Raw genomic sequence first — 72,089 nt, forward strand, 5'->3', positions numbered from 1 at the left:
CAAGGAAACTGAGCTCTAAATGACCGCCCCCTTATCTTGTAACTGTGTGCCCTGCTCTGACGTTCTCCCACTGTTTCATAGAATACAAATCTAATTTTCAGGACATTCCTTTCAGTAATCAGTGAAGTAAATCGTTTCTGACTTCCTTCAATATTACCTTATCCTTTCATAAAGAATGGGACCAAACAGTTCACAGTACTGCAGGCCTGCCCTCACCAACCAATCTGCACAGTTGTGATAATACTTGCTCATTTTAAACTCCATCCTACTCACAATAATTGTGAGTAAGCCGTTTCCTTTCCAAACCCCCTTCAGCCCCTTCATACTGTCTGAACCCTGGTGAGAACCAGTGTTGCTGAATCTCCTGTTTCTGTACTGTGAAGTCTCTCAAACATCCTTGTCCAGTCCACTTCCCATACACACAGTTGCTGCCAAAACTGACCCAGTACTGATCGGGCAGGTTTTCATCCTGTGACTACTCCCATAAACCATCTCTTGTCCGTTACAGTTCAAGAATAAAAAAAAACACAGTGGACAACATTGAGCCATTGCTGAGCAGGCAGCCATTTATCCTGCAGCTGTTCCTACTTCACTGCCTGACCATTCTCTTCTTGCTTTAGTGGTGTGGTGTGGGGGCTTTATCCTGTGCATGGTCATTCTGTCATCCTCTTGTCCTTATATTCGTGGAGTAATTGGAGGAGGTAAGGGAGTCTGATCACCATACTGGCCTGAATTGTCCTTCCCTGTGGTGTACATTGTAAACAATTCTTTCATCTCACATTATCAGTGAAGTTCCAATAGAATGACTCCTCCGATCAATCCCGGGCTATTGCTGAGGATGTTTGTTAGAGGAGCTCACTTACTGACAATAATAGATTTTTCATATTAAGGACAAAAACACCAGACTGGCGATGTATTTTGAGCAAGGTAAAGAAGAAAATGACACAGGATTGGGTAGGAGGTATCCTGGGGACGTGTTGCTTGGAAAAGTGACAGAGGAAACAATTCCATGTCAGCTTGAGGGAGAAGACGTGTCGTGTGTTTAAATTCCTTCTATGGTAATATAAACCCCACCACCCCCTCATTTCTGTAATCCCCACTCTTACCCTGACTATCTTACCTCATCTCCAATACGCACAAATTTAGTGGCTTCACAACTGACAGCTGTGCCTTCAGTGACCAAGGCCCTATGTGTTGTCTGACCACTAACAGTGCCAGAGAACATTTCCATCACAGACAGAGGGAAGGAATTATTCAGTGAAGTTATTTTCCAATCATCTCTGTCCATTATATTCCTGCATACACAGACAGTGTCCAACACTGACACGGTGCTGGTGTGTGTGGGGATTTATCGTATGGAAGGTCCCTCTCTCTCTCCCTCTCAGTCCATTATATTCCTGAATAAAACAGCCCGGTGTCCAACACTGACACAGTGCTGGTGTGTGTGGGGATTTATCCTGTGGCTGATCTCCAACTCACCCCTCTGTCTATGATATTTCTGTGTACACTGTATTTCACCTAACATTTCCTCAACATCTGTTCAAAGGGAGGTTGGATGTGAGGGATCAAGAATAGGTTAGTGTGATGCGTTTATTTGAAAAGGTGGAGGAGCTGGTGTGGTCACAGCACAGGCCCGGCACAGAGGTTTGCATCAGTTGTTGCTGTGACCAGTTCCATTCCATTCACTGTAAGTTCCTTGTCCAATAAAATTCCAACAGACATCGCCATTGCCGAAGGTGATGTGTTTCTGATCTGGTGTGAGGTTTACCCGAGATTCTCCAACACCCAATGACCATTGAAGTTCCAATGGGCATAGCCCACTGCCCAACTGTGCCACTTCTTGAGGTTTAAAGAGATTCCAAGGAAACTGACGTTTAAATGTCCATCCCCTCATCTTGTGACGATGCAGCCCTGCTTTGGGATTCTACCGCTATTTCACAGAATGGAGATCTAATTTTCAGGACATTCCTCTCAGTAATTGGCAAAATGAATATCTTCTATGCCTCCTTGAATGCTAGTTTATCCTTTCTTAAAGAATAGGACCAAAGCTGCACATAGTCCTCCAGGCATGTCCCCACCAACCCATCTGTACAGGTGTAATAACACTTACTGCTTTTGAGCTCTATCCCTCATGCTATCAACGCCAGTGCGCCATTTCCCTTCCGAACCACCTTTTGTCCCATCAGCTGTGTGATCCTCCTGTTTCTGTGCTGTAAAGTCTACATCATTCTCCCGATCTTCCTTGTTGGGTCCACTTCCCATACAAAGAGTTTATTGTCAAAACTGGCCCAGTACTGATCGGGCAGGGGTTTATCCTGTGAATACTCCCCCTAAAATATTTCCTGTCAATTCCAGTTGAAGTACAAACAGCTCGGTGCACAAGATTGACCCATTGTTAACCAGGCAGCGGTTTATCCTGCAGCTAGTCCGATATCAGCTCCTGTCAATTATATTCCTGTATACACAGTCCAGTGTCCAACACTCACACGGTGCTGGTGTGGGGGGATTTATGCTGTGGAAATTCCGTCTCTCACCCTCTCTATCCATTATATTCCTGCATACACAGCCCAGTGTCCTACACTGACACAGTGCTGGTGTGAGAGTGATTTATCCAGCGGACAGCCCTCTTTCACCCTGTCGGTTAATTATAATTTAACCTTGACATGGTGCAAGAGGTGTGATTTGATAGGGCAGGAGAGGGACTGAGAGTATTACCGTGATGTTGGCATAAATTGTCCCTTTCAATGTTGCAAATTCTGAATTTTCTCATTATTTCCAGTAGCCTGACACTTCTGATCAATCCTGGCCCATAGCTGAGGAAGTTTGTTGGAGACAGCTCACATCCCAAGAATAAATGATTTTTTTTTAATCTTGGGGACACAAATAAAAGACTGGAGGTGTATGTTGAACAATGCAAGGAAACCAAAATGTACCAGATTGTGTGAGAGGGAGTGTGGGATGAAGTGTTGTGCGGAAAAGTGAGAGAGGATGACAATCCTTGTCACCCTGAGGGAACAGACATGAAATCATTTTCTTATAATTTTGCCCAAAGTTCCCGCCATCCCCATCTCTGCCATACCCTCCTATCCCTTCAGTGTCTGTCAATCTGAGCTCCTCTAATTCTGCCATTTCCATTACCCACAAATGCAGTGGCTTCGCAACTGGCAGTTGTGACCTCAGCTGCCAATGTACCGTGGGCTGTCTGCTTATTCAGAGCTCTGGAGCACAGAGACCAATGTCGACGTTTAGGATGAAAGGAATAATGTTCATTTTCCATTTCTGTCTGTTCACCACTTCCACCCAACAGCTCAGTGCTGTTGGAGGTTGGTATTGAGCTGATTTGTCTGTTACTGTTCAGTATCTGAATGATTCACTCTGGCTTCTCCAACCATTGCAGTTCTCAGAGAAGCAGACCATGGGTTAATTCTGCCCCGTTCTGATGCTCTGTTTGCAACAGGCATCTCACAGAATGAGACAAGAGGACTTTGTATTGCCCTGACTCAGGCAACATTTATTGAAATGGCACAGATGCAAACTGAGCAACAGGTGGAAAGGGGAAGGTGTTTGTGGACTTGGGGTGGGGACAGAAACACGAGAGGTGTTTGTGGACTGGGGGTGGGGACAGAAGCAGGAGAGGTGTTTGTGGACTTGGGGTGGGGACAGAAGCAGGAGCGGGGTCGGTGGACTGGGGATGGGGTGTTGGTGGGGACAGAAACAGCAGCGGTGTTTCTGAAACGGAGACAGTGTCTATGCTTGTACCTATCTAAATACTTCTTAAATGCTGTAATTGCCCCTCCTCCACCACCACCTCTGGCAGCTCGTTTCATCTGCCCACCTCCCTGTGTGGAAACACTTGCCTGTCTGCCCCTCTTTAAATCTTTCCTCTCTCACCTTAAACCTCTGCCCTCCAGTTTTACACTCATCTAACCTGGGAAAACGATTATGAATATTCAATTTATCTACAGCTCTCATGATTTTAAGTACTTATATCAGGGCATCCCTCAGTCCCCTGCACTCCAGGGAAAAGGGACAGCCTATACAGTTTTATTTATTCCAAAATAAACATTGTTCATCATGAAAAACAAACAAACTATGTACAAAATAAAACAGTGCAAACCTTTACATTCCTGTACGGATCAATCATTAGATTTACCTTTTTATATATATTTTTTAAAAAGCACTAATGCCAGGGAGTGGCTCACTGGGGTGCTACCCCAATCCCACAGTTTTTTTTGCTACTATAAATGAAGCCCTCCAGCCCTGGTCGCATTCTTGTGAATCTTTCATGCACCCTCTCTAGATTAATCACATCGTTCATGTATCGTGGCGACCAGAACTGAACACAATACTCCAAATGCAGTCACACCAATGTCTTGTCCGGTGAGCACATGATATTCCATCTCTTGTGTCCTGCTGCTGCACTGATCGCATGTTATTCTCTCCTCATTCCCATCAATTGCCCCCAGATCCTACCACCTGTTTACACACAAGGGACAATTTACAGTGGCCACTTTACAGTGCCCACCAGTTAGAGGATATATATTTTGGGTAAAATGTAAGAGATCGAGAGGGGATATGCGGGGAACCAAGTGGTGAATACCTGGAATACACTGTCAGAGCGAATGGTGGAAGCAGAGCCACTGACCAGATTTAAGAAGCATCGATCGACCAGGTACAGAAGACTGCAGGTCAAGTGCTGGAAGATGGATTTATATGGATGGGTGGCCAGGGGTCGGTGTGGATGTGATGGGCCAAGTGGCCCATTTCTATGTAATATGACTCTGACTTTTTGGGATGTGGGACCAACCAGAGCATCTGGGAGAAATCACTCGGTCACAATGAGAAGTTGCAAACTCGGCCCAGATAACAGTGGAGGCCAGAACGTAACCTGGGTCGCTGGCAGTTGTGAGGAAGCAGCACTACTGCTGTGTCGTCATGGTGCCCAATAGATACAGAGATTATCCATGTCAGATTGATGGATCATGAGTCTACATTTCCCAAATTGCCCCAACTCTTCATTCACCCATCACCTCTGTGCTGACGTTGGTCACAGAATTCTCATCCTGGTTTTCAATCCCTTCCCTGGTCTTGCTGCTCCCTGTCCAATAAAGTTCCAGTAATCACAGCCTGTTGTCAAGCAGTAAAATCGGGCTAGTGAGGGGAATTTATCCTGCGGACAGTTCCTGTCTCATCCTCTGCAACTGTTACAGTTTTTCTCTACACACCTTGTTGTCCAACCCTGACATGGTGCTGATTAGGGCAGGAGAACTGATTGGAGGAGGGACCTGCAGTGTGAATTTGATCGGAATAATCCATTTCCGTCTTGTAAATTCTGAACCTTCCTTACTTTTCACAGTGAAGTTCCAAAAGACTGATTCTTCTGATCAGTCCTGGCCCATTGCTGAAAACATGTTTGTTGGAGGCAGCTCACGTACTGTGGATAATGGACTTCCCTGCAGAGGCACCAATAACAGACTGGAGATGTGGGCTGAGCAGCGTGAGGATAAAATGATACACAAGACTGGAGGTTAGAGATTGTGGGAAGAGGCGTTGCTGGGGAAAACGGAAGAAAATCCATGCCAGATAGAAACTTTCTGGTGTTAAATTCTCTCCCACCTCTGCAATCCCCTCGAAACCTTTGAGTGTTTGACTATCTGAGATCCGCTAATACTGACCTCTCCATTATCCACGATATAATGGCTTCACAACGGGCAGCTGTGCCCACAACTGCCAAGGTCCCCTGTGCTGTCTGTCCGGTTATAGTTCCAGAGCACAGAGATCAATGTCCAGTACTGACATGGGGATCAAATTAGCTTGTGGAAGTTACTTTCCAATCCTTTCTGACTTACAGTTCCCGGATACACCACCCACTGTCATGGTGCTGGTGTGGGGGGATTTATCCTGTGGACGTTACCTCTCTCACCCTCTCTGTCCATTATATTCCTGTATACACAGTCCAGTGTCCAACACTGACACAGTGCTGGTGTGTGATTTATCCTGTGGTCGATCCCTTTCTCATACCGTCTGTCCATGATATTTCTGTGTCCACTGTGTTTCATCTGTTATTTCCTCAACATCTCTTCAGAGGGAGGTTGGGTAAATACGTGAGGGACCAGGAACAGATTAGTGTGACGGGGTTAATAGAAGAGTGGGAGGAGCCGGTGTGCTCACAGCACAGGCTGGACACAGTGGTTTGAATAGGTTGTTGCTGTGACGAGCTCTATTTGATTCACTGTAAATTCCTTGCCCATGAAAATGCCAGTAGACACCCCCATTGCCCATGAAAATGCCAGTAGACACCCCCATTGCCAGATGTGATCTTTTTCTGTGCAAACTGAGCAACAGCTGGACATGGAGAAACAGGGGAAGTGTTGGAGGCAGAGTTGATGAAATGACCGAGCTCAGCGTGGGTGCAGGAAGCAGCATCAATGCAGTTGTTAACGGAGCGGAGTAAGAGTTGGGGAGCCTTACCGGTGGAGGCTTGGAACATGGACCTTTCCCCGTAGCCCATGAAAAGGCAGGAAAAGGTGGGAGCTATGCCAATGCCCATGGCTGCACCTCAAGATTGGAGAAAGTGGGAGGAGCCGAAAGAGAAGTTGAAGGTGAGAATCAGTTCTGTCAGATGGAGGGTGGCAGTGGAGGGGAACTGGTGGAGTCTGTTGTCAAGAAAGTAGCAGAGAGCCTTAAGGCCTTCCTGATGGGGGTAGAAGTGTACAGGGACTCGAAGTCCATGGTGAAAATGAAGTGGTCAGAGCCGGGGAACAACGTTGTTGAAGTGAGAAAACTGATTAAAAGTGAGAAAATCCTTGGGGCCTTCAGGGATCAGGCACAATATCTCATAATTTCCAGTTCCCTCTCTGGTCTTTCCCCTCCCTGTCTCTGCACTCTGTTACTTGAAGCCCTGAGATGACTGAACTCATCTAATTCTGTCCTCCCAATAATTCACATATGTAATGGCTTTACAATTGGCAGTTGTGCCTTCAGCAGCCAAGGCCCCATGTAATATCTGGTCATCACAGTTCTGGAGCACAGACATCAATGTACAAAGGTGACACATTTCAGGAGCTTGGTGTGGAGGATAAATCTGTCAGAGCTGTCGGGTTGAATGGCCTGTTTCTGTGTAGTAACTTATAAATACTTCACTCTCCGTTCTGCGCCCATTCAGTTCAAATAGAAATATTCCACTCATCCTTTCTGCCCTGTTCTGCCATCCTGCTTGTAACAGTAAACTCGCAAAGTGTGTACAAGGTACCTTCTTTATCAGGGGTGTTGGTAACTCTAGTGCAAGGTTTCTTTTGCAAACTGTGCAACGGATGGACAAAAAGAAACAAGGAAAAAGTTGGTGGAATGGGGATGGGAATGTGATGGGGAGGAAGGGACAGAGCAAGAGATGGGCAGTGAGAGAAAAAGAGAGAGAGAGAGACATAGAAACAGACATATTAGTTTAATATAAACAGGCAGTTTAGGAAATGGATATGATGATCCCTGTTTCCTAATTTGCACCAACTCATTCATGTATCACTTTCTGCTGATCTCAATTATGATATTCTCATTCTGATTTCCAATCCGCTTCATAGCCTTGACTCTCCCTATCTTTGCAATCCTCTACATAATTTTTAAGTCTCCAAGGTTTGTGCGTGTCTCAAATTCCGTTCTTTCAGTAAACCTGCAATTACTGCCTTTGATAGTTGTGATTTCTGCTGCCAAGACCCCATGTGTGGTCTGTTGTAGTTTCAGAGCACAGACACCAATGTTCAATGTGACACACACATTTCTACTACACAAGGAATGATCCTGTAACTTTTTTCCAACCCTCTCTGTGCACCAGGCAGCTGAGTGTCCAGCTGTACTCTACACCAAGGAGGTTGGTGTGGAGTATAAAATCTTTCATGAAACTGTTGGCTGAATGACTCGTTCCTTTGTAGTAACTTCTATGTTATTCACTCATGATTCTGCAGTCATTACAATTATAGTAGCACACCAAGGGTTAACACTGCCCCATTCTGTCATCCTGTTTCTAACAGGAAACGCAAGCACTGAGAACAAAGGGCTTTACACACCAGTGGCACAGGTAACCTTTAGTGGAAAGTTGCAGATGCAAATTGAGCAACATATGAAAACGTGGGGGGAGAGAGTGAGGGAGACAGACACACAGACGGTGTTTTCATGACAGTTTGAGCTGTTAGGATGAATGGCCTGTCTTGTGACCAAAATCCTTCTCATTTGCTCTTGCTTCTGCAGCCATTACAATTCTAATAGTAACACACCACAGGTTAATTCTGCCTTGTTCGGTCAATCCTGTTTCTAACAGGAAATACACAGACTGAGAACAAAGGACTCTTCATACAGGCCGGCAGGTAACATTTGGTGAAAAATAAGCAACAGAGATAAACACGAAAACAAGAGGAGTAAGTGGGATGGGATGGGATGGGGAGAGAGAGTCAGGGAGTTTCCATGGCAGTTTGAGCTGTCGGACTGAATGGCCAGTTTCTGCACAGAGAATTATCAATAATTCTCTCTCACTTCTCTCATTGCAGTTCCATTGTCCCTTCCTCCCCATCACATTCCTGTCCCCATTCCACAAAAACTCACCTGGTGAATCTGCCCTGTTCAGCTGTCATCACTCATGACTGGAAACTGAAGGAGAACAAAATCGCTTCCATTTCAGGAGCACAGCTACTGGTAAAATGTCACAGAGGCAAACAGAGCAACAGGTGGAAATGAGAAATGAGAGGGGGATTGGTAGAAGGGGAGCAGGAGAGAAAAAAAAGAAAGACAGAGCAGGTGGAGAGACAGTGAGAGAAACGGGTAGACAACGTGATCAAGAGATGAACATGGAAGCAAGGGGGGGGTGAGTGAAATGTGGACAGATCATAGAATCATAGAACAGTACAGCACAATATAGGCCCTTCGGCACACCTTTAAACCTCTCCTGACTATCTAACCCCTTCCTCCCACATATCCCTCGATTTTAAATTCCTCCATATGCTTATCTCGCAATGTCTTGAATTTGACAAATGTATCTGCCTCCACCACCACCCCAGGCAGGGCATTCCATGCCCCAACCACTCTCTGGGTAAAAATCTCCCTTGAACTTCCCACCCATTACTTTAAAACCATGCCCTCTTGTATTGAGCATTACTGCCCTGGGAAAGAGGCGCTGGCTGTCTGCTCTGTCTATACCACTTAATATTTTGTACATCTCTATCTTGTCTCCTCTCATCCTCCTTCTCTCCAAAGAGTAAAAGCTCTAGCTCCCTTAGTCTCTCCTCATAATGCATACTCTCTGAACAAGGGAGCATCCTGGTAAATCTCTGCACCCTTTCCAAAGGGAGGGAGAAAATTCAAAAGAGGGGGTGGTGCGAGGAGAGAGACAGGGAGGGAGGGAGGGAGAGAGAGAGAGGGAGAGAGAGAGAGGGAGGGAGGGAGGGAGAGAGAGAGAGGGAGAGAGAGAGAGGGAGAGAGAGGGAGGGAGAGGGAGGGAGGGAGATGGAGGGAGGGAGAGAGAGAGAGGGAGAGGGAGAGGGAGAGGGAGAGAGAGAGAGAGTGTGAAAGTCTATGACAGTTTGGGGAATGAGACACGATTCTCCCAGTTTCCCAATTTGCTCCAAGTCTCATTCACCCATGATCCCTGTGCTGATTTCAGCCATAAACTTCACATCCTGGTTTGAAATCCACCCCCCCCCCCCCCCACCATGGTCGCCCCTACCTATCTCGCAATCTCCCTCAATGCTTTGAGTGTTTGACGATCTGAACCCCTCTTATTCTGACCTCTCGATTATCCAGAAATTTAGTGGCTTCGCACATGATATTTTTGCCATCAGATGCTGAGGCCCCAGATGCTTGAGGCACAAGAGACTGCAGATGCTGGAAGCTGCAGCCAAAAACAAATTGTAGGGGAACTCAAAGTCAGAGACCAGGTCAGTATTCAAAACTATAGTTCGGGAGCACAGAGATCAAAACACAGGCGACATCAGGGCATTAAATAAACCCATTGCTGCAGGAACTCAGCAAGTCAGGCAGCACCTATGGAGGCAAAAGGATAGACAAGTTGCAGGTCCTGACCCTGCATCAGGACCCCAAGCCTGACCTGACTATCAGTGCCACCACCAATGTTTGTGTCATCCGTAATCGGCTGAAATTGTTCTCCTTCTTCAGCAAGTTATTTGAAATATGTGTGGAGTTATCGTGTGTCTTTATTGCATGACTTTTAATAACACAGATAAATGAACATAACACCACAGCTGAAGTAAAACAGAAACACGTCCTTCATCAACACTACTGTGTACTAGCACATGCATCCGAAATACAGAAGAAATACAGAGACACATTCCAAGAGCACAAATGTGTCTTTCATTGCTTGGATTAAACCATTACATTCAATCATTGAGCATTAATCAAAGCTGTAGCCAACAGACTGAAAGAGCAACTTGTTTCTCAGTAACGTGTTGAAGATACAGAAGAATGACGACAATTTTTTACCTTGGATTCCCCACCACCATCACACCTCCCACCACAACACCCCACCAGCATCACACTCTCCCACAACACCCCACCACCATCACACACTCTCACCACAATACCCCACCACCACCCCCACACACCCACCACAACACCCAGCACCACCTTCAACCCTGCAATCCATCATGCTGTGGGACATTGGGTGAGCACAATCCAGGATCTTCTGCGTCAATTCCTTTCCCTCTTCTTGTGTTTTCTCCACTGTTCACCTTTTGCATTGGACAGGACGTACTTGCAGGGAAGCTGCTCCATCAACACCTGTGGACCGGAGGGTCGATGGTGAAGGAGGAGCATTGGTGAGAAATCTGCACAGTGTAGGGTTCATGTCCCAGAGCAGGACAGCAGACAATCCCTCCCCTCATCACCCACAGTATCGAGCGCTTAACACCCAGAGGTTCCTCCCCTCGAACACCAAGAACTACATCCCCTAAACCCCAGGAGAATTTCATTCCTTCCAAATCAGAAGATTCACATACGTCATAAATCACTGTTCACCTGTCCCCCCACCCATGGGAATCACCTCCCCCCACCCCAGGGGAATCCCCTTCCATGCTAATCACCTTGTCTGCAGAGCAGGGGAATCAGGGACGGGAAGGTGGGGCGGCGGCCGGCAGGGACTGTGGGGGGAGGTGGCAGGGACCAGGGGAGCGGCAGGGACCAGGAGGGGACAGCAGGGACCTGGGGGCAGCGACCGGGAGGACGACACAGACTGGAGGGGGGGGTGACTGGATGGCAGGGACGGGGGGGGGGCGGCGGGTAGTAGGGACGGGGGGGGGGGGGGAGAACGGCAGGGACCAGGCGGATGGCAGGGACCCGCGGGGTGGGCAGCGGGGACTGAGAGGGACTGCAGGGTCCTGGGGGACAGGGACCGTGGGGACGGCAGGGACCGGGGTATGACAAGGACCAGGGAGATGGCAGGGTCCGGGGGGGGGGGGATGGCAGGAACCTGGGGGGGGGATGGCGGGGACCGGGGGGGGCCGGAACTGGATGGTAGGCACCCGGGGGACGGCAGGGACTGGAGGTGACAGCCGGCAGCAGGGACGGGGGGGGGGGGGCGGGGACCGGGGGTGTACGGGATGGCAAGGACAGGGGAGCAGCGGCCGGCAGGGACCAGGGGCGATGGCAGGGACCAGGAGGACGGCAGGGACCATGGGGCCGTTGGGACCAAGGGGGACTGCAGGGTCCTGAGGGACGGCAAGGACTGGGGGAGGGAACGGCAGGGACCTGGGGGATGGCAGGGACTGGAGGAGATATCGGGGACTGGAGGGGACGTCGGGGACCAGGGGGAGACGGGACAGCAGGGACTCAGACGTTGAAGGATACTGACTGTGGAAGGGAAACAACATTAACTGTGAGTGGCCAGTCAGGAGCGGCAGCGGCTCCTCGCTGGGGAGTGACACTCACCATTCACCAAGGATGTGTGGGGTTCGCTGGTCACCGGGTTGGGAGGGGGTGTCGCCACTCACGGGTGGGGAGCTACAATCACTGCCACACTAACCAGAATTTTCACACTTTGGAACAAATATGGGATAAATCCCTTACCTTACGGAGATGCTCCTTCATCTCCTCGGAGATTTCCTGGTTGTTCTGCCCAATGTACAACACCTGGGCCTCGCGGATCATCTTCTCACATTCCTCCACTGTCGGGAGCCCCTTGACTGGAAGGTGGAGAGAAGTCTTCAGTCACACCTCCACCTGAGCAGTGCCGGAGGCAACAACACCCACAGAGTGGTGGACGGAGATGGGAGTGTTGGTGGAGCTAAGATTGGAATCCCAGCCTCATCTGTTCCAGAGGATGCAACACACCATGAGCTCAGAACAAGCGGAATGGGGCTGGTATGAGTGCAGGAGAGGAGTTGGAGAGGGCCGGGGGCGAGGAGGGGCTGGAGGTAAGAGGGCAGGAGTGATGGATCAAATCCTAACCATCACAGGATCGGAATCACCGGCCCTCAGATATGAGATGGAGAGCTGGTCAGGTGAGGGAGGGAGGGTCGGGGAGTAGGGGTGCAGTGAGGGTGCCGTGGATGGAGGAGATTTACAGACGGTGACAGCGAGGATGGGCTGTGATACTTACACAAGGAATGTGAAGAGTTTATGGAGGTTTCTCAACACTGTGGTCTTATTTGCTCTTGAATATCGTGGTTGGCCCACACAGGGTGATACTGGGCACCCACTCTCACTGAAGAGCCGCCCCCCCCCCCCCCCCCCCCCCCCCACACACACACAAACACAAGATGTCATACCTGAGCAAGTCTCTCCCTTTGGGGCAGGGGATGAATCCTGGGTGGGTGCTGGAGTTGGTGACCCTTTGTGATCTTCACCTTTGGAAATCTGCAGATCTGGAACAAATGAAGAAACACGAGAGATCGGCAGAGGTTAAAGACCGAAAGGTGTCATCAGGCTGGGACAGAAGCTGGGGAATGGAGGACTTCAAACTGTGGAGAAACCTCCATGACCCAACGACACTCAGCCTCCCTCCACTCCACAGACTTTCCCTCCTTATCACCGGTCCCTGCCCACAGTGCAGGTCGGGATGAACTTCAGGGACCGAACACGGAGAGCAGCATTCCTTTCAATGATCCCCAGCACTGTGAACCGAGCGTGCAGACCCTGCTGGGTCGCTGTTCAAACCCGGACCAGGTTCTCCCGTTGTTGCACTCTGGGGTTCCCGACTTGTGTCCCACTGTGGATCTAGAAGAGAAATGTTGTGCGTGAGAAAAGGATAAAACACTGCTGGACCAGCTGCTGGGGATGGAGAGATGGGAGGGAACATCATGTGCAGAGATGTTAATGATCGACCAGTGTCAAACAGGTGAAACCTCCAAAGCCAGTCACACCATCTTACCACATTATTCACACCTCCTTCTTCACGCAACCCTCCTCTCACATTAGGTCCCAGCCCTCATTCCTGACCATCCATCCCTCCTTCCTGAGGCACTAAAATCCCTCTCCTCAACTCTTCCTCTCTCCACACATTTCAACCCTCTGCATTCACTCCATTCTTCTCCTGTCAGTCACTCCATCCTTCCCTCCTCATTCACCACCACACTTTCACCTCAGTCGTTTTATCACAGAAACCGGGAGACACATACAGCTCACGCCAACGCCGACCAGTCTGTACCCATCCGTTTTCATCTCATTTTCAAACACTTGACCTGTGGGCTTCTATGTTGAGGTGCGGCAAGTGCTTGTCAAGACGCGTCTCAAATGCTGCCGGCGTCTCTTCCCCCACCACCCACTCCGGCAGGGGAAGGCATTCCAGACACTCACGGCTCTCTGGGTGAAAATGCTCCCCCGTCACATCCCCTCCAAATCTATGTCCGCCCTGATCAGTGGACATCTCTCCAGCAGTCTACCCCACTAATGCCCCTCATTATTTCATGGACACACAAGGGATTCTGCAGATGCTGGAATTTGAAGCAAAACACAGAAAGTACTGGAGGAACTCAGCAGGACAGCCAACATCCATGGTAGGAAACAGATAGTGGATGGTTCAGGTGAGACCCTTCATCAGGACTGGAGAGGAAGTGGGCAGAAGCCAGAAATAGGAAGGTCAGGGGAGGGGGAGAAGCACAGGGTGTCAGGTGGTAGTGATTCCAGGTGAGAGGGAGGAACGTAGGAGGGAGAGGGAGGGGGAGATTTAAGAAGCTGAGAGGTGATAAGTAGAAGAGGCAAAGGGCTGAAGAAGGAGGAATCTGATTGGAGAGGGCAGTGGACCATGGAATAGAGGGAAGGAGGTGGGGAATAGGTGGGAAGGTCATGATGCGGGGGAAAGGGAAAGAAGGGGAGGGGTCACAGGAATGAGGGAAGACTAAGGGGGAGGGAAGTGATGCAATAAATCTCGCTGAAGGGGGTCACCCAATCTGCGTCAGGTCTCACTTTATTTATCGCATCCGCTGCTCCCGGTGCAGCCTCCTCTCCATCGGTGAGACCCGACGCAGATTGGGTGACTGCTTCGTCGAGCACCTTCGCTCCGTCCGCCGCAAAAGCAAGGATCTCCTGGCGACCAGTCACTTCAATACAACGTCCCGCTTCCACCCCGACATGTCCATCCATAGCCCCCTCTACTGCTATGCTGAGTGCAGACGTAGGTTGGAGGATATTCGGCCTCGGCAGTCTTCAACCTGATGACCTCAACATCGATTTCTCTAATTTCCGGTAACCAATCCCCTCTTCTCCCCCTTTTTACCTCCCCCTTAGTCTTCCCTCATTCCTGTGGCCCTCTCCCCTTCTATTCCCCATCTCCTTGGGGAATGTCCATCTATTTCCCAACTCCTTCCCTCTGTTCCATGGTCCACTGTCCTCTCCTATCAGATTCCTCCTTCTTCAGCCTTTTGTCTCTTCTACTTATCATCTCCAAGCTTCTTAAATACCTTCTCCCCCACCCTCCTACCCTCCCCCTCACCTGGACTCACCTAGCACCTGCCTGTGTGTGCTCCTTCCCTCCCCCACCTTCTTATTCAGGCTTCTGCCCTCTTCCGTTCCAGTCCTGATGAAGGGTCCAGTGGTTCCTCCAGCACTTTTTGTGTGTGTTGCTCACTATCTTATGCACAGTTTTATATATCCTTCCTGCAGTCACTCCAAATCCACCCCACCCCCGCCCCCCACCGACCACTTTCATTCCTTCGGCCACCAACCACCAGGACTCAGTTCTCCTGCTCTGTCTGCTGACCTATCTCCACAGACTTCTGGACCAGTCTCCGTCGAAGGCAGGTCATTCCAGAGAAGCACACCAGCCTTCCCAGAGACCTCCAGAACTTCTGAAATTGGCAGTGGGGGTAGAACTGATTTCAGCATTCACGCCCCGCTGAAATGCACATCTAACAAGTGAATCATAGGCAGCAGCGTTCCCTTCGATGATCCCGGCTACAGAGTTGTTCATTGACCCCACAGTCACAAGATATTGGTACCTGAGGGGGTGTCTCCTGCTGGGACAGAGGATGATTCCTGGGTGGGGTCTCCAGTTGATGATCTTTTGAGCTGATCCTCTGTGTAAATCTCTGGGTCTGGAATAAAGCAGAGGCATGGGAGAGTGGGACCACTAACACAGGTCATTAGGCTGGGGCAGGAGATCAGGGAATGGAGGACTGGGTGTGTAGAAACCAACAAACAGCCTCGCTCCGTCCCTTTCTCCACAGCCGTCATCCCATTTTCTGTCAACCCTCCTCATTAATCTGTGACCGACATCCCCGTTACTCTGCCCCTCGCTGCTCGGACATTCCACACCACTGTCTCCAACACCCACAGTGGCTGAATCCTCAGAGCCCACCAATGCCAACCCCATACCCCGACCATGTTCATCACTCCACGGTCCAAACTGTCCACAAAATCCCAGCATTGTCCGATGCCCTTTGATGCTCCAACCCTTCAAAACCTGCCTGTTACCCCAGCACTTTATGCCATCTAACTTTGCACGGCCAACTACACTGGACATCCAGCAGGTGAAGTGTGCATGAGGATCACTTGCCGCAGAGGAAGAAAGATTGAATGATCCCAGAGACATAAGGCTTGGTACCTGAGGATGTGTCCCCTGCTGGGACAGAGGACCGTTCCTGGGTGGGCTCTCCAGTCGATACTTTGGGATGTTCCCTTGTGGAAGTCTCCGTGTCTGGAATAAAGGAACAGAAATACATGAGAGTGGAAACACATAAGTAGGTCATTAGGCTGGGACAGGACTTCAGAAAATGGATGATTGTGTCTATGGGAAAAAAGAGTGGGTGGGGAAACGTTAAAGAGATTAAAAACAACTTGAGCAAATGCTCATCGTAGAACTTGACTTCAGAGAACAGGAGACACCTGTCTCGGACTGCACTCATATGTAACTGGTGTCTAACCTCACAATGCAAACAAGACACAATCACTGAATACAGTCGATGCCTCACTCCCTTTCCCTCTCTCATTGGTGTCCATCCCTCTCAAACAATAACTCCAGACATCGTTCCCAAATCATTCAAACCCCTCTCCACAATCCTCCACCTCTCTGTCATTTCCACATTCACATTCATTTCCCTCTGTAACTTCACCCACTTCCCTCACTCCCTCCACCACACACCCCTCAGTCCAGTTAAAGTTCCAGGATTGAAATTTGGTGAGACCGTTTCAACAGGCCCTAGAAGTAACATTTGAGATTTTACCTGGTGATGGAATTGTGGCCAAATTCTCAGCGGTTTCATGTTCTGTCCCCTTCTGTTCACGAGTTGGTGTGGACCCTGAATCTGTGATAATGCAGGGACACATGGTGGGTGGAGGAAAAACCTGGAGGAAACAAACAAGCTGCTCCTTCTGATCAGAGACGGCAGAGAATGGCCCAAACCAGCCTATGCTTATACTAACAAATTGCCATTGCACTCCGATGTTGATGTCTCCTCAGAATCCCACAGAGTGGTGGGTGCCTGGAATGCGCTCCCAGTGGTGGTCATGGAGGCAAATGCAGCCCACACCCCACCACATCAGGACCCATGTCACTCCCTCCCACCTCCCTCCGCCCATGACATCTCAATCCTCGTCCTCCTCCTGCAGTCAATTCATCCCTCACCCCAAGGATGATCTGACCCTCTCACTGAAGTCATGTCACCCAAATCTCCTTGGTCTTTCCAACAAGTGTGTGCGGAGGTGACTGAAACCCTCTCTGCTGAATCTCTTCATTCCCGATCCCTCAGTCAGTCCAGTACAGTTCTCCTGGATACAACATCCTGCAGTCCTGAGTACTGACCCCACTTCCCTCTGTCGTTGTACATAGAACAGTACACTATAGCACTTTGGCCCATCATTTATACTGAACCAATGAAACTGGTATTTAAATGCCTAACCCAACTAATCCCTTCTGCTGGCACAATGCCCACATCCCTACATTCTCTGCACATTGATTTGCCTATCTCAGAGCCCTTGAAATGCCTCTATTGAATTTGCCTCCATTGCCACACTGGCAGCGCATTCCATGTACCCAGCACTGTGTAACAAAATTACTTCGTCCATCTCCTTTGGATTACCCTCTCCCACCTTAATACATGCACTTTTGGCCAACCCAAGTTTGACCAACCTCTACTGATAGCACGTGCCCTCTGATCCAGACAGCATCCTAGTAAACCTCTTCTGCACCATCTCTGAAGCCTCCACATCCTTCCTATAAGGAGTGACCAGCATTGAATGCAACACTCCAGATGTGCCTGGTCAGAGTTTTGTAAAGCTGCAACATAACTTCCTGACCATTGAACTCAGTGCCTCGACCAATAAAGACAAGCACATTACTCGCCGTCTTTCCCAACCAATCAACTTGTACGGCCACTTGCAGGAAGAAACTCACATCATCCACATCACTACACCTGTTCAGCTCATCCTATAACCTTCTGTCACCACTCACCCCTCTCTCCTCAGACTCTCCTGGTCCATCCCACTGCCGTTGGATCATCCTGGTCTGACCCATTCCCCTCGGACCCTCCTGGTCCGCTCTTCTCTCAGAAGCTGTCGCACTGCCCTCTCTGCTCAGACCGTCCCCGAGCTGCTCCACTCCCCCCGCACCGTCCCAGATTCCTTGGATCCATCTGCCTTGCTCTCCCCTCAGAACCTCCAGGCCCCCTCCCTGCACCCTCCCACCCACCTACCCTCACTCACTCCCAGACATCTGTTGATTCTGGTTTAATCTCGTAAATGGAAATTTTGTTGAAAAGACCAATTTAGCAATCCCCATGACTGATACCTGTGCTTGTAGTTGGTGTCGGGATCATGCACAAACTCTCCCTGGGTTCAGGTGCTGCTTTTTCCATGAGATCCTGAGTTGATGCAGATGCTGGATCTGCAATAAATAGAGACACGTGGTGAGTGTAGGAGAGGAAACAATTGACCGGCTGGTTGGGAGGGAATTAAACTCCAGAAAATGACTGAATATCTAAATAAAACTTCATATGCTGGCAATCAAAACCTAAAAGTGAAAATTCTGGGAATACATATCAGGTCCTGCTGCATCTGTGGAAAGAGGAACGGATTTAACATTTCAACTTGGAGACCCTTTGTCAGAACTGACTGATATCAGACTAACACATTCTGCGCTGTCAATGTGTCATCAGTCTCCAATTACACCCACTCGCTGAGTCATTGCGATACCCTCACCGTCCTTCTGTCACACTTTCCTCAGTACCTCCATGTCATTCCCGTCCACCAGAGATGGACGGCACTGATCTCAATACCAGGAAAGGTCGACGGGGGAGGCAGAGAGTACAGTGTTTCCCTGTGGCCATTTCACTTGAAAACAAGTGTACTGTTTTGGATACCGTTTGGGGGGCAGGGAAGAGGCTGGCTGTTCAGGAGAAGGCAGCAGTAGCCAGGGCTGTGACACTGGGGCTGCCGCTGAGGCTCAGTGTGGAAGGGTGAAGGCGGACAGGACTATAATGATTGAAGGCTCAATAGTTATAGGGGCAGACAGGAGATTCTGTGGCCACAAAAGAGACTCCAGGATAGTGTGTTGCCTCCTTGGTGCCAGGGTCGAGGATGTCTCCGAGTGATTATGGAATATTCTCAAGGGGGAGGGTGAGCAAAATGTCTTTGTGCACATTGTCATAAATGACATGGGTTGAAAAAGGGATGAGGTCCTGCAGAGTGAAGTTAACAAGAGGTTAAAAAGCAGGGCCACAAGGTTAGTAACCTCTGGATTATTCCCTACGTCACATGCTTTTGAGGGTAAGAATGGGAGCATATGGCAGATGAATGTATGGGTGAAGAGGTGGTACAAGGGGCAGGGATTCAGATTTTTGGACCACTGGGATATCTTCTGGGGAAGGGGTGACCTATACAAGAGAGACAGGTTGCACTGAACTAGAGGGGGACCAATATCCTGGCAGGCAGATTTGCCAGTACGATGAGAGAGTTTTAATTTGAATTGATAATTGGGTGGTATCCATCGCAGTGTTGAGGCAGATGGGCAGGAAGTTGGTGCAGAATTCAATGACATTAAGTTCATTAGACAAGACAGGCGGCAGCATGGCAGGAGCATGAAAGACCGTGGGATTAAATTGTATTTATTTCAATGCAAGCAAGGTGAAGCAGATTAACTCAGGACATGGATAGATATGTGGGACTGGGATATTACAGCCATTATGGAAACAGGGCGGAGGGAAGACATGACTGAGATGTAAATATTCCAGGGTACAGGTGCTATAGGCAGGAGAGTGGTGGAGGAAAGAGAGGAGGGGGAGATGCATTTCTGATTAAACACTGGATGACGAGGGATACTGAGACTCAGATCAGGAAAAAGGAGGTGGCATGGGTCAGGTTCAGGCAGCAGGGATCAAGTGAACCCCTGGAGTACAAGTGATACAGGAGCGTACTTAAGGAAATCAGAAGGGCAAAAGGGGGACCTGAGATAGTTTGGGCAGAGTAGATAATCATAGACAACATAAATAGCACTGCCCTTTCAATAGTCTTGATCATCACCTTCCCCGTCCCACCAGCACGGCCCACTCCTCATCCCATCCATTCCCCTCAAGGAGATTTGTGAAGGCCTTTGGTTCTGTGATGCCCCTAAGGAAGGAAATCTTCCATCCCACAACCTAACTCCAGTTTCACACTGTCACGGACAGTACCCGATCACAAGGAATACAGAGCAGACCACAAGTCCCCTGAAGCTGATCATAGATAATTTATGCTGGCCATAAAAATTCTGTTCTGGTTCCCCATAAATCTCAATTCCTCAATCTTCCAAACATGTATCTATCTCCACTTCAAATATCGCTAAAGATCTGGCCTCCGCCATCCTGGTGGACAACAAATTCCAGAGATTCACTACCATCTGAGAAGAAATTTCTACAAACAGTTTTATTTCTCAGGTCCCTTTTTTGTAACTATGTCCTATGTTTGAGACTCTTCCATGGGTGAAAACATCTCAACATCTACCCTATCATGCCCTGTTAGGGTCTTACATGTTTGAATAACTTTACCTCTTTCTTCTAAACTGAAAGGAATAGAGAATAAAACTGTTTTGCTTCTTTTAAAAGGACAATCCTCTCATCCCAGGTAATGGCCGAGAGAATCTCCTTTAGACCTTGGACAATAGAGCTCCTGCCTCACAGGTCCAGCTACCTGGATTCAATCCTGATTTCTGATGATGTCTGGTGAGAAGATGTACATTTTTCCTATGACCACGTGTGTTTCATCTGGTTTCTCTGGATCGTTTCACATCCCAAAAATGTTTGGGTCACTTGCTTAATTGGCCCCTGGCAGAGGGGAAAGAGGGGTTTCCCGTTTCAGCTCAGGGTGAGAGGGAGAAGGGGATGGCTCATTATGGGGTGGAAGGGCTCGGTACGGGGGGAGGAAAGTTGGTCGTTGCTCAGTGCCCAGGGAGGGAGGGGTGGGACAGCTCAGACCTATGGAGGGGGAGGAGGGGATGGCTTCATCCCAGGAGAGCTGGGGGTGGGCAGCTGGCATCATGGCTGGAAGCTTTTTTCCACTCACTGTGATCAGAACAGTCAGGCACAAGAGGGGGTAGGTGCATATGGCTCAGCTTGGTGTTCAGTGATCGTGTAGCTCTGATCATGGAGGTCTCACCAGTCAGTCACAGGGTGGGAGCAAGTGTTAGAGATCAGACCAGCAAAATGAGGTTCTGAAATGGCTGCTCAGACCTGGGACATGCGGAGCCGAATGAGGTGATCACTGACCACAGGAGGGGCAACGGGCTGGAATATTCAGCCTGTTGTGTGTTTTATCATTTGGGATGTCCCAGAATTTCCCAACAACACTCAACACGTTAATGAGGAATGGTGACCTACCTGCACAATAAACCTTGTTACAGCAGAGTGTCAGTTTCAGCCAATACACAAAGTAACCGCCGCAGTTTTTGATCTTGATCTGCTAGTTTGTGTGGCAGTTTTTTCCATTCCAGGTGAAACAGACGGTCCTGGTAACCTGTCCCTTTCGCACACTGGGATAGGCACCTGGAATGAGGTTTATAAACGCTGTAAAATGTACCCAGTCCCACAGTAGCGCAGGGAATGTGAATCTGGACCCATTGTAATGCAGTGGTTCACAACCCATGGTCCGGTCCAGCCTCAGTCAGTGGTGAGCTGCAGCTCTCACCCTCCCCACCCCACCCTCCCCGCAGCAGCATCTGGTTCCCTAGGCCAGCTCCTGCTGGCGAGGCCTTGTGGGTCCCCTGCCTTTGGACCTGAAACACACGCCCTGCCCACCATGTCCTTTGACACCAGTGAAGCCAGGCACATGCTGGCCCACTGTTAAATATCTCCAAAGGTATTCAGGGACATTTGCAAGATTTCAAAATATTCAAAACGGTAACAATTACTGTGTTGAACATAAATATGATCAGGACTTACAGAAAATGAAAGTTAAAATAATTGCAACATGAAAACTAAGAGGCCGATTTAAATTTAAACATTAAATACTTCTGTTCAACATTATATTCACTTATTAATTAACTCATGAACCATGGGTGCCCTGAGATGTGCACAGCTCCCTGGCAGCTGCTCCTCGACTGAAATAAGTGGAGCCACTGAAACACCACTGGGTCCAATCTTGAGCGGGATCGACAGGCAGATCCAGAGCCCAACTACCTGGAAATTCCAGGAAGGTGACGTTCCACTGTCAGACTCCATGAGGATCCAGGGATGCAGTGTGGTTTGAGTGACTGTGGGGAACATTTCTCAGGGAGATTGGGCTCTGTGTCCGTGTGAGGGGAGCTCTGAAGAGATGAGCCATTGGTCTTATCTTCCTAGTAGGATAACCAAACAGCACTGTTGTAAACTCTGACCCTACCGTTTAACCAGCCTGGACTGAGCCTAAAGCAGCGATGCACTGGAACAGCCGTCTCAGGGATCCTCCATCCACCGGAGCTAAAAAAAAACAACCGAAGAAACACACTCTGAACTGAGGGTTTTCATTCACTGAGAGACAGACCAGAAATTAGGGCCCATTCCATTTGCTCAATATTCCCAATCACAGGTATCCCCCTTTGTTCTTTGTACCATTCTATCGATCATCAGAATCTCATTTTCTGTGAACAGACTGTGAGCTTCCCTCTTCTATATTAACTCCCTGCCCCATCACTGTGACTGATGTTCCCAGTCTCCCTGCACCCACTCCCTTTCCTATTACTGTCATTGATGACTCCGGTCTCCCCACACCTTCCCTGGTCATTCCCCCTGTTCTCCTATATATCTACTGCCTCATTGACTAATATCACTGTAATTATATCCACACATTACCTCTTAAATCTGTACCATCCTTCTGTACTGCTTTTATCATTCATGTATTTTTCATTAGAGCACTTAGTGCGGGAACAATCCATGCTCCTCCAGGGCTGATCCAGGATGGTGTGGGTTACACACGGGTCACCGAGTGCAGAGTCTGCGGCTGAGGGACAGAATGATATTCGGTGTTAATGTCAAGTTCAGCCAAAGTCAACCAGCCTCTTGTCAACCCCCCCGCCTCCACCGACCTCATTTGTACTCTCTGAAATAAGAAGCTCACTCACATAAACACTCACTCTGTTTCATGGTTCCAGCTCTTCTTTGTTCTTTCTTGATAAAATCATTGAATTATGCGGCATAGAAACAGGCCATTCAGTCCAACTCGTCCATGCTGAACATTGGGTACCCCTTCCTACCAGTCCCATCTCCACCTCGTCCATAGCCCACTTTGCCGAAATGATGCAAGTGTTCAGCGAAACACTTAATTGCTGCCAGCAACCCAGCTTCAAACACTCACTGAGGCAGTACCTTCCAGGTATTTACTGCTCTCGGGGTGAATGTCACATGCCCTCTCGATGTCTTCTCCTTAATTCAACATGTACGGAAAGGTTTCCTGCATCCACCTTGTCTGCTCCCCTTATCATTTTATATACCTTGATTATATCCCTTCTTAACCTCCTCTGCTCCAGTGAGAATGGACCTCGCATCTCCATACTCTCCTCATAACTGAAAAACTCCATCCCAGGTGACATCCTGGTGAATTGCCTCTGCAGCACAGTCACCTCCTTCCTATAGTGTGGTGACCAGAACTGCACACAATACTTCGGCTGAGGTTTGACCAAGGTTCATAAAGTTCTGTATTCAGTGCCTTGACTAATGAGGGTCAGTATCTCATATGTATTCCTAATGAGCCGACTTGCCACCTTCAAAGATCAATGTTCCTCAATTTTCCCTCAGACCCCATCATTCATGGCCTATGTATCAGCCTTATTAACACCCCAAATCTTCATATCACATTTATCTGGACTAACCGCTATCTGCCATTTCTCAACCAATTTCACCAGCGGATCGCTATCCCAGTATTCTGGAGATACAACAGATTGTGCAGAGGCTGGAATCTGGAGCAACACACACAGAATGCTGCAGGGACTCAGCAGGTCAGCCAGCAATGATGGAGAGAAACAAACGTGTCGATGTTTTGGGTCGAGACCCTTCATCAGGACTGCAAATGAAGAGGGCAGAAGTCGGCTTATTGTTTATTTCCCTCCATTGATGCTGCCTGACCTGCTGAATTCCTCCGTCATTTTGTGTGCATCTCTCTGCAGTCTGACTACTTCCCACATCATCAAGGACTCCAACAAGCTTCGTGTCATCTGCAAACTTACTGATCCCACCTCCCACGTCTACATCCATTCATTCACCTGCATTTCAAAGAGGTTTATGTTGCTTTGATTTAACCTATTCACTCTCACTCGATTATTTTTGCCATCAGTGTACACTTGATGATTAATTTACTGCAGTCAATTTATCGATGCACGTCTTTGGGACATGGCCAGGAACCAAGTGTATGGGGCACACACGCAGTCACACGGAGAACATGGATAATCCACACAGGTCAGGATGGAACTCAGATCCCCGGATCTTTGTGCATCAGTCCCCCTCCTGCTTACACACTGTGTTTACACAAATCGATCTGCTGCAGAATGGGTTGCATTTATATTGAAAATTTTAAAAAGTGCAAATGTCAGAAATGAAGATAGAAAATGCTGGGAACACTCAGCAGGTCCGGCAGCATTTGTGCAGAGATAAAGAGAGAGAGGGTGACTTACTGTTTCAGTTCAAGGACACTTATCCAAAATCTCTGGCTGTATTGTACATGTTAATGACCTGCACTGGAAATGCGGGTACTGCTGTTATGCAGGGAATACATCAATTGAATTCTGTAGTACCAACTCACACAACCAGAAACCAGGTGCCAAATGATGTGTTCTAATGACATGAGCTAAGCATCAGCACACAGAACACTCCCTCGGACTTCTTGCAGAATAGACAGGGATTCTGCTTCATAGAGAAACCTTGGTGGAGTAGCACCTCCTCACTGCACTGTGTATTAGTCTGAATTTTCTGCTGGGGTGTCTGGGGTGGCAGCCACAGTGAGGTGGCACAGAGTGAAGTTGACAGCTGTTTCAGAATGGAGAGAGGCCGCAGTGGATGTGGGCTTTGTGGGTGTGGTAGAAGCAGAGGCTGGAGTCATTTTTCACTAAAATGGACTTTGTCTTTTTTTGTTCTAATTGTGACCTTACTTGTAAAAATTGTGTTTAATATACGTTTTTGTTTTTTTCTTGTGAATGCAGCTTACATGATGCTACGTGCCTGCGATGCTGCTGCAAGTAAGTTCGTCATTGCACCTGCGCTTTCATGTATTTGTGCAAATGACAATAAACTCGACTTTGACTTTGTGTGGAGGCAGAGGAAACCAGGACTGTGGATTATCATCATGACTTTTCGGGTGGACTCTGCTGCTAATACTTTAATGCAAGAGGCTTGTGTGATGAAAGCGATGAATTAGGGGAACAGATAGGCATGTGGGTGAATGAGAGTAGCCATGATTGAAATCTGGCTCAAAGATGCTGAGAGGCACTGAGGAACATGCCTATTTCAGAGCTTCAGAGCAGATGAATAAAACAAATTATAGGAGGTGGCAGACTGTGTTGATATTGCCTCCTGCTGTGGGTAACAGGAGAAATTGGTCTGTCTGGTTTCAGGGGACTGGAAACAAATACATCCTGCAGCCATTTAGCACCAAATTGTGACTGGATTCATGTTGGTTGTGACTGTCCTGCCCCAACGTGACTTACGATCAGAACAACATTAGGCAAGGAGTATATTGTATAACTATCAGATACAAAGGTACAACCTTGCAGTAGGCTTCCAAAATTGTTTATTAACCCCAAGATAATTAGACCTGCAGGAACACCTGATTTTGGTGAAATATCCTTCTGTGACAGAACATTGCCAAAATAATACTTTTATGAAATCAACTTAATTTTGTTTCAAAATTGAAGTACTGAAATGTTTGAATGTCTGTTCAGGTCCAAGCTCCCCAGATAGATCAGTTGTTATACTATGAGTTAACATGACAGGATTCTGGATTGCTTCATAGTTCTGCACTATTAAGTGTTGCTCTGGGATAGTGGGGTCACCATAATTACCCTCAAATTAGGCAGGAAGAAGAAACCAGGATGGTTCGTGAGAGAACTGCACCAGACTCATGCTGCTGCCCAGGTGCTTCACTCCCAATAATTTCCCAGACAAAGCTGCAGAGGATATTCACCAGGGTGTTGCCTGGGATTGAATGTATCAGTTACAAGGAGAGACTGGAAAGGCTGGGCTTGTTTTCCCTGGAAAAGAGTCAGCTGATGCCAGGTCTAATGGAGGGATATAACATCATGAGGTCCATATACATTGTAGTAGAAAGCTTTTCTCCCATGGCACAAGTGTCTTAGACCAGAGGACATAGGTTTCAGTTGAGAAGTACGAGCTTTAGAGGGGATCTAAGGGAGAATATTTTCACCCAGTGGGTGGCTGCAATCTGGAACACACTGCCTGAGTAGGTGGTGGAGACAGGTACTCCTTGTACATTTAAGGAGGACCAGACAAGTACTTAAACTGCCAAGGCTTTGTAGGCTACGAAGCAAGTGCTGGTACTCGAGAATAGTTTATGATGATCAGCATCTGTTGCAGGGTGTATAATTAGAATTAACCAAAGAGGCCATGTGTGTTGGACTGAGATAGAACATCCATGGTGAGTGGCAGACCCCCACGATCATCAGAGGAAAGCACAAGTGCAAACATGCTGACAAGTGTCTGAGCTGTGTAAAGGTGCCATGCGAATGATGGCTGGGGAGTTCAACCACCCTGTCACTCATTGGGACAAGACCAGACGGAAGGGAAGAAAAGGATCTGAATCTTGGAATGCAATCAAGAGCGCAGTCTTTGATCAGCAAGTAGCAAGCCCAAGAAGAGAGGTGGTAGTTCTGGACACACTGAGGAGATGAACCAAGCAAAATAGAAAAAGTTTACAGTGAGAAAGTGTGCAGAGGCTGAAGATCCAAAACTGGGGATAGACCAGATTGACTGGGCTGAAATAATCAAAACTGGACTGGATCCAGTGACTTGAAGGTAACTGAGAGCAGTGAGAGAGAGGACAAATCTGTTCCAATTTGAAATGGGCTCACATTCAAAATGTCCATGTATGCTGATGAATGTAGAGGTGGGTGAAGCCATTAGAATTGGTTTATTGTGGTCACATGTACTGAGGTGCAGTGAAAAGCTTGTCCTGCACACTGTTCATACAGATCAATTCATTACACAGTGCAATTGAGGCAGTACAAGGTAAAACAGTAACAGAATGCAGAATGAAGTGTAACAACTGCAGACAAAGTGCAGTGCACAGATAGACAATCTGGTGCTAGATCATGACAAGATAGACTGAGAGGTCGACAGTCCATCTTATACGAAGGATCTATTCAATAGACTTATAACAGCAGTTTAAAAGCTGTTCTTGAGCCTGGTGGTACTTGCTTTCAGGCTGTTGTATCTTCGAATCGATGGGAGAGGGGAGAAGAAAGAATGTCCGGGTTGGGTCGGTCTCTAATTACGCCGGCTGCTTTACTGAGGCAGCAAGAAGCATAGACAGAGTCCATGGAGAGGAGGCTATTTTCTGTGATGTACGGCGCTGTGTCCACAACTCTCTGCAAAATTCTATTGCTCACGGTCAGAGCGGTAGCCATACCAATAAGGAGATGCCAAGTTCAATCACCAAAAACTAATAACTGCAGAATGTCTGACTGGATATAAAAGAATCAGGAGTGAGACTAAAAATGAAACTGTGAAGCCAAAGTTTTCATTGAAACATATTCCAGCTGAAATGAAATGCACCTTATAATGTTGGATTGGTAATGAAAGTGGGTCCTGTTAGCGACCATCAGTGGAGGTGAAGACACGTGCAGAGATCTCAACCACTAGCTTGAATCTGCCTTCATGTAAGATGAGGATGATACTGGCACACAGGATGTAAAGTTACAATAAAACTGACAAAGGATCTTTAGCCTGAAATTCTATCTCTTTCTCTCCCCACATTGCTACCTCACCCGCTGAGTTTTTCCAGCATGAAGGTTGCAGCATTTTTACATTGGATAACCAGTCCCTTAAAGGGAGGGAATGGGGCAAGTTCTATTTCCAGTGCTCCTTGTATGCCGGTATGACACCATAGGACTGGGAGTTCACTGATGTGGTATTGTCATTGGAACATTAGGACAGTTCAGATCAAGTGACTGAAGGTCAGCCAGTCAGACATCGGTTTCAGGAAATCTGTTGGAAAATACTTTGATGTGCCTCTGTTCGAGTGGTATAGGTTAATCGATGACATTCAGCACAGATCTGTGAAGAGCGGTTATCTTCCACAAAGTTAATTGATTTTTTTTGAGGAGGCAAGGCGGGAAGTTGATGAGTACTTGGCAGAACAGATTCTGGCCATATGGCAGATTGATCTAAATGCTTGACGCCCACGGTATTCAAGGTAAAATGGCTTGAGTTTGAAACCTACTCTAGTGGAAGAACATTGAAGTTTGTTCAGAATGTCAGTGAATTAAGTGATTTGTCAGGTGATGTTCTGCAGGGATCAGTAATTGGCCCTTTACTTTCCATGGAATATGCAAATGATTTAGAATTTAATATTGAAAATGCATCTAAAGATGATGACATGATGTCCTGATGACACCGACATTATTTGTTTTGAGGAAGAAAGGTCTACAAGGAAGATACCGTGGACTGGTTAGATATAAACAAAAGCAGAAAATGGAATTACTTCTGGAGAAAGCCAACGAAATGAACACAGGGAGGTCATAAAAAGTGAGGCAACACAGGAGAACTGCAGCATAGCAAGTGTAGCGGGACAGAGGGGTCTTGGAGTGCAACTCAAAGGGTCACTGAAGGTAGCAGCAGGAGGTGCATAACTTAGTTAAGATAACTACTGGCCATGGCATGGTGACACAGTACTTAGTGTGACTGTCTCACATCTCCAAGGAATGATGCATGATCCTCACCTCGGCTGCAGGCAGCGCACAGTTTGTTTGTTCTCCGATCGATGGCCTGGGGTTCAACCCCTCCACCCCACCAATCGACCCTTTCTCTGATTTCCTCTGACATCCCAATGAATCTTAAGCAGGTTAATTGAACACTGCAAATTACTTATCAGTGTCTGTTGATTTTAAAAAGCTAAAGGTAAGTTGATGGGAATATATGAGAATTAAGAAGTTGCAGGGCTGCAGTGAAATAAATGGGGAGGAACGGGATTTATGGGATAGAACGGTGCGGACTTGCATTATCCCAATGGGAAGAATGGCCTCTTTCAGTGTCTAATAAGTAAGACGTGCACAGAGTGCAGGAGCCGGGTATTCATGGTGGAATTGTATAAATCACGAGTCTGTGCACAGTTCTGGTCAAAATACCACAGGGAGGATGTGATGGTACAATACAGGGTGCAGGATACATGTACAAGGAAGTTGCTCAGACTGGACAATTATAGCTGAGGCAGACACTCTCTTGCTTGGAGCTATTATATTTAAACAGAGGAGACTGACCTGTATAAAGGCCAAGGCAGGGTACATTGGAAGGATCTACTCACTTTTGCAAACACAAAGGCCTGCAACTGGGTTCAGATCGGGGTGAGGGAGAACCAAGCAGCGGGGTCCATTGTGTGTACTGACGACTCCGGACCTCCCAGAATTTCCCACCACCCTTCAGATCTCTGTGTTAATGGGAAAGGTGACATACCTGTACAATACACAGTGCCATCACTGAGTGTCGGCTTCAGTTGATACACAAAGTAATCAGTGCACTTTCTGATCCTGATATCTAGGTTCTCATGGCAAGTGTCGTCTCCTTTCCCGTGGCTTCCATACATGTTGGCTCCATTCCCGTTGCTCTCATCCCCGCTGCTTCCATCCCCGATGAAACAAACTCTCCTCGTCACCTCCCCCTCTGTCGTGGTGGGATGGGAACCTGGAATGAGGTGTATAAATATTACAAGTTGTATCTGGTCCCACGGGGATTGTGATTCTGGACCACTGTAAAGCAGTGGTGCACAACCCATGGTCCAGTCTGGCATCAGTCAACGATGAGCTGCTGCTTTCACCTCCTCAATCCCAACTACAGAAGCTGGTCCCTGAGACTGGCTCCTGCTGGTGAGGCCCTGTGTGCCCAGGGTTTGGACAGGGACCCAAGCCTCACTCCTGATATACATCAGACAGCTGGTGAAGCTGCACCTCCAGGTCAAACACCCATAACTATTTCAAAAAGCTTTGCTTCAATATTAACAGCCATTCACAGTTTAGTATTTATTCAAAGCTGATTAAAATTAACCATGTTATTAAAATAAACATGAATAATCGACTTCCTAAGGCTAGCTCCAGTTGCTGAGGCCTTGTTCCTCTCCAGGTTTGTTCTGACAGTCAGTGAAGCCACTCCCCAGGCTGAGCAGAAAAGAAAATCAGAAACCATCAGGATTCACTGACATTCAGATATATAGCGGCCTTGAAAACATACTGAAAACATTGTGGTGCAGCCGTGAAGGTTCTGCCACCATTGGATACTGAGGGACTGGGCCATATGTAACAGCCTCTCAAATGTTTCTCTGATGCAGTGTTGAAATATTAAGGATGTTGATATATCGTAATGGGAGGTATTGAATTGCTGGATACAATGAATGTTGATAACGACATTCCTAATTGTATTTACTGAATATATCACAAAATATATGTCATCATCCCCTCAGTATTAATCAACAAGCTTCAAAACCTGGGCCTCTGGACCTCCCTCTGCAACTGGATCCTCAACTTTCTCATCAAGAGACCACATTCAGTGCAGAACGGTAACATCTCCTCCTCACTGACAATCAACACAGGCGCACCTCAAGGATGTATGCTTAGCCCACTGCTCTACTCTCTCTACAGTCATGACTGTGTGACTAGGCACAGCTCAAATGCTATCTAGAAATTCGCCCTGACACCACTGTTGTTGGCAGAATATCAAATGGTGACAAGGAGACATACAGGAGTGAGATAGATCGGCTGGTTGAGTTGTGTTGCAACAAAAACCTTGCCACAACATCAACAAGACCAAGGAATTGATTGTGGACTTCAGGAGGGGTCAGCATTGAAAATGGTGAGCAGCTTCAACTTCCTGGAGATCCTCTGGGCAACATCTCGGAAGATCTATCCTGGGCCCAACACATTGATGCAGAGGATCGTAGACTCAGTCATCTTCATGACGGGCACAACACTTTCCCTTCCATCATAAGATTTCCGAATGTTCCATGAACACTACATCATTATTCCTCTTCTGCACTATTTATTTATTTTTGTAACTGATAGTAATTTTTACGTCTTGCACTGTACTGCTGCAACAGAACAACACATTTCACAACATATCTCAGTGAAAATAACCCTGATTCTGAAGGCATGCCAGCAGCTCTACTTCATTTGGAGGTTGAGGAGATTTGGTTTGTCACCAAAGAGTCTTGCAAATTTCCACAGATGTAGAGTGAAGAGCATTCTGACTGGTGCATCACGGCGTGGTCTGAAGGCTCCAATGCACAGGTTTGCGAGAGGCTGCAGAGGGTTGCAGAATCAGCCAGTTCCATCACGGGCACAACCCTCCCCATCATTGCCGAAATTTTCAAGAGGCAACGGCTCAAAAGGCAGCATCCATCACTGAGGACCCTCACCACCTGGGACATGCCGTCTTCTCATTACCACCATCGGGTAGGTGGTAACGAAGCCTAAACACCCACACTCAACAATTCAGGAACAGCTTCTTCCCCTCTGCCAGCAGATTTATGAACAGTCCATAAACCCATGTACACTACTTTGTTATTCCTTTCTTTTTTGCACTACTTATTTTATTTGTAATTTACAGTAATGTTATGTCTTTGCGTTGTACTGCTGTCGCAAAACAACAAATTTCACGACATACAAGTCAGTGATAATAAATCTGATTCTGATATTTGGGAAATCAAGAAAACATGTTAAAATTAATGAAAACTAACAGAGTCAAACAACTGAAATATCAATTTAATAATAAAACTAATTGCAACACAAAAATTAGAAAGCACATTTCAAATTAAATACAAATAATACACACAAGAATTAATTAATTCCTACACTTTGAACTAAAAACTGCATCCCTTTAATGTAGCCCTATTACATGCTGAATAGTGGGTGCACTGCGACACCCAGCTGTCTGGCAGCCGTGCCTCCACTGCAACGAATGGAGCCACTGAAACTTTACCAGGTCTAATCTGGAGCGGGGTCAGCGGGTGGATCTGCAGCACTATTGCCGGGAAACTCTGGCAAGCCCACACTCCACTGTCAGACTCCATGAGGATCTGGACCAGAGCATGGTTTGAGTGACTGTGGGGAGAACCTCTCAGGGAGTTTGGGTTCAGTGTCCACGATAAGGGCCCCCTGAAGGTATCTGTGTTTTCAGTCTGACTCTTCCCAAAAATAACTGAATCACACTGCTGTAAACTCTGACCTACCGTTTAACCAGCCTGGGCTCTTCCCAGAGCAGCGACCCACTGGGATGACGGTCTCAGGAATCTTCCGTCCACCAGAACTGAAATAACAATCAGAGAGTCAGCTCCTGAACTGAGGGAGCTTATTCAGAGCGAGAGAGATCAGGAATTGGGGCCGATTCTGTCTGCACTCTGTCCCCATCCTGCCCCCTTTCAATATTCCCCCAATGCCAGCTAATCTTCCTCTTATTCTCGGGCCCTGTCTTCCCTTGTTCTCTCCCTGTCACTTAGTACGTAGAATGTGTGAGCTCCCCGACCCCTGTAGTTACTCACTGCCTCATTGTGCTAAAGGATGATCTAGTCTTCCATCAATTCCCCGTCCCACACCCCTCACTCTCCCTTCAGACTAGATTTGAAGCAATTATTTCCTCACATTACCTGCTGAATCGGTACCATCCTTCCTTCAGATTTTTGTCAGACATCCATTGACCGTTTGTGCTGGAGCAGTCCGTGCTCCTCCAGGGCTGATCCAGGATGGTGTGCTTCACACACGGATCACCGAGTGCGGAGTCTGTGACTGAGGGATGGGATAATGATCAGTGTTAGTGCAATGTTCACCTGGTGTCAATCAGCCTCTTGTACACCTGCCCCACTCCCACCATCCCCGAATCACAGGTAACATCAGTTTTACTCTCCAACCACAATCCAAACCCCAGAATAAATGCTGGAAACGGTGGACCATTTCAAATCCTGGCTCAGATGCACAGATCGACCCGTTATAGAAAAGCTTGCATTCACGTGACACCAACCAAACCTTCTGGGTGTACTGGAGTCTGTCAGTGAACTGGGCCCGGACTGTGACTGCTGCTGTAATGCAGGAGGCCCAGTAATCAACGTCTGCTGAGCAGGCTCCCCCAAACTGCACCCTGATGCCGGCCAATGTGCTGTCATGATGCTAGGGCCATGCCACTATTTCCCGCCCCGCCACTCTGCAGCACTTCTCCCCCCCACTGTCCTCACCTCCTGCCATGCCCTTCACATCGCTCCCCAGTCTATCCCATCAGCCCACCTCACTCCCCTGCCTCTCACATCACACTACCTCACTCCCCTGTCTCTCCCATCACTCCCGTCTCTCCCATCACTCCCCTGTCTCTCCCATCACTCCCCTGTCTCTCCCATCACTCCCCTGTCTCTCCCATCACTCCCATCTCTCCCCTGTCTCTCCCATGTCTCTCAGGGTGCTTGGGTTCCCTCTCGTGTCCCAATGTGTGGAAAATGGGATCTGTGTAGGATAGGTGTCAATGGGTTACTGCATTCACAGTGGGATAATTCGCCTCCCTGATAACAGGGTAAAATAGCAATGGACAACAACCAGGGTTGAACATTGCCAGTAACCTCAACATCCCATGTCTCACTGAGAGATCAGAGTTCCCAGTAAACTCAGAGAACAGCCTCTCCATGAGTTCCCATTCTGAGCTTTCACTCTGTTCATCATCCCCCTCCTCACCAAAAAACAACTCTTGCATTCAGTTTTCTGGGCCAGATGTTGTGGGGCAATGTGGGATGTTCCACAACGAACAGCCAGCCTCTCCCGGTGTAGCTGTCAGCATATTTTGGATTTCAGGACAAATTTCCAGACTCTTCATCATGAATGGAGGAGACCATTGAGCCCATCTGATGCATACCAGCTGCTGGTAGAGCAATCCCATCAGTCCCGTTCCCCCTCTCGATGTTTCCCTTCAGCCCCACAACATATCTTCTCTCACACATGCTGTTCAATTCACTTTTGAGTCTTTTGCCATTTCCCAAACGTTCGAGGTAATTTGTAGTGGTCAATTAACCCAGCAACCCACAGGTCTTTGAAGTGTGGGAGGAAACAGAAAAACCAGAAAGAATCCACGGGGTAACATGCAAGTCCCCGAAATAACTCCCTGTGAGTAGACAGCTTGATCTGTCACAGAAAAGCTTACATTCAAACTAAAATGTCAAACGTAAAACTGATGATCTCAGGAATCTGAAATGTAAACAGAAAATGCCAGGAATACAGCAGGGCAGGCAGCATCTGGGAAAAGAGAAACAGAACCTAAGTTTCAGGACGAAGACACTTCATTCAAACAATATCTTTAAAACCTTCGAGAAATGTGGAAATGCAGTGATCAATTCTGGACAGCAATTCCCACAAACAATGAGATGTCACAGAAAACGTGTTCAGTGAACTAACTGAACAATGCAGGAGCTCTTCCAGTTTTCCTGCAACATGGCCAGGGATGTAATAGAGCACCCACCTTCATGCACAATTGATTGGGTACTGCTCTGGAAATCTGCCTGAATTTTTGGTCCGGAATCTCTGATGTGCAGGCCGTGGCAATCAATCAGGCACAGTGATATGGAAGTAATGGAGGAAACTGACCCAGTTTCAGAAGGGAGATGGGCAAGAACAGATCTGGGTTTCGTGAATGATCTGAAGGCAGGGAGATGGGTGTGGTGCATGGAGGAAACAAGGACTGGGGCAGAGAGAAACAAGATATTTTCTTGTCAAGTCTTTATTGCTAATACTTTAATGCAAGTAGTCATGGAAATAAAGACGATGAACTGAGTCCACATTTAGATGTGGACATGCCTTAGTGTTGGGGGATAAAACTACCAAAGATTCCTAATTACAAATTTCAAATGCGATGGGTGGTAAAAATGGGAGAGCTCGAGCCATATTTACTGCATATGTAATGTGAAGGAGACTGATGTGAAAGAGAGGCCCCTTGTGCCAAAGTTAAGCAGGATTGTTCACAGATCCGATAGAAAGAAGCCTTGCACACGCAATGCTGCACACCACACGTTATTGCTAAGGTAAAACAAGTAGTACTCATCTCGGAAGTTCACCTGAGCCCATTCAACTGCAGTGCCCCGTTCCAATCAGTCCACAGCGTCAGTCGTGACCTAACCTGTGCTGAGCCCAAATCCAAGAGACCTCACCAGCGATGCACTCACTCTTTTATACCCTGGTCATTTCTCTCCGCCCCTATCTGGGTCGATCCTTTGTCCAGGTCGACCAATCATGTGACCATTGTCTCAGGCACGGCAGGCTCATGTCTGCAGTGACAATACATTGGTTACCGAGAACCCATGTCACCCTTCCCCCCCGCGCACATGCACATCTGATCCCACCAGTTGTTCCCTGTGCTCTCTGGCTGACATTTCAGGATTCCTACTGCAAGGCCCTGCCAGTTAAACTGGGAAACACAAAATGGCCAAACACATTGTCACATGCACGACACGTTGCCCAACATCAGTGGAAGATCAAAGAACAAGAGTTTTGGCAAATTTCTGAGATATGTAAAGATACCAAGGCAGTGATGATTGAGGATTTCAACTACTCTTCCACTAACTGGGTTAGGATCAGAGGGGAGGATGGAGAAGCAGAGGAGTTCCCGGAATGTATTCTTTAATTGTTGCCTAGCAAGCCCAACAGGAGAGGTCGTGATTCTGGACTTGGACTTGGGGATAAGCCCGAGCAAGTAGAAAAGGTGGCAGGGACAGGGTGCACTGGGGCACTGAAAGGCCAGCAGTTAGTATTCTAGATTGGAGTAAGACATACGAATGACTATCAAAACTCAATTGAAAACAAATAATTGCAAGCTATTGAGACTTGTGGGAGGGGGATGCATTTGAGGAGGACACAGTCTGAATAAATGTTGTTTACATGAACAGAAATAGATGCTCACAATCCAAGATCTACACAGATGGAGATGAACATATTGGGTGGGATAAAGCAAAAGCTGAGAAGTTCAGGTCAACTGAAAACTGCAGAAAGCCTGGAGGAGTGCACATGATGCAGGGATTAAATTACATAGAAAATCACAGAGGTACAAAACATATACGTGAAAACAAACATTGGCAGACAAAATCAAGAAATGTGACTGTGATATTCGGTGAATACACAGGGAACTGAAAATTGGAAGGGAAATGTTGGACACTAGAAGAACAGCAGCCTGAAGTGGAGTCAGAAGACCTGTGTGATGTTCTGACTGAATGCTTTGTACTGGACTTTACAGAAGGCAACAATAAAAGCAGTGGCATTAAACTGGTAAATGAGGAATAATGGAGTTGATCAACAGAGTAACGAAAGCATACCAAAGTTACAGAATATTTCATTTAGATAATCACCAAGCCCTCATAACGTGGAGGAAATTGCCGAGGACCTGACAAAGATTTTAAAATTTTTGCTAGCCAAAGGTGAGGTGCCAGATAACCAAAGAACCACAATATTTATACCCTTATTGAAGAATGGCAGCAATGATAGGCCAGTTAATTATAGTCCTGCAAATTCAGCAACTGTCATAGGGAAGCTATTTTTAAAGAAAAACCTGAGCAACAGGATTAATCCTCACTTGGTGAGGGACGGTTTTAGCAAAGATAATCAGAGTGGTTTTATTATGGGGACATTCTGTCTGACCAATTTCACTGAGGTAACAACATGTATTGATGAGAAATTGCAACTTATGTAGTCTAACTGGACTTCAGTAAAGCTTTTGACATGGCTCATAAGGTCTGAGCCCATCTGATGCAGGGCAAATTGGATCTAAAATTGTCTTGGAAACAAGAGTGAGAAAGTGATGATGGAGGCTTTTCTCTGTGACTGGAAGCTTGTTTCACTGGTTTATCACAGGGATCAAGACTGGAACCTTAGTATTTGTAAAGGACCAGATGTTTAGAGGAGACTGTTTTCACCCAGGGTATTGTTGAAACCTGGAACACACTGTCTGTGTGGATGGTGGAGGCAGGTACTCTCATAACATTTGGGAAGTATCTTGACAAGGTCTTGAATCACCAAGGCAGAAAAGGCATCCAAAGCATGGAAGCAGTCCTAGAAAAGGTTAACCCAGTCAATTCCTGAATGGAGAGGGTTGTCATATCATGAGTGGTTAAAAGATGTTAAGATGTTTATTTATTAGTCACATTTACATCGAAATACACAGTGAAATACATCTTTTTGCGTTACTGAGAATGTGCTGGGGGTTGCCCGCATGTGTCACCACTCTTCTGGCGCCAACACAGCATGCCCACAGCTCCTAACCTGTATGTCCTTGGAATGTGGGAGGAAACTGGAGCACCCAGGGGAATCCCACGCAGACAGAGGAGAAGGTAAAAACTCCTTACAGACAGTGGCGGGAATTGAAACAGGGTTGCTGGCACTGTAGATAACATCATGCTAACCGTTACACAATTACTGGTTTTAACTGCATGCCTTGGAGTCTGGAGGAAGGAGTGGTGAGCTTATTGAAACATACAAGATCCTAAGGGGGTCTGAAAGTATAGTGCTGAGCTTCTTCCACTCGTGCGAGAGTCTCGAAGGAGGGGATGTAGTTATAACGTAAGGGGATGGTCATTTAAAGCTGATATGAATAGGAACTTCTACGAGAGGCTTGTGAATCTCTGGAGGTCTGTGGAATATAGATCACTGGAGACATTTATAGATGGCACGTTGATTTCTGAAAGGTGGGGGAATTGAGGGCAATGAGAAACTAGCACAGATGAGCAGTTGAAGGCTGGGAAAGACCGGCCATGCACAATTTGAATGGTGGGGCAGCAGAGGTACTAGATAGCATAGTCCTGCTCCTAACTTGTATTCCTGTGAACCCAACATGATCACAGGGAAAAAGCAGAAACCGTGCACAGGCAGTAACTGATGTCGGGATTGAACACACATCATTAGAACTGTGAGGCTGCAGCACTATTGATCCTCTATACAGACAGTAACGTAAAACCTACTTCCTACTGTTATATACAGTGAGTAGTTGTAAATTACTCACCCAGAGAGCACAGGATCAGCAGCAGAATCCTCATTTCACCAAGTGACATTCTGCAAAGGAAAGCAACAAAGAAAAATCAGAGAAACGAGACACTGGACACTGGGGGCCAGGGCAAAGTATAGACGCAGACATGAATTGCCGATCAGAAATATGTTCTATTTTAGATGAAGTACATCACTCCCTCTCTGGAACCTCAAATGAGAAAGGTGAGATCACCCACTCTCCCTCACAGGGAACCAGTAGACATAGGTGAGATCTCTGTTGCTCCCTGACTGGGATCTTTCAGACAGAGTGTGATATCCCTCTCTCCCCCACAGGATCTGACAGACTGAGGTGAGATCATCCTCCATCCCTCACTGGGACACTGTAGACAGAGGTGTGATATCCCACTCTCCCTCACAGGATCTGACAGTCTTTATATGATGAGATGGACTGTGAACTCACGATCTACCTTGTTGTGACCTTGCACCTTATTGCACTGCACTTTCTGTGTAGCTGTGACACTTTATTCTGTACTGTAATTGTTTTTACCTGTACTACATCAATGCACTCTGTACTAACGCAATGTAACTGCACTGTGTAATGAATTGACCTGTACGATCGGTATACAAGACAAGATTTTTACTGTACCTCGGTACAAGTGATAATAATAAACCGATACCCTTTCTCCCTCACAGTGATCCGACAGACAGGAGGGAGGCCACTCTTTCTCCCTCGCTGAGATCCGACAGGAAGAGATGAGACCTTCCTCTCCCCCTCACTGAAACCCCACAGAGGGAGATTCCCTCTCCCCCTCACTGAAACCCCACAGAGGTGAGATTTCCCTCTCCCCCTCACTGAGACTTCCACAGACCGAGATGAGATCTCATCCCCCTCCCCTTCACTGGGATCCTACAGAGAGGTAAGATCTATTTCTTCCCCTCACTGTGACTCCACAGAAAGAGGTGAGATCAACCTCTCCCTTACACAGGGATCCGACAGAGTGGTGAGATCTCCCGGAGACTGTTGGTGGCGCTCGATGGACTAATCATAACTTGGCTTTGCTCCAATCACTTTTTAATCTTCCATTTACCATTCTTTAATAAGTCTTTTACAATACTGGCACAAGTTTAATTTTGATTTTTAACTGTTGAAATGAGCACCAGATCTAAAGCGTCAGCAAATGGTAAAGGTAACGGAGAACAACCTACTTTGGAAGCTATTTCTAATCTGGATAGAAAGTTCGTCCGGACCTTGGCCGAATTGAAGTCCGTTTTAAAGGACTTTGAAGACAGACAAAATACACTTATCCAGTAAAACGCCAAACAAAAGCAACTAATAGCTGAACTCGACCGAGCTGGTAAAGAGAGAGATGCCAATCTCCACTCACTTGAAAAACCCTTAATTACGACCAATCAAAACCTGGAAAAGCAACAACAGAGGATTATCGACCTGGAGGGACGCAGCAGGAGGAGAAATTTAAGAATCATCGCTTACCACAGAACACCGAGATTGGTAACCCTACAGATTTCTTTTCTAAACTTCTGGTCGACGTGTTTGGTTCCGGAATGTTTCCTGTTCAGCCCATTCCCAATAGAGCTCACAGAGCAATAAGATCCAAACCTGCTCCGGACCAAAAACCTCGGCCAGTATGAGATTTCATTATGTCAACATCAAGGAACTCTTGATTCGTACCTCTCGTGGACGTGCAATGATTGATTTAAATAATGGAAGTTTCAAAATAGTTGAAGATTACCCCCCAGTAGTTATGAAAGAAAGGCTGACCTACAAACCAATTATGGCTCGTCTCCATCAAAGCAATTATCATCCTGCGTTATTATTCCCAGCAAGGCTGAGAATTACAGTACCTGATAAATCTCGCAAGTGGTTTAAATCCATCCAAGAAGGCAAAGAATTTCTTATGAACTAGCTTTTAATTTTAGAAGCGAAGAAATGCGGAAGAGACACATTTTTTTTCCTTTGATTTACTACCTACTTGCTTCATTATCCAATTAATTTTTAGATTTAAACCTTTCCTTTTCCTTCTTTTAATATTTCTAATGTTTTGTTTTAATAACAATGAAGAATTTAACAAAATGACAGATTGTTTGCTTTCTTTTCGAAATAACTGTTAAACTGTATCTTTTAAATGCCGACTGTTAACTCCCTTTGGCTCTGTTTCAATTTCACAACGATGGTTGTTAGTTCAATAACTTTGTTACTACTATGTCGATAACCTTTAGACCAAACATGGATGGTTCATATTTTTTTTAAATTTGGACTACTGCCACCAAAGAACTGGGTTTAGTTCAATTCGAGGATAGCTTTCTGACTGCTTTTTGGCCAGTTTCGGGCTGTTGGGGAGGGGATGGGGCTGTTTTAAGTTTTTTTTCTTCTGGACTAAACGACAGATTTTTCTAAACTGACGTCATATCCGCTTCCTCTTTGCACTTTTTAAAGAAAAAAATGTCCTGGTGAGACTCGCATGTAGCAAGATTAACCCTTTACATACCATACATTTTTTAATCTGTTAAAATGGTAAGTATTAATTTTATTTCATTGAACGTTAACGGCTTAAACAATCCTGTCAAGCGCAAGAAGATCTTAAAGTTTTCACAGATTAAATGTTCAGATCATTTTTGCTCAGGAGACTCATATCAGGAAGAAAGATAATCAACGTTGTTTTAGATTTTGGAGGGGTCAACAATTCCATTCAAATTCACAAGCAAAGGTGAAAGGAGTTTCTATTTTTATAGACTCCTCATTTTTGTTTGTCCATCATGAGACAATATCAGACCCAAATGGCGGATTTTTATTAATTACTGGTCTACTTCATAATAAAAAAAATTATGGTTAATGTTTATGCACCCAATGTAGATCACCCTGATTTTTTAAACATTCGTTTGCATTTTTTCCTAATTTAAATGAACACACTGTGATTATGGGTGGAGATTTTAACTGCTGTCTAAACCCTTTGGTGGATAAATGTGTGTCAAGTCCTGCACTTCCAAACAAATCCGCTGTCTTTATTAACTCCTTTTCAGTTGAATCCGGAACTTTAGATGTTTGGAGATTTCTACACCCCTATGATAAAGAATTTTCATTCTTTTCTCATGTCTACTATAATTACATGAGGATTGTTTTTTTTAATTGATGCTAGACTACCTCCATTTACTATGGACTGTAAATACGATGCAATTGCCATTTCTGATCATGCACTACTGGAATTATGAATTAAATTAGCAGATGTATCCTTCGATGTCAGACAATGGCGATTTAACCCTTCTATATTACAAGACATAGATTTCGTCCAGTTTATAAAAGAACAGATTTTATTTTTCTTTTTAACCAATTTTACTGGAGAAATCTCCAGTGGGATAATATGGGATACTTTAAAAGCATATATTCGTGGACAAATTATTTCATATTCCGCTGGATTGAAAAAACGAACTAATAACGAAATATGTATATTAGCTGACAAGATTAAAGAAATCGATAAAAATATTCTGATACTCCTAATTTGGAGCTTTATAAAAAGAGAACAGAACTCCAATTACAACATAGTTTATTGTTAACATCTTCAATTGAAAATCTAATACTTAAAAACAAAAGTCGATTTATATACATGGTGAAAAATCTGGTAAATTATTGACCAACCAATTGAAAGCGACTTTACTAAACATCAGATTAATAAAATTCGTAAACCAGATGGTACCTACAAGATAGATCATGTTCAAATGAACAAATCCTTTCAAGAATTTTATTCTTCTTTATACCAATCAGAATCCCCTGAGGATTCTACATTAGAGCATAAATTTTTAAGGGATATGAAGATTCCCCAATTATCTTTAAATGAACGTTCAACATTAGATGTTCCCATTTTGGAGGAAGAAATAAAGAAAGTAATATTTTCAACGAACTCGGGTAAAGCACCCGGCCCTGCTGGATATACAGCTGATTTTTTAAAATCCGTTTCTGATATTCTTGTTCCCTGGTTAGCAAAAATTTTTTAAAGATGCCCTATCAGTGGGTAAACTACCATAATCTTTCTATGAAGCAACTATTTCTTTAATTTTATAAAAAGCATAAAGATACCACTGATTGTGCATCTTATAGACCTATTTCTTTATTAAATGTAGATTCAAAAATATTTTCCAAAATATTGGCCGTTAGACTGGAAAAGGTGCTTCCACAAATTATCTCTGAAGACCAGACAGTATTTATCCAGAATCGTTATTTACATTTTAATATCAGGAGATTAATGAATATTATATATACCCCTTCATCCCAAATTCCAGAATGTGTTGTCTCACTAGATGCTGAAAAGGTGTTTGGCTGAGTCGAATGGGAATATCTATTTATTACACATCAAAAATTTAATTTTACCTCCGAATTTATATCTGCAATTAAACTGATTTATTATACACCTATGGCTTCAATACTTACTAATAATCAAAGATCTCCTTTGTTTAGGCTTTTTTGAGGTAATAGACAAGGTTGCCCTTTTAGTCCTTTATTATTTGATATTGCTTTGGAAACCTTGGCTATTGCATTCCGGGATTCTTCAAATATATGTGGCATTACTCGCGGACAGAAGATTCATAAGATATCTCTTTACGCAGATGACCTGCTACTATATATTTCTAAGCCGGATGAATCTATCCCCGCAGTACTATCACTACTAGATCAGTTTAGTGATTTTTCTGGATATAGGTTAAATTTTAATTAGAGTGAACTTTTCCATTAAATATGCAAACCCCAATTTACAGGGAATTACCTTTTTAGATTGGTAACTGACTATTTTATGTATTTAGGTGTTAAAATTACCAAGAAACATCAGGACTTATTCAAAGCTAATCTATTGCCTTTAATTGACCATGTTTAACAATTATTTACTAAATGGTCCTCACTGTCTTTATCATTGGTAGGCCGAATTAATTCGGTTAAGATGCATATTTTACCAAGATGTTTATAGTTATTTCAAGAGATTCCAACTTTCGTCCCGAAATCTTTTTTTGATACCATTGATTCTAAAATTCTTTCATATATTTGGCAGAATAAAAAACCAAGGTTAAGTAAGAAATATTTGCAAAAACTAAAAAAGGATGGTGGTATGGCACTGCCTAACTTTAGATTATATTATTGGGCAATTAATATCAGATATTTAATTTTTTGGATTTAGGTGTAATTCAATGCCCCAAATGGGTACACCTTGAGCACCAATCAGTACTTGGATTTTCATTAGTTTCTACTTTAGGACTTACACTCCCTTTTGCACTTACCAAATTAAGTAAACATATGATTAACCCAATTGTTAAACACACAATACGAATATGGTTTCAATTTTGTTAATTTTTTGGATTGAATAAGTTTAATTTGTCAAGTCCCATTCATCTATATTTTTCTTTCATCCATCTAGAGTTGACTCAATATTTTCTCTATGGAAAAGGAAGGGAATAGTATGTTGTTGTAATTTATTCATTGATAACTGTTTTTCATCTTTTGAACAACTGTCTAACAAATACAATTTGCCTAGATCACTTTTTTCGATATTTGCAGATTAGATTTTTTTTAAAAGCTACTATACCCTCTTTCCGTTACGTTACAAAACTGAAATTACGGAAAAATTTTAGGTCTTAATCTTTATCAGAAGGTCTTGATAGCAATAATCTATGATTTAATTATGAAAATATGTCCAGAATCACTGGACAAAATTAAGAATGAATGGGAAAGCGAACTCCAGCCATCTATACCTGCAGAGGCATGGAAGAAAATTCTTCATTTAGTTAATTCATCTTCAATGTGTGCCAGACACTCTTTGATACAGTTTAAGGTAGTTCACAGGACCCATCTGTCAAAAGATAAGCTAGCCCGTTTCTGTCACCATATAAATCATCCATGTGACAGATGTAAATCGAATGTGGCTTCTTTGACACATATGTTTTTGGACACTTTGGTCCTGTCCTCCTTTGGAAAAATATTAGAAAGACATTTTTAACATTATTTCAACTGTATTGAATACTGATTTACAACCTCACCCTATCACTGCAATATTTTGATTACCAAGGAGAGAGTCTGGTCATTTATCTGCTTCCGATTACCGTATGATTACCTTTGTTACATTAATGGGCAAACGATCCATTTTGCTTAAATGGAAGGATCCAATACCCCCTACTACTTTTCAATGGTTCTCTCAAACTATATCATGTTTAAACTTGGAAAAAATTAGGAGTGGTACTGTTGATCCTTCGCTTAAATTTGAAGATATTTGAAGTCTATGTATCCAATATTTTCACACGATATAGATCCCCTTTCAATAACTTTCTAACTTAAAGGAACGGAGTTGACAACATAATATTGCTCTGTTTTTACTGAGAAATTTCAGTCCAGTCTTTTTTTTTCTTTTTTTGTTCTTTTTTTTTAATTTTTGTTTAGTTTGCTTTGATATATTGTTTATAACTTTTCTTATTGATTTGGGGATTTTTTTTCTTTCTTTTATTTTATATATATAATAAATCTTTTTTCTTTCCTTTCTTTTATATTATATTCATGTACGAAAAGATCGTGAGATCTACAGATTTTTTAATATTTTATTGTTCTTTATGATTATCCATGCCATGATTGTTCTCCTAATCTATTTGTATTACGTGTACAAACATTGATGTTACATACTAATCTGTATTAATTTGAAACTGATAAGAAGATTGAAAAAGAAAGAAAGAAAGAGATCTCCCTCTCTGGGACCCACAGACAGAGATGAGATGTCCCTCTCTCCCTCATTGAACACTACAGAACTGAGATCTCGCTCACACACTCACTGGGACATGACAGACAGTGATGAGCCCCATCTCCTTCACATCCTTTATAAAGACCATTTTCTTGCTTCCAGTTATTCTACTTTCTTCTTCAGTCTTCCCCACCCCACACAAAGCCTGGCCCACATGCAGGCACATCCATGAATGTGTTCTCTCTCTTTCTCTCTCTCTCACACACACACACACACACACTCACACTTTTACCTGTACTACCTCAATGCACTCTGTACTAACTCAATGTAACTGCACTGTGTAATGAATTGACCTGAACAATCAGTTTATAAGACAAGTCTTTCACTCTACCTCAGTACAAGTGACAATAATAAAACAATACCAATACCACACACACATACACACACACAGCTGAGTCAGTTAACCGAGACAAAATTCTGAGCTTGTCAGAGATATCTACTTTCATGAATCCACAGGCGAGGTGTTGATATGCAAGATGGAGGGAGATGGGACCACATGCAACCTCCTCAGTCTCAGGGACAATCGGCTGTCTACGGTGTCAGGCTCGGTGAAAGCTCGTCGACGGCCTTCCACACTGGCTTCTTCAGTGAATGACATCGGAGGTTTATGGCAGCACAGTTGATGTACGATATGGAAAAACATGCAAAATAAACAAATCAACATCTATTCTGGTCCTCTGGACTGAAGGGGGCATTGTTCCCTGTGTGTGAACTTCCTCTGACATTCACTACATCAATGGTGGGTCAGCATTTAGCAGAGGGCTGCAATGACAATGGGCATAGGTGTCAAGAATATAGAGAGGGAATAAGATCCTGCATAAATCCCTGTCAAATAACTAATGTGCCAATATTACACTCAGGGTTGTGTATACTGGAGCAGTTATGGACACAAGTAGCCACAAGAAGAATCTCTGCCAGAGCACTAATGGGTCTGCGTTCTGCACTGGGCTGTGCACTGCAACTATAAGTGGACTGCTTTGAAACTTTAGGCCGGCAGAGTGGAGCATCTGGTAGAGCTGTATGCTCACAGTGCCAGATACCCAGGTTCAATCCTGACCTCTGGAGCCGTCTGTGTGCAGTCTGCACGTTCTCCTGTGACTATTTTGGGTTTCCTCAACTTGCTGTCGTTTCCTCAGACATCCCAGAGACTTGTTAGTTGATAGATTAGTTGCCCAGTGCAGAGCCCTGAGTGTGCAGGTGAGTGATAGAAATGTAAGGAGTTGTTGAGAATGTGGGGAGAATTGTAATGATGTTATTGTAAAAGGGTGATTAACGGTTGGTGTGGATGTGTTGGGCCAAAGGGCCTATTCCATGCTGCACCTCTGTTACTCTATAAATGGGTAGTAGGGATTGGTGAGGGAGCAGCCACAGGATAAAACATTTCCACATCAGTATTGGGTCAGTATTTGACAGTGAACTGTGTATGGGACAAATAGAATGGACAAGAAAATGAGGGAGAATGTTATCAATTTCCAGAGACAGGCCATTCAGCTCCACTGGACCACAGCAGGGGACATATCAGCACTGCTCCGGCACAGCGCGTGTGCCACTACCACTGCCAAACTGAGGTCAATGTAGGAAAGTGTGAGGTGTGCAATTTGGTAAGATGAATCAAATGCAGACACTTATCTAAATGGACAGCCAATGCACGTGATTAGAGTGCACTGGGACTGGGATATTTTTGTACAAGGTTTCACAGAGAGACATATAGCACAGAAACAGGCCTTTTGCCACACTGGGTTCACACTGAGCATCCAGCAGTCATCTGCACTAATCCGACATTAATTCCATTATTTTATCTTCCCACATTCTCATCAACTCCTCCAGTAGCTACAACTTGCACACACACCAGGAACAACACTGTGGCTGATTAACTTACCAACCTGCATGTTTTCAGGATGTGGGAGGAAATTCAAGCCCCCAAAGAATATCCATGTGGTCACAGGGAGAACATGCTGCAAAGAGGTGGAGCGGACTTGAGAGGTAATTCGAGCAGAGGCACTTGATAGTCAGTGCTGAAGGATTTAAATTCAGGAGGAGAAATGTGGCAAGAGTAGGGCAGCAGAGATATCTGAGTGGGGAGTAAGGTCAGAGGAAATGCACACCCTCTCTCAGTCCCAGCTCCTTCTCTCATCTCTAAGGCTCTGTTACTCAATGTTCCCATGTGGTTTGTCACCAGATGTTGTCTTGGCCTCTGACACAGAGTATGCATCATTCTCAGTTTGTCAGCTTCCTGTAACAAACACAACATCAGGAAGCGACATGATTCAGCAGGGAACTTCAACCATTGGAACTTTAATGGGCAGCGGGCATTGGAGAACATCCACAGGACAAACCCCACACCAGACCAGAAACAGATCACTTTTGGCAATGGAGAGTGCCAACTGGAATTTTAATGGGCAAGGAGTTTATAATGAATTAATTTAAACTGGCTGCAGAGGTACAGCCCATTCAAAGCACCAGTACACGGCCTGTGCATGTGATCGGCACTAAATCCTCTGCTCCATTACAACTGACCCATCACATTCACCACCTCTTCTAGACAGCATATGCATTAATGCAGCCTCCCTCTGAATGTTAAAATATGCAAATATTGTAACTGCCTTCCAGATCAGCACTGTATCATTGTTGGAAAGAGCGTTCTGCTTGCAGGAATATAATAGACAGAGAGGTTGAAAGACAGACCATCAACAAGATAAATCCCCCCACACCAGCACTGTGTTAGTGTTGGACACTGGGCTGTGTATACAGGAATATGATGGACAGAGGGTGAGAGAGGGAACATCCATATGATAAATCCCCCCACACCAGCACCATGACACTGGGCTGTGAATATGGGAACTGTAAGTCAGAGAGGATTGGAAAGTAACTTCCACAGGATAATTTGTTCCCTATGTCCATATGGGACATTGATCCCTGCACTCCGAAACTACAACTGGGCGGACAGCACATGGGACCTTTGCAGTTGTGGGCACAGCTGCCAGTTGTGAGCCACTATATTTGTGGATAATGGAGAGGCCGGTATTAGCGTATCTCAGTCAAACACCCAAAGGTTTCGGGGGAATTGCAGAGATGGAGAGGGAATTTAACACCAGAAATTTCGAACTGGCATGGATTTTTCCCCAGCAACACCTCTTCCCACAATCTCTGCTATAGAGTTTTGCATATTTTTGTATCCTTACACTTTGTATCCTTACACTGTTCAGCCCACATGTCCTGTGTGTTATTTGTGCCTCTGAAGGGAATCCACTATTCTCAGAATTTACAACACGGAAATGGATAATTCAGATCAAATTCGTACTCAGACTAGAGGTCCCTCCTCCAGTCACTCCTCCTGCCCCAATCAGCACCATGTCAGGGTTGGACAATGAGGTGTGTAGAGAAAAACTAAAAGTCGTGGAGAATTAGACAGCAACTGTCCACAAGATAAATCCCCCTCACCAGCCGGATTTTACTGCTTCAAACCAGGTTGCGATTACTGAAGCCATAATGGACAGGGAGGAGCAAGACGAGGGAAGGGATTGAAAACCAGGATGAGAATTCTGTGACCAAGATCAACACAGAGGTGATGGGTGAATGAGAGTTGGGGCAATTTGGAAAATGTAGAATTATGTCTGATCCATCAATCGGACATGGATACTCTCTCTGTATCTATTGGGCACCACAATGACACAGCAGTGGTTCTGCAACCTCACAGCTGCCAGCGACCCAGGTTACATTCTGGCCTCCACTGTTATCTGGGCAGAGTTTGCAACTTCTCATTGTGACTGAGTGATTTCTCCCAGATCCTCTGTTTTGTCCCTCATCCCAAAAATTCAGAGTCATATTACATAGAAACAGGTCACTTGGCCCATCACATCCACGCCGACCCCTGGGTAATTGATGGGAATGAGGAGAGAATAACATGTGATCAGTGCAGCAGCAGTACACAAGAATTGGGACGTCATGTTATAGCCGTACAAGACATTGGTGTGACTGCAATTGGAATATTGTGTTCAGTTCTGGTCGCCATGATACGGGAAAGATGTGACTAATCTGGACAGCGTGTATGAAAGATTCACAAGAATGCTTCCAGGACTGGAGGGCTTGAATTATCAGAGCAAACTGGATCAGATGTCCCTTTGCCCTGGAGCAGAGGAGACTGAGGGATGACCTTATTTTGGTATTTAAAATCATGAAAGGTACATAGAAATTGAATGGTCACATTCTTTTTCCCAGGTGAGAGGAGTGTAATACCACAGGCACAGGTTTCAGGTGAGAGAGGAAAGATTTAAAAGAGGGCCAAACAGGCAAGGTTTTTCCACAGAGGGAGGTGGGGAGATGGAACGAGCTGCCAGAAGTGGTGGTAGAGGCAAGTACAATTACAGCATTTAAAAGGCATTCAGATAGCTACATGCACAGAAACCTATGATTCTGATATGGGAGAAATTCACATAGGACTAGTTCAGGTAGTCACCCTGGTCAGCATGGATGAGATAGGCTGAAAGGCTGTTTCTATGCTGTATAACGTTGCCTCTGACTGTTAATGGGAGCTTGATTGGCATGGACTCTGGAGGCCAAAGGGCCTGTAGCAGCACTTTATATTCAAGTCTCTCTCCCCCAATCCCACACCCCCAGCTCACCATCCCCATCTCCACCAATCCCCCTTGTTTGCATCATCTATTAGTCATGTTGCATCTGTGATCTTTCACCTGTGCCGCTGGAGTTGGAGGGTACCTTGTTCTCCCTGTTAGATTCTGTTACAAGTGCGGCATTGGAATGGGGATGAATTGGCCAGGGGAATGTCTCTATTATATCTAAAAAGGCCAGAGAGTTAATTAGAAATGATTCCACAGAAACAGGTCAATCAGCCCAACAGCTCAAACTGCCATGGACACTCTGGCTGCCTCCATTCCCACCACCTCCCCACCCCCAGTGCACAAACACCTCTCTTGTTTCTGTTGTCACACCCCAGTCCTCAAACACCTCTCGTTTCTGTCCCCACCACCTCCCAAACCCCAGTCCACAGACACCTCTGTTTCAATCTGTTGCTCAATTTGCATATGTGACCTTTCAACAAATGTTACCCAAGTCATGGCAATACAAAGTCCTGTTTTTCTTATTCTGTGAGCTTCCTGCTGCAAACAGAACATCAGAACATTGCAGAATTAATCCATGGATTGCTTCTCTTAGAACTGCAATTGTTGGAGAAGCCAGAGTGAGTTATTCAGACCTAGCACAGAAATAGGCTGTTCAGCACAATACTAACCACCAGCAGCACTCAGTGTGTTGTGTGGAATTGTAGTGAACAGTCAGGACTGGAGAAGAATCATCATTGCTTTTGGACTAAACATGGACATTGGTCTCTGTGCCATTGGAATTATTAACGGGCAGAGAGCACATGGGCTGTGGGAGCTGAGGGAACAACTGCCCATCTGTGGCCAGAGATGTTCCACAGGGATCCATGCTGGGACCTTTGCTGTTTGTGATGTATATAGTAACTTGGATGAAAACATAGATGTGTGGGTAAATAAGTTTGCAGCTGACACTAAGATTGGTGGCATTGTGGACAGTGTAGAAAACTGCCATGAGATGCAGGAGGATAGAGATTAGTTGCAGATGTGGGCAGAGAAGTGGCTGATGGAGTTAAATCTGCGCGTGTTAAATATTGCACTTTGGGAGATCAAATGTGAAGGGAAAGTGCACAGTTAACGGCAGGACCCTTAAGAACATTGATGTACAGAGGCATCAGGGAATCCAAGTCCATAGCTCCCTGATGATGGCTGCACAAGTTGAAAGGATGGAAAATAAAGCGTCTGGCATGCTTGCTGTTATTGGTCAAGGCAATGAGTTCAAGTGACAGGAAGTTATGTTGCAGCTTTAGAAAACTCTGATGAGGTTGCATCTGGAGTACTGCATTCAGTTCTGTTTGTCCCACTATAGGAAGGATATCGAGGATTGGCAGAGGGCCCTGAACAGGTTTACCAAGATTCTGCCTGCATTGTCAGCCTTGTGCTATAAGGAGAGTTTGGAGAGACTCGGATAGTTCTTTCTGCAGTGGGGTAGGCTGAGGGGAGACTGATTAGAAGTTCAAAAAATAATGAGAGGGATGATAGATAGCCAGTATCTTTTTTCACCATGGTCGAAATGTCTGATACATGTAATTAAGGTGATGGGGAATGGTCAGAAGGTATGAGCAGGGCAAAAATTTTTTTATTACATAGTGGTTTGTGCCACGAATACACTGCCAGGGTTGATTGTGGAGGAACATATGATAGCGGTGTGGAGGCTCTTGTAAAGGCACATGATTATGCAGAGAATGGAGAGATATGGACCATGTGCTGTCAGAACGGACTACCAAATTAGTTTCGCACAACATTGTGGCCCGAAAGGTCTGTTCCTGTGCTGCACTGTACTATGTTCTAAACCCCACACCAGAGCTTTGGACAATTGGATAGTGGCACTTGGTACATTAATGAGTAAGAAATTTATAATGAATCAAACACGTGGACACTGGAACAGCTCAGTCAAAACAACCGTTCCCAGCCCAAGCCTGTGATTCACAAAAGCTGACCTGCACTCTTCAAATAAACCCATAACAATATCCTTCTCTTCCTGAGAGCCTCATGTATTTATCCATCTGGCATTTGAAAAGGTTGAGGAAATGTTGCATGAAACATTGGGCCGTGTATACAGGAATGTAATGGGCAGAGAGGATAAGAGAGGGACAATGGACAGCACATCCCCCCACACCAGCATTATCTCAGTGTTGTACACTGGGCCATGGACTACGAAGGATAGAGAAGGTCCGTTTAAGGTATAGACCCACCCAAACCAGAACAGTATCAGTGTTGGGCTCTGAGATGTCTGCACTATAATATAATGGATAGAGAGGGTGAGAGGGGGACCATCCACAGGAAAATTCTTCTACACCAACAATGTCTAAGTTTTAAACCCTGGGCTATTGATACAGGAATATGACGGACAGAGAGGGAGGGAGGTGGAGAGAGAGGGACTGTCCACAAGATAAATGCCCCCACACTAGCACTGTGTCAGTGGTTGAAACTGAGTTGAGTATTTCAGGGATATAACGGACAGAGGGTAATGCAGAGACCACAAACAGGATAAATCCCAGCAGTGCCTCAGTGTAGGACGCTGGGCTATGTAAGTACAGGGATATAATGAACAGAGAGGGCAACCATCCAGAGGATAACTTCAGCCACACCAGCACTGTGTCAACGTAGGCAGGACAATCTTCATGGGCTGTCTAGATTATTAGAATCATAGAACCGTAGACCAGTACAGCCCAATAAAGGCCCTTTGGCCCACAATGTTGTGCCGAACTTTAAACCTCGCCTTAGACTATCTAACCCCTTCCTCACACATATCCCTCTATTTTGAATTCCTCCATATTCTTATCTAACAACCTCTTGAATTTGACCAGTGTACCTGCCTCCACCACCACCCCAGGCAACGCATTCCATGACCAACCCACTCTCTGGGTAAAAAACCTCCCTCTGATATCTCCCTTGAACTTCCCACCCATTACTTTAAAGCCATTCCCTCTTGTATTGAGCATTGTTGCCCTGGGAAAGACGTGCTGGCTGTCTACTCTACCTATTCCTCTTAATATTTTGCATACCTTTATCATGTCTCCTCTCATCCTCCTTCTCTCCGAAGAATAAAGAGTTATTGTGTTCTGTTGTGTTCTTCTATGAAGAGATGAAAGGATCTCAAGGGACAATTGTAGACCAAAGGATCTTGGCACTGAGCACTAGGGCACTTAAATTGAGGATAAATGGAATAGCAGCAGGACAGCAATAATATGTCAGTTGACTGTAAATCCTGAGGAACTGCATGCCCCTCCCAATTCCAGCTCACTCTCTCACATCAGCCTGATTTGCATCTGTTGATCAATATTCCCCTGTGGTTTTCATCAGATTATATACCTCCCTCTAACACGGAGAGTCCATTGTACTCACACTGAAGGCTTCCTGTCACAGACACATCAGTAATGGGCATGACTGGGCAGTTGGCTCTGATTATTGTAACTTCAATGGCAGGGGACATGCCCCAAATCAGACCAGAAACCGATCAACTTTGGCAATGGAGGGCATCGTGGCATTGGAATTTGTAATGAATTAAACAGACCTGTCCACACAGGAACAGCATCATCAAATCAACCATACCCAGCCTCTGCTCAAGATCCACACCAGCCCCGTCTACCCCACTTTATAAGACCCCAGAGTAACATGTTACTCCTGTCCCCCTCATACTTACCAAGCCTCTCTTTCAATAATAATTGAGGGGAAGTGAGAGAAAATATCTCCATGAAGCAACCTCAAACACAGCAGCTCTTTGTAAGTATTGGGCAGTGGGCTGTGCATACGAGAACATAATGGACAGAGACAGTCAGAGTGGGGCGATCCACAGGATAAATTCCCAACATCACCATTGTGTCAGTTTTGGACACTGGACTGTGGATACAGGAATATTATGGACAGTGAGGGTGAGAGAGGGACCGTCCACATGAAAAATCCCCCCCACACCAGCACTGTGTCAGTGCTGGACACTGGGCTGTGGATACAGGAATATAATGGACAGTGAGGGTGAGAGGGACCATCCACAGGATAAATGTCCCCTCAAAAACCAACTCTGTGTCAGTGTCTCTGAATTCCAGCTCCCTTTCTCACATCAGCCTGATTTGCATCTGTTTATTAATGTTCTCTTTTGGCTTTTCACCAGATTATACTGTACCTCTCCCTCTGACATGGACAGTCCATTGTTCTCAGCCTGAAAGCCTTCTGTTGAGGAAGTAAAGGGTTAAGAAATTGTGACCGAACATATAATACATATAACTAATGAAAAATACTATGCACACAAGCCCCTTACTCAGGACCAGGCGGTTTGTATTAAAACAATAAGTGTGAGGTTTGCCTTAAAACAATGTGTGAGGTTTGTCTTAAAACACTAAGTGTGAGGTTTGTCCTAAAACAATAAGTGCGAGGTTTGCCTTAAAACAATAAGTGCGAGGTTTGTCTTAAAACAATAAGTGTGAGGTTTGTCTTAAAACAATAAGTGTGAGGTTTGTCTTAAAACAATAAGTGTGAGGTTTGTCTTAAAACAATAAGTGTGAGGTTTGTCTTAAAACAATAAGTGTGAGGTTTGTCTTAAAACAGTAAGTGTGAGGTTTATATCGAACCTTAGGCTTCCCAAATGAAACTGATGTAGCCGCATTGTTTAAGTGTGTGACAAGGACTGGATAAGTTGATGTCTGCCCCTCTGTATTGTGCACACCTCCAATAAAGAATCTACATGAGAGTTAGAGGAGAATTCTCCCACAGTACACTGTTAATAAAGGCGTTTTAACAGAATTAATCTGTGGCACTGTGTGATTTTTGCAGCAGGCAGGAGTGGGAACTTAAATTGGGATAACACTGTCACAGGTACATCAGTAAGGGGCAAGAGAGTGCACTGGGCTCCGACTACTGGAACTTTAATGGGCAGTCGACATGCCCCACACATGAGCAGAAACAGATAACTTCGACAATGGAGTGCAGCCTGGTATTGGAATTGATAATGAATTAAACAGACCTGCTCACCCGGACAAACCAACTAGAACCTGCTCCTATCCCTCTTCAACTGGCCCCAGAGTAACATATTATACCTCTCCCCAGTCATGTATTTATCAGCACTATCTTTGAGTAATTAATGAGGGATAGTTAGAGAGATTATCTCCATAGGACAAATACGACCACAGCAACACTGTGTGAGTGTTGGACACTGGGCTGTGTATACTGGGTTGTAATGGTCAGACAGGGTGAAAGCGCGACTGTCCAAGGAGGACTCCATCAACAGCGGAACTGTCTGAGTGTTGGGCAGTGGGTTCTCTACAGAGAAATATAATGGACAGAGAGCAGGTGGGGAGTACTGTCCACAGGATAAATCCCCCCAATGACATGAGCACTCTGACAATGTTGGCAATTAGCACTACAGGAATGTAATGAACAGAGTGTGAGAGAGGGACTGTCCACAGGATAAATCCCCCCACACTAGCACTATGTTAGTGTTGGACACTGGGCTGTATATACAGGAATATAACGGACAGAGAGGGTGAGAGAGGTACCATCCACATGATACATCCCCTCACACTAGCACTGTGTCAGTGTTGGATCTGGGTTGTGTATACAGGAATATAATGGACAGAAAGGGTGAGAGAGGTACCATCCACAGGATAAATCCCACACACCAGCACTGTGTCAGTGTTGGACACTGGGCTGTGTATTCAGTGGAGTTGAGAAGAATAATGGGTGATCTGATTGAATCACATAAGATTCTAAGGAGACATGACCGAGTAAATGCTGAGATTCACATACAGAGACAAACAGCATGGAACAGGCCCTTTGGCCCACTAACAGCACGCTGAACACAGAACACCCATTTTTAACTAAATCCCACCATAACCCATTTTCTTTTCCCCAGCTTGTCATTCACACCCACCCTAATTCTACTGATACAAACATCGTATTTCAGAGATAGGAATTCATCTCCGTCTGAGAGATTCCAGTGGCAAGTACATCAGTAAGGAGCAGTTGGGCAGGGATCACTGAATACTGAAACTTTAATGGGAATCAGGTGTTGGAAAACCTCTCCCGGACTCATCACACACAAGAGCAATTCACCTTTGGCTATTCCATGTACCCATCGCATAATCTATTCCGGTCCCTCTCATGTATTTATCCAGCCTGCATTTGAATATACATTGAAGAGAACTCAGAGAAACCATCTCCACAAAGCAATTCCCCCTGCAACTGCACTGGGTCAGTGTTGGACACTGGGCTGTGTATACAGGAATATAATGGACAGAGATGTTGAGAACCTGACCATCCCCAGGATAAACCCCCCACACCACACTGTGTTAATTCAATGTTGAATTTTCTGTGTTGTGCCCTCCCATCCATCCGCTCATTTCCTCCCCTACAACATGCCCTCATCCTCAGATGCTCCATCACTCTGAGGATTTTTCTCCTACCTGGAGCTCGCAGGTTACCTGTTGGTACCTGGTTATGTGAGGATCGATGGAACTCATGGTGCAAACCCAAGGCAGGTGGTAAAAGTGGAGACCGTTCATTGACTGGGCGTGTGGGGTTGTAGGTGGGGGGTGGTGTTTGGGATTGTGGTGAGGTGTTGTTGGTGTGGGGGATTTTTGGGGTGTGGTTATAGAAGAATGGGGGTGGGGCTTTGTGTAGGAGATTGGGTTTAATAGGTATTGGGATGGAGGATTGTTGGGTGAGATTGGAGGCATCAGGGGTTTCTTTCGGGAAATGGGCTGATTTAGGGGTATAGCAGATAATAGATGTGGGAGTTGTTGGGGTGGGTTTGTTTGGTGTGTGGGGGATGTTGTGGGTGAGGGTTTTTCAGGGTGTCAGTGGTGGGGAGGTGGGTGGTAAGGAGTGTCGATGGGGCTGGACAGTGTGGGTGTTTGTTGCCCGCTAAGATTGAGGGGTGTGAGAGAGGTTGTGGGTGGGATGCTGTGGGGTAGTGGGGATTAGTGGAGTGGGGGATATGCATGAGGTTGGGGTTGAAGGAAGGCTACTTGAAGGTGTGCATGAAAGTCCAAGACATATCACTGGCAGGGGCCCTGGTGTCCCCCCATTTACTGCAAACTGTGAACACAAACCATTGCTGGTCAGGTTGTCAGGGTCCTTTTGTCCACCCTTGTGCCCTGGACCAGCCAGGAGGATGGAGAAGATGACAGTCATTTATACCCAAGAATGTCTTGTGGCAGAGAACCCTGGAATCAACTCCCAATGAGTTTGTTGAGCTTAAATCACTGGAGTTTTTCCAAAAAGGATCAATTTTTGGAAAAAAAAATCAGGAATCAAGAGATTTGTGGATTTGGCACAGTGCGTTCCATGTAGTAGGAGCCCATGGGATTCAATGAAAGTTGCATCCAAAATTGTACTGGTGATGTGAACCTTAGGGCACTGGTGGAGAGTTGCTTTGTGATTGGAAGCCTGCTACCAGTGGTGCACCACAGTAATCGTCGCTGGGACCCCTACTGTTCGTTATGTACATCAGTTAGTTAGATAATCCAGATGACAAAAAATTGTGGGGCTGTGAATAGCGTGGGGGATAGTTTCAGGGTACACAAATATATTTTTCAGCTGCTAAATTGGGCAGAGAAAAGGCAGATGGAATTTAATCTTGAGAGGTGCTGAATGATGTACTTTCGGAGGTTACATAAGAGTAGGCCATACATAATAAACAGTAGGGTGCTAGGAAGTATTGAACAGAGAGACCTTACTCTAGATGCCCATGCATCCTTGAAGGTGGAACGGCCTAATAATGAAGGCAGAGGGAACACAAGCCTTCACAAACACAAACACCTCTCCTGTTTATGTCCCCACCCCCAGTCACAGACACCTCTCGTTTCTGTCCGCACCCCCAGACCACAGACACCTCTCCTGTTCCTGTCCCCACCCACAGTCCACAAACACCTTTACTGTTTCTGTTCCCACCCCCAGTCCACAGACACCTCTCCAGTTTCAATCTCTTGCTCAATTTGCATCTGTGAAATTTCAACAAATATTACCTGAGTCACAGTAATGCAAATTCCTTTGTCCTCATTCTGTGTGATTCCTGTTCCAAACAGAGCATCAGAACAGGGCAGAATTAACCCATGGAGCACTGCTCTTAGTACTGTAATGTTTGGAGAAGCCAGAGAGCATTATTCAGACCCTGCACAGAAACAGGTCGTTCAGCCCAGTACTGACCTCCAGCAGCACTCAGAGTGTTGGGTGAAATTTTAGTGAACAGACAAGACTGCAAAAGGAATATTGTTACTTTTGGACCCAACATGGACATCGTTCTCCCTGCTCTGGAGCTATAAACGGGCAGACAGCCCACGGGCTGTGGGCAGCTGAGGGCACAACTGCCCGTTGTGAAGCCACTAAATTTGTGCATAATGGAGGGGGTAGAATTAGAGGAGGTCAGAGAGTCAGACACTGAATGGATCAGAGTGGATGGAAGAGAAGAGAGCATGGAGGGAATTTAAAACCGGATAATTTCATGTCTGTTCCCTCAGAGTGACAAGGAATTTCCCTCTTTCTCTCACTTCTGCCAGCAACACTTTTTCCCACAATCCCTCCTACCCAATCTTGTATACTTTTGTTTCCTGATATTGTTCAACAGACATCTCCAGTCTCATATTGTGCCCCAAATATGAGAAATCATTTATTCTTTGTACATGAGATACCTCTAACAAATGTCTTCAGCAGTGGGGCCAGGATTGATCAGAGGAGTCAGACTATTGGAATGTCACCAAAAAAGTAGGTAGAAAATTTCAGAATTTACAACATTGAAAGGACAATTCAAGCCAACATAATGGGAAGACTCTCAATCCCTCTGCCGCCCTGACCAGTCATACCACTTGCCCAAGACTGCACCATGTCAAGGTTAAAATATTGAAAGAGAGGGCAAAAGAGGGCTGTTCACAGGAATATAATTGACAGAGAGGGACCATCCACAGGATAACTCCCTCCACACCAGCACTGTGTCAGTGTTAGACACTGGGTTGTGTTCACAGGAATATAATGGGCAGGAGGTGATGGTGGAACAGCTGTCGGATAAACTGTTGCCTGGTTGTGCACTGGGTTGTTTTCACTTCAACTGTAATGGACAAGAAATGTATTGAGGGAGAAGTCACAGGATAACCCCCTGCCCTATCAGTACTGGGTCAGTTTCGGCAGTAAACTGTTTTCATGGTAACTGGACTGGACAGGGATGTTCGAGAGAATTTTATTGAATTCACATCACAGAAATGGGAGGTTCAGAAACACTGGGGTTCACACCTGCTGATGGGATTCAGACAGAATGATGGGGCAAAAGGTGGTTCAGAAGGAAAATGGCATACTGGCATTTATTGCATGAGGGACAACATTTAAAAATAGTAAGTGTTATTGCAACTATACAGATTGGTTGGTGGGGACATACCTGGAGGACTATGTACAGTTTTGGTCCCAGTCTTTAAGGAAGGATAAACTCACATTCAAAGAGACATGGACAATATTCATTTTGCTATTCACTGTGAGGAATTCCAAGAAATTAGATTTATAATCTTTGAAAAATTGGGAGAATCTTGAAGTCAGCCACATAGTCACAAGATGAGGGGGCGGACACTTCAAACTCAGTTTCCTTGGAATCTCTTCAAACTGGTATGTGGCATGATTGGGAGTGGGCTCTGCCCATTGGAACTTTAATTGGAAGTGGGTATTGGAAAACATCCTCAGGATAAACCTCACACCAGCCCAGAAACAGGTCACGTTTGGCAATGGGGGTGTCCACTGGAATTTCATTGGGCAAGAAATTTCTAGTGAATTAAATAGAACTGGTCAGAGCAACAACCTATGCAAACCACCGTGCCCAGCCTGTGCTGTGATCACACCAGCTCCCCCAACTTCTTCAAATAACCCCATCACACTCAACTATTCCTGATCCTTCATGTATATACCCAACCTCTCTGTGAAAACATGTTGAGGAAATGAAAGATGAAACACAGTGTACAAAGAAATATCATGGACAGGCAGTATGAGAAAGGGATCGATCACAGGAGAAATCTCTCCACACACCAGCACTGTTTCAGTGTTGGACACTGGACTGCGTCTTCAGGGAGATAATGGACAGAAAGTGTTGGAGAGGGACTGTGCACAGGATAAATCACCCCACACTAGCATTGAGTCAGTGTTGGACACTGAGCTGTGCATAAAAGAATATAATGGATAGAGAGAGGGACTGTCCACAGGATAAATCCCCCACACCAGCACTGTGTCAGTGATGGACTCTGGGCTGTGTATACAGGAATATAATGGACAGATATGACTGGCATTTGAATAATCCCTTCCCTGTGTCCATGCAGGAACTGTGCTCTGGCACTGGTAGCGGGCTGACAACACATCGGGCCTTGGCAGCTGAAGGCACAGCTATCAGTTGTGACGCCACTAAATTTGTGGACAACGGAGAGGTCAGCAAGAGAGGAGGTAAGATTGTCAGACAATATTAGGGAGGGAATTACAGAGATGAGGGGATGGTGGGGTTTCTGATACCACATAGAGAACTTAAACCCAGGGAACATGTCCATTCCCTCAAGCTGACATGGAGTTTCTCTCTCACTTTTCCCAGTGACACGTCTTCCTAGGATCCCTCCCAACCAATCCTGCATTGTTTGGTTACCCGAAATTTCTCAAAATACATCTCCAGTCTGATGTTTGTGTCCTTGATATGAAAACTCCATTATTCTCAGAGTGAGCTGCCTCTAACAAACATCCTCAAGAATGGGCCAGGATTGTTCAGGAGTCATGCTATTGGAACTTCACTGAAAATGGGAGACGAAAGAATTGTTTACAATGTACATCACAGGAAGGACAATTCAGGCCAGTATGGTGACCAGACTCCCTTACCTCCTCCATTACTCCAGGAATATAATGGACAGAGAGGGTGACAGAGGGACCAGGCATGAGATAAATTCCCCATCCCACCAATAAAGTGATAATACAGGAATATAATGGACAGGCAGTGAAGTAGGAACAGCTTCAGGATAAATGGCTGCCTGGTCAGCACTGGGTCAATGTTGTTTGCTGTATTTTTTTTATTGTTAAACTGCAATGGACAAGACATGATTTATGGGGATTACCCTGTGCCCGATCTGTACTGGGTCAGTTTTGGCAGCAACTGTGTGTATGGGAACTGACTGGACAAAGATGTTGGAGGGAATTTGCAGCACAGAAACAGGAGGGTCAGCAACACTGGTCCTCGCCATGGTTTAGGCAGCATGATGGGGCAGGTGGTGGTTCCGAAACAAGATGGCACATTGGCATTTATTGTGAGTGGGATGGAGTTTAAAAAGAGTAAGTATTATCACAACTGTACAGATTGGATGGTGAGGGCAGACCTGCAGTACTGTGGACTGTTTGGTCCCATTCCCTATGAAAGGATAAGGCAAAATTTAAGCAAGTCAGAAAAGATTTACTTCACTGATTACTGAGAGGAATGTCCTGAAAATTAGATGTGTTTTCTATGAAATAGTGGGCGAACCCAATGGACATGTAGGATAGCCAGAGGAGTGTGGAACATGCCAATATGATCAAATATTTTGAGAATAAGAGATGGTGTTGGTTCTCTTGAAGAACATAAAGGTGGATAAGTCCCCAGGGCCTGATGGAATATCACCCAGATAATTCAGAGTGGCAAGAGATGAGATTACTTGGGCCTTGACCAAGATCTGTGTGTTCTCTCTAGATACAGGCAAGGCCACAGAGCACAGGCGAGTAATGAATGTTGCTCCTTTGTTTAAGGAGGAAATAGGGATCATCCTGGAAATCATGGACTGGTGAGTCTCATATCAGTGGCAGGGAAGCTACCAGATAGGAGTCTTGGGGATAAAGTTGATGAGCATTTGAAACATGGTCTAATAAGGGACAGTCAGCATGGCTTTGTGCGGGGCTAGTCATATCTTATGATTTTCAAGGAGGTGACAAAGGTGATCAATGAAGTAAGAGCTGTGGATGCTGTCTATATGGATTTTAGTAAGACATTCGATAAGGTCCCTCATGATAGTCTCATCCAGTAGATTAAGATGCATGGGATGCATGGTAAGTAAGCTCTTTGGATTCGGAATTGGATTGCCCGTAGTAGACAGAGGTCAATGGTCGATGGGTCTTACTCTTGTTGGACGTTTGTTGTTTCAAATGTTCCACAGGGATCTGTGCTGAGACCTCTGCTGTCTGTGATATATATAAATGAAAACGTGGATGGATGGGTAAATAAGTTTGCAGATGACACAAAGATTGATGGCATTGTGGATAGTGTAGAAGACTGCCAAAGGATACAGTGCCATCTAGATCAGTTGCAGATATGGGCAGAGAAGTGGCAGATGGAGTTAAATCTGAGCAAGAGTTAAGTGTTGCACTTTGGGAGATCAAATGTAAAGGGAAAGTACACAGCTAATGGCAAGACCCTTAAGAGTGTTGATATACAGATGCATTTTTGGATCCAAGTCCAGAGCTCCCTGAAAATGGATGCACAAGTTGATAGGGTGGTAAAGAAGGTTCATGGCATACTTGTCGTTATTGGTCAAGGTACTGAATTCAAGAGACAGGAAGTTAAGGTGCATCTTTAGGCTGCGTCCGGAGTATTGCATTCAATTCTGGTTGCCCCTTTGTAGGAAGGATATGCAGGTTTTGTAGAAGGTCCAAAAATAGGTTTACCAGGATTCTGCCCAGATTATTGGTCTTGTACTATAAATTGAGTTTGGAGAGACACAGGTTGTTCACTCTGGAGTGGCAGAGGCTGAGGCGAGACCAGGTGGAGTTTACAAAATGAGAGCGATGACAGGCAGACAGTATTGTTTATTTTCACTATGGTTGAAATGTCTAATACATGCGTTTCAGATGATGGAGAGGGGTCACAGGAAATGAGTGGGGCAGGATTTTGTTTTATTATTACACAGAGTAGTTTGTGCCTGGAATGCACTGCCAGGGGTGATGGTGGAGGCACACATGAAAGTGGTTTTCAAGGAGCTCTTATATAGGCACATGGATATGCAGAGAATGGAGGGATAATGGACCATGGGCAGGCAGAAGGGACCACTTCAATTAGTTCAGCCCAACATTGTGAGCCAAAGGGCCTGTTCCTGTGCTACATTGTACTATGTTCTAAACCCCACACCAGACCTGTGGCCAATTAGATAGGTGCACTTTCTGCAATAATGGGTAAGAAATTTATCATGAATTAAACAGCTGTGGCCACACAGGAACAGCCCAGTCAAAACAACCGTTCCCAGTCCATGCTTGTGATTCACAAAAGCTGATCTGCCCTCTTGAAATAAACCCATCACAGTATCCTTCTCTTCCTGAGAGCCTCATGTATTTATCCATCTGCCCTTTGAAAAGTTTGAGGAAGTGTTACATGAAACACTGGGCTGTGTACACAGGAATTTACAGATAGAGAGGAGAGAGGAGGGCACACAGCATTAGTCCCCCCACACCAGCACTGTTTCAGTGTTGTACACTGGACCATGGACTATGAATGATAGAAAAGGAGAATTTGAGGTATAAATCCACCCAAACCAGAAGAGTATCAGTGTTGGGCTTTGGGATGTCGACACTGGAATATAATAGGCAGAGAGGGACCGTTGACAGGAGAAATTCTCCTACACCAACACCATCTAAGTGCTACACCCTGGGCGATGGATACGGAATATATTGCACAAAGAGGGTGATAGTGGGATTGTCCACAAGATAAATCCTCCAAATGGCAGAGTCAGTGTTGGACACTGGGTTGTGTAACCAGGAATATAATGGACAGCGAGGGTGACATAGGGAACACCCACAGGATAAATTCCACCCCCCCCCCCCACCATCACTGTGTCAGTGTAGTGCACTGGACTGTGTATTTCAGGGGCATAATGGACAGAGAGGGCAACCATCAAGAGGATAAATTCAGCAACACCAGTACTGTGTCAACATCGGCAGGACGATCTTGACGGGCTGTCTGGATTATTACTGCTGTTCTGTTGTGTTCTTCTATGAAGAGGTGGAAGGATCTCAAGTGACGATTCTAGAACAAAGGATCTTGTCACTGAGTACTGGAGCATTTATGTTGATGATAAATGGGACAGTGGTGGGACAGCAGTGATATTGCAGTGGGCTACAAGTCCTGAGGAGCTGCACACATTCTCTCACATCGGCCTGATTTGCATCTGTTGATCAACGTTCCCCTGTGGTTTTCACCAGATTATCTCCCTCCTTCTGAAACAGAGTCCACTGAGAACTCTGAATTCCATCTGCCTTTCTCACATCAGTAATGGGCAGGACTGGGCAGTTGGAATGTATAATGAATTAAACAGACCTGCCACACAGGAACAGCATCATCAAATCAACTGTACCCAGCCCCTGCTCGAGATCCACAGCAGCTCCCTCTCCCCCACTTACAGACCCCAGAGTAACATTTTATTCCTGTCCCCCTCATGTATTTTCCAGGCCTCTCTTCCAATAATTATTGAGGGGAAGTGAGAGAAAATATCTTCATAAGACAAACTCAGCCACAGCAGCACTTTGTGAGAGTTGGGCAGTGGGATGTGTATACAGCAATATAATGGACAGTGAGGGTGAGAAAAGGGTCCATACACAGGATCATTGTGACCCACTAGAGCACTGACAGTGTTGAACACTGGGCTGTGTATACAGGAATATAATGGACAGTGAGGGTGAGAAAGGGTCTGTACACAAGATAAATGCCCCCCACAACAGCACTGTGTCAGTGTTGGACACTGAGCTGTGGATACAGGGATATAATGGACAGCAAAGATGAGCGGGGGACTGTCCACAGGATAAATGCCCCAAAAACCAGCTCTGTGTCAGCATCTCTGAATTCCATCTCCCTTTCTCACATCTGCCTGATTTTCATCTGTTGATGAACATTTCCCTGTGGCTTTTCAGTAGATTATGTCTCTCCCACTGACACGAAGAGTCCATTGTTCTCGATCTGAAAGCTTTCTCTCACAGGCTCATCAGTAAGGGACTGGAGAGGGCACGGGGCTTTAATGGACAGGGGATATGGCCCACACGTGACCAGAAACAGATGAACTTTGGCAATGGAGGCAGCCTGGTATTGGAATTTATAACGAATTAAGCAGACCTGTTCACACAGGAACAGCTCAGTCAAACCAACTATCACAGCTGCTGCTCCTCCTCTTCAAATTACTCCATCAGAGTAATGTTGTATACATCTCCTCACTCAGTTACTTATCAAGCCTCTCTTTGAGTAATTATTGAGGGGCAGTTAGAGACCACAGCAGCACTGTGAGAGTATTGGACACTAGGCTGTGTCTACAGGAATACAATGGGCAGGGAGTGTGAGAGAGGTTCTGTCCAGGTGCAAAATCCCCCCCAGCACCAGCACTGTGTCATTGCTGGTCACTGTGCTGTGGATACTGGAATATAATGGGCAGAGAGTGTGACCATCCACAGGATAAACCCGCGACAGCAGCACCATGTCAAGGCTGGCAGGGCAATATTAAGGGACTGTCTGGATCACTACTGCTCCTGTTCTGTTGTGTTCTTTCATGAAGAGGTGGAAGGATCTCAAGGGACAATCCTAGAACAAAGAATCTTGGCACTGAGTACTGAAGCATTTACATTGAGGATAAATGGGACAGTGTTGGGACAGCAGTGATATCGCAGTGGGGTGTAAGGCCTGAGGAAATGTACACCTCTCCCAATTCCAGCTCACTCTCTCACATCAGCCTGATTTGCATCTGTTGATTAACATTCCTTTGTGGTTTCGATCAGATTATATCTCTCCCTCTGACATGAACAGCCCATTGTTCTCAATCTGAAAGCTTCCAGTGACAGTTACATCAGAAAGGGGCATGACTGAGCAGTTGGTTCTGATTATGAGGAATTCATGGGCAGAAGGACATGCCCCAAATCAGACCAGAAACAGATCAACTTTGGCAATGGAGGGCATTGGAATTTATAATGAATTAAACAGACCTGCCACACAGGATCAGCATAGTCAAATCAACAGTACCCAGCCCCTGCATCCAAAATGGTATTAGTAATAGGAGACAGAAGGCGATGGTGCAGGGTTGCTTTGTGATTGGAAGCCTGCTGCCAGTGCTGTACCTCAGGGACTGGTACTGGGACCCTTGCTGTATGTCTCCTACATGAGTGACTTGAATGCTAAGGTAGAAGATATGATTAGCAAGTTTCCAGATACAAAAAGATATTTTTCAGCGGAGATGTTAGGTAGAACAAAGGCAGATGGAATTTAATACTAATAAATGCTGAGTGAAATACTTTGGGAGGTCAAATATGTACACAAGGAATGGTTATGCCCCAGGGAGTTTTGAGAAACAGGGCGACCTCACTGTACATGTCCAAGTGTCTTTGAAGGTTGCACAGGATGGTAAAGGAGGCATAGGGGAACTTAGCCTTCATTAGCCAGGACATTAGAATACGAGGACAGGGAAGTTATGGTGCAGATTTTTTAAAAATACCATCTGAAATACATTGTACTGTGGCAGTCAAAAGTGCACAAAGATGGCATTAATTGTCAAGGGCACAGATGCACCAGGACATTGATTTGGAAGAAGCCATACTGCTTGGAAACAGGCCCTTCAGCCCAACTTGTCCATGCTGACTGCATTGCCCAGTGAGCTAATCCCATCTGCCTGAATTTGCCCATAGCCCTCTAAACCTCTCCTATACATGTACTCATCTAGATGGCTTTTAAATCTGCCCACCTCAACCGCCATTTGTGGCAGCTCATTTCAAATATGCACCATCCTTTGTGTGAAGGAGTTGCCCCCGATGTCCTATTTAAATCTCTCACCTCTGATCTTTAATCTGTGCCCTCTTGTTTGTAGCACACCCTCCCCTTTCACCCTGGCTATGCCTGCAATATCTTATACACCTCTATCAGGTCACCCCTGAGTCTCCTATGTTCCAGGGAATAAAGTTCTCACCAATGCAACCTCTCCTTGTAACTCAAACCCCCAAAGTCCAGGCAACATTCTGGTAAACCTTTTCTCTACTCTTTCTTGTTTAATAGCATCTTTCTTATAAAAGGGTGACCAAAACTGTACAAAATATTCCAAGTACGGCCTCACCAACATCTTGTATAATTGGAACATAACTTTCCAACTCCTATGCTCAATGCCCTGACTGATGAAGGCCACCATGCCAAACACCTTCTTCACCACCCGATCTACCTGACACTACTTTCACTGAAGTTTTTCAGTTATGTGGAGAGATTGGATGGTTGTTTTGTTTTCTTTCAAGCTGAGAGTCTGTTCCCTCAAATTACTCCGGCGCACTGTTGTTCAGTTTCTGTCTCTCACTCACTCTCTGACTCCTCTCATTCCCTCCCCACCACCTGCCCTTCCACATTCCACCAACACCTCCTTTCTTTCCAGGTGTCCATCTATTACTCACTTTGCATCTGTAACTTTGACCAAATGTGCCCCAAGATGGAAAGTAATTTGTCAGTCTCTGAGCTTCCTGTTACTAACAGGTCATCATATTAACCTTCCATTCCTGTCTTCCTGAAGTATTTACTTAACTTTCATTTCAACAATATTTGAGGAGATTAGATAAAGAATATCCACAGTTCAATCTCTCCAATACAAGCACGGAATTTGTGTTGGGCACTGAGATGTGTCTACTGGTGAGTATGAGCCAGAGAGTGTCAAGGAGACACTGTACACAGGATCCTTCCAATATCAGCTTTGTGTCAGTGTTGGATATTCTGCTCTCTACTGGGGAGAATAATCCAATAGTCCAGGATCCACAACATGGTGGATTTGGGTAGTGATCCAGAATTTACTCCCTTGGATATCTCAGCCATCCTTTTGCACGCTGAGGTTAAATGGAATTAAGAGAGACACTGACACTCCCTTTCCAGGCACCGTGTTAGTGGTTATGGGGGTGAAATCACTCTCTCTGGCACCTGGACATCCGCTGATAGAGAATTGACCTGGCCCAAGTCCAAGGGTGGATCAGGTGGAGGGGAGGATGGTGGTGGGTGCGGTGGAACCAACTTCCATTCATGTGCCACTTCTGACCCAACAAAAACCCCTCTTCATGCATCAAGCTACCTTGTTATGTGGCCCCATGCCAAATATTATGTCCAAGCAGAGGCTGAAAACCTTGGACAAGAATATCAATTTTAAGGAGGTTCTAACAGGAGGAAAGAGAGGTAACGAGGTGTAGCAGTTTTCCAAGTAATTCTAAAGCAATGGGTATTGGCAGCCTGGGGACCGAAGATTGGGTCGAACGGTGAGTGGAGTGACAGGTGCCAGAGGGAGGAGGGGGTGGAAAGTGAAGCGAGGAAGAGATGTATGTCAGACATTGAAGTGAAGGGATGTGAGGTGGATGGCGGGGAGGGAGAGGGGATGTGGATGGCAGAGTGAAGAGAGGAGGGGCAGTGGGTGATGAGGTGGGGTGGATGGCGTGAAGAAACGAGGGTAGTGAGTGAGGTGAAGGAGATGGTGAGACGGAGAATTGAGAGAGGAGATGGGTGTGGGGTGGGGCAGGTGGACAGAGAGGGTGACCAGGGACCATCCACAGGATAAATCCCCAGCACACTACACTGCTTTACTGTTGGGCATCAAAGTATGAGAGACTGGGGAGAATATTCACAAGATATATCGCTCCATAATTTGTTGGTGTTTGGAAGTGATCCTCGATTTACTCCCATTGATGCAGAACCAACCTTTTGCAACTTCACTCTCGGTACTTGTTGAGAGTAAACAGAAAGTGAAACCACCACCTATCCCCTCCACCTGCTCCATCCTTGGACTTGGGACAGGTCAGGCCTACCTGAGTGGATGTCCATGCCAGAAAGATTGACCCTCCTTGACTGACTCTGGGCTTGTAACGGGAGTGTCAGAGTCTCTCTGCTTCCATTTAACTTCAACATGAAAAAGGTTGGCCGAAGCATCCAGGGAATGTGTTCCTCCTTTGTCAGAGCAAATACAACCCTGGTTGCTTTATGAGAACTTATTCTACGACCCCATGTCATGTAACAATATGTTTGGGTGGAGGATCACACCTTCAGACAGGGATGTAGATCTTTAGGAGAAAGAGAGGCAGCTGGTTCAGAAAAGTTTGTACTATTGGAGATAGTGTATCAACATGGATTGAGTGGTTATCTCATGGAACGCAGGGAGTTGTGATATTCAGATCAATTTCAGACTGGGAAGATCTAACTCATGACATAAACCAAGCATCAGTTCTGAAACCTGAATCAGTTCCAACCCCAAGAATAACTTGGAGGAGTGGGCAGTATGTCAGGTATACAAGCTTTTATTCCTGACCTCCATACGTGTTCACCCAGCAACTATCTGCATAAATATTGAGGGGAAGGTAGAGGATAAATCCCCCCCATACCAGCACTGTCAGTGTTGGACACTGGGCTGTGTATACAGGAATATGATAGACAGAGAGGGTGAGAGAAGGGACTGCCCACAGGATAAATACCCCCACAATCACTGTGTCAGTATTGGACACTGGGCTGTGCATATTTTGGTTTAGAAGAATGGTGGGTAAACTCATTGAACCACGTAAGACCCTAAGGAGCACCACCAAGTTAATGGTGAGATTCAGAGACAAAGAGCATGGAAACCAGCCCTTTGGTCCATTGCCTCCACACTGACAACCAAGCACCCACTTTTAACCAAAACCTACCCTAAACCATTTCATTTTCCAAACACTCCCATCAACACCCACCCAGATTCTACCACTCCTATATAAAAGTGGTAATTCAAATAGAAATTAAGATTCAAAGAGAAATGAAGGAAGCTGCCACTGCACGTTTTTGTGATGTGGGAGAAAACAGAACACCGAGGAAATCCACATCACACAAGAGATGTGCAATCTCCAGATAATCTCCACGGTCTGTCTGGGTTGAGGTGAAGATGAAGCTGGGTGGCTGGAGATGTGAGGAATCAACTCCACTCCCTGTAACACTGAGACATTTCCAGTTGTCGGAGAGTCTTGAACGATGGGACAAAGTTATATGATGATGGGTCAGGCAATTAAAATTGAGGTGTGCTGGAGTTTCTTCCCACAGAGGACAGTGAATGTCTGCAATCCTCTGCCCAGAGGGATGTGGAGGTCAGATAACTGGTGGTATTTAAGGAGGAAGAAGGTCAATTTTTCAAAGATTGGGGAATTGAGAGCGATGTGGGTCTGACACAGGAGTGAACTCGTGGCTGGGAGCAGACCCATCATAGTAGTATAGAATGGCATGGCAGGACCATGTGGCCTCTCTTCCTGCACCTATTTTGTTGTGTTCTTGGGTAAAGAGGTGCAGAGTTTTTAGGAGTTAATTTAAGAGCAAATGGTCTTGGCAGCCGGTGCTGGAGCATTTAAATTTCAGGAGGTTAATGGGGGCAGGAATGGGACAGCAGGGCCATCACAGTGGGGCGTAAAGCCAGGGGAAATGCACACCCACTCCCAGCTCCCTCCTTCATCTCAGCCTTGCTTCCATCTGTTGCCCAAAGTTCCCCTGTGACCTTTGACCATGTGTTGTCACTGCATCAGTTGTGGAGTGTCCATCTTTCTCAGTCTGACAGCTTCCTGTGATAAGCGTAACATCAGTAAGGGGCACAGTTGAACAGAATCACTGTTTATTGGAACTTTAATGGGTTTCAGGTGTTGGAGAACATCCATGGGACACACCCACACAAGACCACCCCAACTTTGACTATTGTGTGCATCTACCTCAATATTAAAAGCAAGGAATTCATAATGAATTAGATGGACCTGGTTACAGAGAAACAGCCCAGTCAATCCAACCATACACAGCCCGAACCTGTGATCTACATCACTTCCTCCAAACCCACTTCAACTAACATCATCACATGACAAAACACAGATAAACTTTGACAATGGCGTCAGTTGCGGGACAGGAAATTTATCAAGAACTAAACAGTTCTGTGCACACAGGTATAGTTCAATCAAATCAGACATTCCCAACCCGAGTCTGAAATCCACACCAGCTCATCCCTCCCCTCCTCACCTGACCCCAGATATTCCTGTCTCCCCTCATATATTTGCACAGCCTCCCTCTAAATAAATATTGATGTGACATTCGAGAAAGCACCTCCGTAAGATGCACGGTGCTGATGTTGGACACTGGGTTGTGTATACAGAAATATAGTGGACAGGAAGGATGAGAGAGGGACCCTCCACAGGATAAATCCCCCCACACCAGCACCGTGACAGTGTTGGACACTGGGCTGTGTATACAGTGGAGTTGAGAATAATGGTGGTTGATCTTACTGAACCATGTAAAATTCTAAGCAGACATGAACAAGTAAATATTGATATTCAAATACAGAGACAAGCCGCATGGAACAGACCCTTTGGCCCACTAACAACATGCTAACCACAAAGCACCCACTTTTAACTAAATCCCACCATAAACCATTTTATTTTCCCCACATTGTCATTAATACCCACCCAAATTCTACTACTCACCTGTACAAAAATCACATCTGAAAGAGTAGATTTTGTCTCTGTCTGACAGCTTCCTGTGACAAATACATCAGTAAGGAGCAGTTGGGCAGGGATCACTGAAACTTTAATGGGCAACATGTGTTGGAAAACCTCTACCGGACACACCACACACAAGACCAAATCACCTTTGGCTATTCCATGCAACCATCATATAATGTATTCCGATCCCTCTCATGTATTTACCCAGCCTGCATTTGAATATATATTAAAGAGAATTCAGAGAAACCATCTCGACAACACAATTCCCCCTGCCCCAGCACTGCGTCAGTGTTGGACACTGGGCTGTGCATACAGGAATATCATGGACAGAGGGTGAGAGAGGGATCATCCACAGGAAGAAACCCCCTCCACACCCACCAACAGTGTGCAGTGTTTGCTACCAGGCTGGGCAGAGGAATAAAATGGACAGAGAGGGTGACAGCAGGATTGTCCATAGGAGAAATCCCTCCACACCAGCACAGTGACAGTGTTGGCGAGCTCGGTTTGAAAGGCTGGATGGACAACTCCTGCATCTATTTTGTTGTTTTTTGAAAGAGGGAGAAGGATGTCGAGAGGCAATTCTAGAACGAAGGGACTTGGCAGCCAGGGCTGGTGGATTTAAATTCAGGAGGATAAAGGAGGCCGGGTGGGACGGCAGTGATATCTCAGAAGTCAGAAAGGCTGGAGAAAATGCACATCCTCTCGCATACCCAGCTCACTCTCTCACCTCGGCCTTGTTTCCATCTGATGCTCGATGTACCCCTGTGACTTTTCCCCAGATGATATCCCTGCCTCTGACATGGACGATTCATTGTTCTCAGTCTGACAGCTTCCTGTAACAAACAAGACATCAGTGATGAGCATGACCAGACAGTGGGCTGACTATTGGAACTTAATGAGCAGTGAACAGAACCTACAGAAAACAAGAAAAAGATCAACCTGCCAAAGGATTCCATGAGTGCTATGAATTTATAATGAATTACACAGACTTGTCCACACAGGAACAGCCCATTCAAACCAACTGTACCCAGCCCATGCTTGTGATCATCACCAGCACCTCACCCCAGCCCTCTCCAACTCTGTCTCCAACAGAGAGGGTGAGAGAGGGACCGTCGAAAGGATAAATCCCCCCACACTAGCACTGTGTCAGTGTTGGATATTGGGCTGCATTTTCAGGAATGTTAT

General features: G+C 45.6%; 1 protein-coding gene and 1 long non-coding RNA gene across 2 annotated transcripts; both read right to left on the reverse strand.

Annotated features, from left to right (window-relative positions):
- Positions 1 to 10,660: 10,660 nt before the first annotated feature.
- LOC127566808 (uncharacterized) lies at positions 10,661 to 29,687 on the reverse strand. Its single transcript, XM_052009325.1, has 10 exons — positions 29,550 to 29,687; positions 22,728 to 22,875; positions 22,279 to 22,355; positions 18,218 to 18,313; positions 16,656 to 16,736; positions 16,037 to 16,129; positions 15,432 to 15,527; positions 12,765 to 12,860; positions 12,064 to 12,179; positions 10,661 to 10,779 (listed from the first exon to the last, which is right to left on the reverse strand). The coding sequence occupies exons 1-10, from the start codon at positions 29,677 to 29,679 to the stop codon at positions 10,690 to 10,692; spliced, it is 1,023 nt and encodes a 340-aa protein (XP_051865285.1). The 5' UTR covers positions 29,680 to 29,687; the 3' UTR covers positions 10,661 to 10,689.
- A 5-nt stretch (positions 29,688 to 29,692) lies between these two features.
- LOC127566809 (uncharacterized) lies at positions 29,693 to 32,861 on the reverse strand. Its single transcript, XR_007955799.1, has 3 exons — positions 32,728 to 32,861; positions 32,314 to 32,390; positions 29,693 to 29,777 (listed from the first exon to the last, which is right to left on the reverse strand). It is a non-coding gene; the product is annotated as an uncharacterized LOC127566809 (long non-coding RNA).
- Between the last annotated feature and the right edge of the window lie 39,228 nt (positions 32,862 to 72,089).

This window comes from Pristis pectinata, chromosome 45, assembly GCF_009764475.1.
Source record: "Pristis pectinata isolate sPriPec2 chromosome 45, sPriPec2.1.pri, whole genome shotgun sequence".
Lineage (NCBI taxonomy): Eukaryota > Metazoa > Chordata > Chondrichthyes > Rhinopristiformes > Pristidae > Pristis > Pristis pectinata.

Bases quoted from the DNA above. Each gene is read 5' to 3' on its own strand.
- LOC127566808 (XM_052009325.1), bottom strand. From the start codon at position 29,679: ATGTATGGAAGCCACGGGAAAGGAGACGACACTTGCCATGAGAACCTA. The intron at 16,737-18,217 runs GTATCAGTCATG...GCATTATCACAG, and splicing joins GACACCAACTACAAGCACAG to ATTCAGGGTCCACACCAACT. The intron at 16,130-16,655 runs GTAAAATCTCAA...CCTTTATTCCAG, and splicing joins GGCCACAATTCCATCACCAG to ACACGGAGACTTCCACAAGG.